The 70,547-nt window shown below is 39.1% G+C and overlaps 4 protein-coding genes across 8 annotated transcripts in view; 2 read left to right on the plus strand and 2 right to left on the minus strand.

Annotated features, from left to right (window-relative positions):
• The window catches only part of LOC114286013 (small ribosomal subunit protein eS7), a 3,207-nt gene extending 2,576 nt beyond the window's left edge, over positions 1 to 631 (plus strand). Inside the window, exons 6-7 of one of the 2 annotated variants that reach the window (XM_028229099.2) lie at positions 75 to 127; positions 347 to 631. In XM_028229099.2, coding sequence (XP_028084900.2) covers positions 75 to 95 — 21 coding nt within the window. In that variant the 3' untranslated portion in view covers positions 96 to 127; positions 347 to 631. The remainder of the gene's footprint in view (positions 1 to 74; positions 128 to 346) is intronic. The other variant, XM_028229098.2, reaches the window with a different exon arrangement.
• Positions 632 to 909: 278 nt separating this feature from the next.
• Positions 910 to 6,581, minus strand: LOC114286012 (cysteine-rich receptor-like protein kinase 44). Of its 2 annotated transcripts, none has more exons than XM_028229096.2 (5): positions 6,033 to 6,581; positions 3,985 to 4,195; positions 3,646 to 3,883; positions 2,995 to 3,145; positions 910 to 1,538 (listed from the first exon to the last, which is right to left on the minus strand). In XM_028229096.2, exons 1-5 carry the CDS (start codon positions 6,231 to 6,233, stop codon positions 1,071 to 1,073), a joined length of 1,269 nt encoding a protein of 422 aa, XP_028084897.2. In that variant the 5' UTR covers positions 6,234 to 6,581; the 3' UTR covers positions 910 to 1,070. The 2 variants fall into 2 exon arrangements, with proteins under 2 accessions (XP_028084897.2, XP_028084898.2); XM_028229097.2 differs by having other exon boundaries at positions 3,646 to 3,829; positions 6,033 to 6,429.
• Positions 6,582 to 21,332: 14,751 nt separating this feature from the next.
• LOC114286011 (uncharacterized) lies at positions 21,333 to 27,476 on the minus strand. 3 transcript variants are annotated; one of them, XR_014327772.1, is made up of 5 exons: positions 26,564 to 27,476; positions 26,375 to 26,452; positions 26,165 to 26,256; positions 25,205 to 25,340; positions 21,333 to 22,663 (listed from the first exon to the last, which is right to left on the minus strand). XR_014327772.1 is itself a non-coding variant. In XM_028229095.2 (3 exons), the coding sequence occupies exons 1-3, from the start codon at positions 27,170 to 27,172 to the stop codon at positions 26,245 to 26,247; spliced, it is 699 nt and encodes a 232-aa protein (XP_028084896.1). In that variant the 5' UTR covers positions 27,173 to 27,476; the 3' UTR covers positions 26,045 to 26,244. The 3 variants fall into 3 exon arrangements, 1 of the variants encoding a protein (XP_028084896.1); XR_003637382.2 differs by lacking the exon at positions 21,333 to 22,663 and having other exon boundaries at positions 25,105 to 25,340; XM_028229095.2 differs by lacking the exons at positions 21,333 to 22,663; positions 25,205 to 25,340 and having other exon boundaries at positions 26,045 to 26,256.
• Positions 27,477 to 46,415: 18,939 nt separating this feature from the next.
• LOC145824177 (uncharacterized) lies at positions 46,416 to 48,736 on the plus strand. Its single transcript, XM_082923792.1, has 2 exons — positions 46,416 to 47,052; positions 48,204 to 48,736. The coding sequence occupies exons 1-2, from the start codon at positions 46,416 to 46,418 to the stop codon at positions 48,734 to 48,736; spliced, it is 1,170 nt and encodes a 389-aa protein (XP_082779918.1).
• Positions 48,737 to 70,547: the final 21,811 nt, after the last annotated feature.

The following is a 70,547-nucleotide window of genomic DNA, read 5'->3' on the forward strand; positions in this document are numbered from 1 at the left end:
GTAAATTATAATAAATTGTGGCCTTTTGCTTTTTTTATTTTTTGGTACTGATATATTTACTGTGGTAAATTCAGCCCAAAGAAACAGTCAATTGATTTCTGTCATGTTTCCCTCAAGGATTAAACAGGTGCCTTCCAAGTTTTACTTGTCAAATAAATAAAAAATAAATAAATAAATAAATAGCAGCTTCCAAATTTGAAAAAGGAAATGAACAATAGAAAGAAGGGCAATAAGTAGGCCCCAAATATGGACGACATTTTATGCTTTTGATGAATTCGGTTCACAATAAACTTTTGTCAGTTTAAGCCCTTGCATCATCATCTTGACCTAATTTTCTTGTGAACAGGTTTTTTTGGACCCCAAGGAGAGAAACAACACTGAGTACAAGTTGGAGACTTTTGCTTCAGTTTACAGGAGGCTTTCAGGCAGAGATGTAGTATTCGAATACCCTTTAACAGCGGAGGCTTAGAAACTAGGTTTCACAGTTCTATCTTTTTGCCCCAACCTTCAGTGAAGCAACTGCAATTACTTTAAAATTTTGTTATTGACAAGTCTCTCAGGATGCAGAAACATGTGAATTTTACTTATGTGTTGAGTTATTATTACTAAATGATAGGATATTTTAGTTTAATGCTTTTTCGGTCATCTACAAAAAAATTTCCCCTTGTCTTTTTCTTGATCAAGGTGCTATTAGATGTTGAAATGTTGCTCTATAAAGGATAATATTTGCATGTTCGCAATGAAAATGGAGTGGAAACATGAGTTGGCTTTTCTAGTTTATTATGTGCACGGTAAACTATATGCTTCAAAAAGATAGTTGTAGGAATGAAATTTCAACTTTTTGCATCCCATTGAATGGCTGTGTTTTGGGACTCAAACGTGTCTAGAGTTGCCAGGTGAGACATTTGGTTTGGGAATTGGAGGCTTCTTTCTTTGATCAATTAAAAACTACAATGAATATTAGGGGATAAAAATATTACCCTTACATCAATTGAGAACCCTGTACAAAATGAATTATAAAAAGTAAAAATAATAATAATTAAACTTCACAAAATATATATGGAGGTCATCTACCTTCCTTCGTTAATAGAAGAATAAGAGAGGGAATTTCTAGAATAATCCTCAACAAAACTACTACTACCCACCGAAACCTTGGTGTTGGTAGTGCCGGTATCAGAACTAGTAGCGTTATTAGTGTTGTTAGTAAGAGCAGAAGTGGTGTTGGTGCTGGTGGTATCGGAACTAGTAGCGTTATTAGTGTTGTTAGTAAGAGCAGAAGTGGTGTTGGTGCTGGTGCTGGCGGTGGTAGTCCAACGACCTCTGCGGCCTTGAATTCCAGGTTTTCCAGGTCTAGGCAAAGTAAATGAATCACTCGACAACATAAGATGGATTGATCTCATATTAGGCCTAGCTGCAACGATTGCTTGACAACATAACAACCCTATCTGAATGCACATTGTTGCCTGCTCGGGATTACACTCGGCAAGACTTGGGTCCACTAATTCCAGTGCCTTTCCTTCTTGAAAGAGCGTCCATGTCTGCACAAAGCTGAAAAACCATTAAAATTTACTCGACATCATCTCTACTTGATTTGAGTTTTTGGTTGCAATGTTAGATTAATCGCATTATAACAAATCTATAATTTGGAAAATTGAAATCGGTGTGGGATCTAGCATGACGTTTTTAAAACATTCAATAAGAACTTGAGTGCAGAAACTTTAATGGGATTGCGAAGAAGTGCATATTTTACTGAAGTGAGACTATGGAAATTATGCAAAGTAATTTAGGTACAGCCCAAATGATTCCAAAGCCAGGTTAGACCAAACATACTTGGGAGTTGAGACTTACCGGCACGTTTTGGTTTATTTCATTTTCAGTGAGAAGTTCTCAAAAATATGTCAGATACTTTTACTTTTTGGATCTGTTTTGGCTAGACAATTTAGAAAATAAAAATAAAATGTGCACTTAAAACAGAAATAAACCAATTTTTATAAAATAAAATAATAAAAAAACCCTTAAAAAGTTGGCTTATTTTTATGTTTAGCAAACTTTTTTATAAAAAAAAAAAAAAAAAAAAAAATTGATTTTTTTAAAAATAATTTTCAGAATCATCTACCACATCATCCCAAATTGTGAGGAGTGCTTGAAAATCTTTCTTCCATCTGGTTCTGTGTTTCGCTTCCCCCGTCTTCCTTTTCTTCAAAAACTAGTATAGCCACCTTGGATATTACTCAACCGATGGCAGCATGGTGGGTTCAACGCTGGGTGTGTGCTGAAAATAATGGGTTTGATGTTGGCGATTGTGTATTTGTAGTGGAAATGGTGGGTTTAGATTTAGAGTCTGTAGAGGTTTTCAATAGTCAATGAAAGATTTTAAAATTAATAATAAAGAAGAAAATCACAATGAAAAAAAATGGGTGTGGCTTATAAATTTTTAAAATTAATAAGATGATTCACTGGAAAGAAGATGGGGCTCTACTTGGGTGGATGAATTAATTTCCTTATCGAAAATCTGTTGCTTCATTCTTTCATGATACATGAATATATAAGTAAATATATGCAATCTCACTGTCTTAAGGGTGGGTTTGATGGTGGTGGTAACTGGGCTAGAGAGAAGGGAAAGGAAGGAGCATAGTGGTCGGTGTTGGTGGCCGGGGAGGAAGGTGTCGATGGTGCCTGGAAGATGGAACGGGAGGAAGGGAAGGGAAGTGTGATTGAGAAGAGAGGGAATATGAGGAAGATGATCAGGTACAATAAGAGTCTATGGGTGTGCACCAATTATTTTCTCGTGTAAGATAAATCGTCACTTAGGGATAGGTTGTCCGTAAAGCAAGATCTTTACGGGTCAGCAGTGAATAAGCTATTCCCTTTATTGGATCTTGTCACGAGTAACGGTTCCTAATTTTATCTGTTAATAGAGCCTCGATAGGTAAAATCAATGGCAAGCACAGTTAATAGAAACATCGCTATTCACAACATTTTCAATAAACTTACATAGCTTAAGAGCTCAGTCTTTTCTCCACCAAGTGCCCTATCATGGTTCTTTCTTCCACTCACAATCTCCAACACCAAAATTCCAAAACTGAATACATCTGCCTTCACTGACAAATATCCATGCATTGCATATTCAGGAGCCATATAACCACTGCAATAAACAAAATAAACTGCTTACTTCAATACCGTTTCTTAGCTATTCATAGAAATTTGACACAATGATTGGAAAATGGAAGGAAAAAAAAACGAAAGAAGTCCAAACATGTGGTCAAGCTGACAGTCTTCATTTGTTTCGATTAAAAACATTTTTTTTTATAAATTGTTTTTAGCATTTTTTGGTGTTTGGGATGACAAAAAACAAAAGTCAATGAAAAAGTTTCCGTGATCAACAGGAACCAAACTTATTTGGTCGGAAAGTATTTTTTACTGCAAAAGGTGCAAAATGTTTTTCAAACCAAGTCATACCAATGCTATCACACTACCGCCTCCACCCCACCACCGCCACCACCTCATTATCACTAATATAACCACTGGCATATTAGTTTCAAGGTCACAGCCAAACATAGGAAAAACATTTTTTGCCAAAACAAATGGAGTGTCAGCATTCGGACAACAATTGAGAACGCAAAGGTAGAGAGAAAAACTACTCACTGAGTACCGGAAATCCTAGATGTTTGTGCGTGAGTCTCATCCCCAGGGAAAAGCCTAGCCAAGCCAAAATCTGAGATCTTTGGGTTTAACTCTTCATCTAGCAAAATATTACTAGCTTTAATGTCTCTATGGATAATCCTTTCAGGAGCTTCTTCGTGTAGGTAGAGAAGTCCTCTGGCAATGCCTGTCACCATTCGAAATCGTTTGAACCAATCCAAGGACAAAGACTTCCTTTTATCTGAAAAAATTGGAAATCATTAACCTTTTGAATGTTCTATTCATACAACTCGGACACGATATGTAAATTGTAGGTCGGAGGGATTTTTTTTTTCTTCATACCAAAAAGGACATAATCGAGACTCTTGTTGGGAAGATATTCATAGATAAGCATCTTCTCAGGTCCATCTGCACAGCACCCCAATAATGTGACCAAGTTCTTGTGCTGAATTTTCAATAATAGTCGCACCTCATTGGTGAATTCTCTCAGGCCCTGTCTCGAATTCATTGATAGCTTCTTCACAGCCACTTCTTGACCATTTGGCATAAATCCCTGTTGGAAAATACAAAAATAAATAAATAAATTGATGCAATCAGATAGGCATAATTGAATACACATTTGACATAACCAAGCTGTTAACTCGAAGTCATTTAATGATTTCAGAATATAGTACATATGACAGCTGACAAAGCACCGAGATGCTAAACAGTCTCAAAAACCACGTTAGTGTATAAATCATGGAAACAAGGAATGTGTGAACATTTTAAGTACAAGATCTCAAGTTCTACCCTTGTTCCTGTTGTGTGCTTCCTATCTGCTTTTCTCGCCACCATAGAGGTTAGATACATATAACTTTTTGTGTGTGTGTGTGTTTGGGGAAATCAGAAGATGGGTGAAATAAGAGCTCCTATGCTGTCACTTATATCTTGGGTACCTATCCATTTTCCTTTCAATGTCTCTACCTTCATTAGCACCCTCCTCTTCCTTGTTTTGGACAAAGCTAAGCCCTATGATCAATTGAAGTAATAGGTTGATTCCACAGCTCAGACTACAAACAAGACATGCAGAAAGATTCCCAACAATTCCCCAACTCAGTTTGCATTGGGAGTCAATTGTCATCCTCAAGTCCCTTGAAATACAAATCAAGTGCAAACAATGTTTGAACATCTCCTCAATTCAAATTTTGTTGCCCTTCTAAGGGCATTTATGTCAATGTATCAAACACCTTTTTAAAACAAAATTAATAATAATAAATAGTCAGAGGAACTAGTCTCAGGATTAATAAGTTCTCTCATTATTCTATCCCCTTTTTTTCCCTTTACTTTAATATGGTCTGAGATCATGGAAAGGTAACTTCTTCAATAGCAAGTAAATATTAGATATCACGATAATATCAGGCAACGGTATCGCTAATTACAGTAGTAAGACCATTGCCAACGGTTCAACAAATCTGGCATCAAATTTGAAATTTGGTGAAAAATGTATTTTTTAGAGTTCCAACTGTTTCACCAAATTAGTATCAAAATGAGAATTGAACAAAAAAATATCAAACTGAAAATAGAATACAGGTTTCACCAAATTACTGTGCGTGACCGTTGGAGGAGACCAACCGATCAACCAGCCGGTTGACCAACCGGTCGACCGGTTCCCTTTCAAATAGGTAAGTTCAAACCTGTCAGAAAAGGTTCAAACAGGTAAAAAAAAAAAAAATTGCCCTTACCGGTCGACCAACCGGTCGACCACTTCCCTCAATTCTGCTTTGATGCTCACCGTTGGAAGAAGAAGTATCAAATTGAGAAAATAACCTATTTTTTATTCAAATTTGGTAAAAAAAGAAATGAACGGTTGGAGATACTCTAAGACTACCTGATTAGGTTATGATCGGAAATAAGTATATCTATTCCCTACTAAAACCTTATTACCGTTGGGCTTCTCTAGAACTTGAAAAAACTCGATTGCTTTGATAATTTGAAACATTCAAACCGTTCACAGACTCTTCATATATACCATCTATATTAAATGAAAAATAAATAAATAAATAAATCCAATCTTGTAATCTTACCATTTTCATCTTATCACATGTATAAAAAAAAAAAAAAAAAAAAAAATTATTTTCAAAATATATTTATTGTCCATTTGTCACAAGTAGCTATGAAGTTGGAGTACTTGCTCCAATATTACTTGATAATTAAAGGTAAAATTGCACCTCAGTACATATTTCCACAAAAAATAAAAAATAAAAAAATTACAAATTAGTGTAAATTTTATCAAATTGAAAATATTTTATAAAAATACCACTAGTTTCCCATAATTAAATAGTAATAATAACAACTTTTATTATGATGTTTCTATAGTTAACCCTAACGAGCTGTGAATTTACAGAACGTACCCTGTAGACGGGACCAAACCCACCGTGACCGAGCTTGTTCATCTCGGAGAAAAAGTTGGTAGCAATTTGCAGAGTCTGCAGTTCGAAGAAGAACCCGCTCGACTCTCCGCCGTCGTCCTCGTCTCCGCCACCGCCACGACCAGGGCGGCCGAATCTTAGAGTGGTGTTGAAGCAACCGCACAAGGCGGAGAGAATTCCCATGGAGGCATTAATCAATCAAATCGAAACCAAACCATTAATTCCGATCCTCCGCCTCCGTTGAAATTGTGAAGTTCCGCCGAGTTACAATACAATATTATATTTTAAGAGTTTTTAACCTTTTTCGGTCTCTTCTCTTCTCTTCTTCATGAGCAGAAGAGCAAATGTATTACGACAACGACCGTGAGTCGACCGCGACGAGTATTCAATGAGTCTACTCTATTTTATTGTCAGCCAGCTGTATTTTATTTATTTTTTTTTTGTGACACTGCTTTTTAGATAAAAAAAAAAAAAAAAAGTTAGGGAAAGAATTAGAAAGTTTAAGTTTATTTTTTTTAATTTTTATAAAAAGATACATAGAAAAATAAAAATCAGAAATGCGCGAGACCCCAGTAAAAGCCACTCCCAGTAACCTCCAGTGCCACGTGGCACTGCGGGATTGGAAGGAAAGAAAAAAAAAAAAAAAAAAGAAAAAACTGGCCAATGGGGGAAGCCCACGTCACTGGGGGTCGACCCCCAGTGGGGGTGCGTAGCAAGGTTGAATAAAAATAGAGAGGATTTATATAATGATTTTTTAGTTATATTAATCGTATGCCAAACAACCCAAAGAAAAAAAAAATTGATTTCTCTCTATCTTAATCAATTGTTTGAATTATTAAAGGAAATATAAGTAAATTATGAGAAATGAATTTCTTTTGTTACTCACTCTTTTTTTCTCCATTTTGTTTTTTTGAGAGAAAAAAGAAATAAAATAATTATTAATCTTATATAATATTGAAATTATCCATCTACATATTAAAATAAAATAAAAAATTATTGTAATAAAAGAATATGTAAGAGTTTTCTTTCTTTCTTTTTTCTTCTTCTTCTTTTATAATGTTGGGAGATTTACCAATAAATCCCAAAATGTAAACTTATGAACCAATTGGTCCCATTTTTATTCTAGTAAACTGTTTAGTCCCATTTAATTGTGAGGGACGTAATTACCCTCATCTAACCGTTGCTCACAAATACACAGATACACACACACACAGATACATACACACACACAGAGATACACACACACACACAGATACACACACACACAGATACATACACACACACAGAGATACACACACACACAGATACACACACACACAGATACATACACACACACACAGATACACACACACACAGATACATACACACACACACAGAAATACACACACACACACACAGATACACACAAGCATTACGAGGGGCAGACACACACACACAATAGATATATATATATACATACACACAGACCTATATACACTCGATTACACGCTTCAAACTCCACCATTACGAAGCAATCTTATTCAAAACCCTACACACAAGCATTCAATCTCAAAATTCCCTTCAAATCCGCGCGTAAATCGATCACAACCTCGTGTTCCGATCTCGATTCATCTCCTCCATCGCCAATCCTCGTCTCCGACAACGGCAAGGGAGGAGGAGTAACAGAGGCGGTTACGGAGTAGGACCTAATAGTGCGATGGATGGATCGCCGCCTAGGGTTTCACGATCTGAGAGAGAGAGAGGGGCAATGGTTCTGGTGGTGGATCTTGAAGTAGGTGAGGAGGAGGCAGTGAACTGAGGAGTGCCGTCGTTAGAGGAGATGCGGTGGACAGAGGAGAGGGACTCCTAAGAAGATGAAGAGGAAAAGGAGGAGAGGGAGAGAGAGTTTGGCGATGATGTTCAGTGTTGAGATGGTGAAGTGATGGTGAAGTGAGGGTGCACCAACAGTATAGGAAAACAAAACAATAATGGGTAAAATCGTCCACACAGTTACACTAAATATGAAAAATAGGATTAACAAGAAATAAACTTCCCCACTGATAGGACTTATCCGAACAAAAGAATAAAGTTGGGACTAATTGGTTTAATAGTTTGTGAAATGGGATTTATTGGTAAATTTCCCTATATAATGTAATCTAATAATTCTCTCTTAACTCAACAAATTATTTTTTTAATTTTCTTTCATAAATGGAGAGTGTTCTACTTTTATTAAAAAATTTAATTTGCTTGTTTTCTTTTTAATTTTTTTTTTATCTTATGTATTTATTTATTTGGCAATGAATTTAATAATCTATTCTAAAGCCTCTAAAATGCTTATAAAAAAAAGAATGTTTGTTGATAAAATTTTAAAAAATTATTAGATTACATTATAAAAAAGTTTGAAGTTAAAGTCTAATCATTAAATTATATTTGAAACTTTTGGTTATCATGTTGCCAATGATTTGTTAGTTGCTACATCTGGTGAGACTTTTGAAATTGATCCAATCTATAACCAAACAAGCAATCTCTTGAATATTATGATACCGTCTCATTCATGGACAACATTTTCAACTGTGTTAACTAATCTCTTGATTATTATGAATTTAAAAAAAAAATAATTAAAAAATATAGAGCGCAAAAAATTAGCATCTCAATCATTACCAGAATCATGATTAATTAATATTTTTAATATTAATCTTAAAAATAATTTTTTTAAAAACTTGTTTTTGACTACTTTAGGTTGTTTTTTCTTAGTTGTTTGTTTCTTTTTTATTACAAAACTTTTCTTTATATCAATATTATGTTTGTTGGTGACATGGGTAAGCCCATAAAAATTAGAGCCCACTATTTAGGGCACAACACATATTTCAAACGCTAAAGCCCAGCACTGCCGCAGCTCCATGTAGCAATTAGAACTAATGGCATCACAACACATGACAAGAAAAGGGCAAGCCACATCAGCAGACAAAGATCTACAAAGTTATTGCCACTGCACATCGCCATTAATGAGGCCCCCTCACAGCATTTATTGCGATAACCCCTCTCCGTCGGGACAACACGCCCTCACCCTGAACAAGGTAAACTACAGTATAGACTTTTGGCCTAGGTGACAGGTCAGAAGAGACAACGTAATGATTACCAAAGGATACAAGCAGACGTCGAAGACATGTAGAAGGTTAAGCTTTTCTATCTCTATTCCATCTCTACACTTTACTTCTCTTCCTAACTTGCTCGTCGGAGGATTCGTTGGGGTACTCCCCATTCCCCATTGGACTTTTGTGCAGGTTCCTCCGTGGGTTTGGTCACTCGAACATAGGCTTAAGGAGCGTGGATTAGTCCGACCCGTCCTATTATCACGAACTGTCTCATCAGTTGGTGTCGTCTGTGGGAACGCTTTGCTCCGCGCGCCAGTTGTGCTCACTGTCGCTGAAAACCCTGTCCCAACAACCCTTTCTTGCTACCCATCAAAGTGTATGGTCACGACTAGATCCATGGTTTCTTACCATAACGCTTCCCAATCCAAACAACCCGCCACAGTATTTCATCGAGCTTACCAACAACATTAACCGCATGACCGAGCAAAACCAAGCCTTGATAAGTGCTCTACTCCAAAGAAACCTTCCTATGCCTCCTCCACCACCTCCAGATATTCCTCCCAACCAAGAACAAGCCCCGAGCCATACTATCCCGCAGCCTAATCCACCCAACTAGGAAGGCTTGTAACCCCCTCCCCCAAGTATAAACATGCCACCCCGAGGCCCATAACCATCGATCCCGGCACCAATCCCTGAAAGAGAGGCCAGCAGCGTCCAGTCCCCGCTGCCCTCCAGTACTGACAACATCTCTCTCTGGGACGCAGAACTCCGAGCCATGAAGCTCCAACTCCAAGGGGTCATGCAGAACATACAACATAAACCATCTACCACAGCCAACTCCCCGTTTGTTGCCTCCATCAGAGACAAACCTCTCCCTCCTAAGTTCAAAATGCCCACCATCGACTCTTTCGACGGTACAACAGACCCAGTCGATCACTTGGAGACCTACAGAACCCTCATGATCCTCTATGCATTTCCCGACGAAATCATGTGTTGGGCTTTCCCTGTAACACTCAAGGGGTCGGCTCAACTTTGGTTTAGTCAACTCCCAATAGACTCCGTCTCCACTTTCCAGCACCTCAATGACTCATTTCTCAGCCATTTCATAGGGGCCCAACGCCAGCGACGCCAGCAACCCAACTCCTCAATATCCGTCAGACCGAGGGGGAGTCGCTGCGCAATTTCGTTACCCGCTTTAACACCAAAGCCTTACAGGTAGCGGAAAACGATGACAAGGTCATCCTTACGGTTTTCATGGCCGGCCTACAGTCCTTTGATTTCCTTTTCTCCCTCTCAAACAATCCCCCGACCTCCATGGTAGCCCTACTATCCAAAGCCCAAAAATACATGAACGCAGAAGATTTCCTAGCCGCTCGCCAAGACCCTACAATAAAAAACCCGACCTCCCGAGAAAAATAAAAAACTCAGAAGCCAGAAACACCCAGTACAATAACCAAACACCGCATTATACCGATCGACCCCCCGAGCCGACCGGTCGGCACCAGTCAGACCGCCTGGTCGGTTCGAGCGGTACACACCCCTTAATTCCCCTATGGAACAAGTCCTCAATCAGATCCAGCGAGATTACCCCCTCAAATGGCCCTAACCATCACGAACCCCCTCCAATCGAAAAGACCAGTCCAAATATTGCCGTTTTCACCAAGACCACGGCCATAATACCGATGACTGTGTTAACCTCAAAGATCAAGTCGAGACCTTAATACGTTAGGGACGTCTCAGCCGGTTCACGGATACCCGTCCTCAACAAAGGCAAATGACTGAGCCCATCAGAAACAACCGCCGACGCACCCCTCCTCGACAGCCAGCCCAACCTAACTAAGGCCATGATCGCCTCCCATGCTGAAGCCCAGCACTGCCGAAGCCCAGCACTACCGAAGCCCCATGTAGCAATTAGAACCAATGACATCACGACACACGGCAAGAAAAAGGCACAAGGTAATCCCACCCCATCTGTTGGAGAAATTAGAGTTATTTCCAGCGGACTTGCGTGCGGAGGACCATCCCACTCGGCTCAGCGGGCAAAACTCAGAAAAATAAGGCAAGGCTCAGACAAAGAAGTTACCACATTGGATCAACCCTCCAAACACCCCAGGCAGTGGACCAAGCCTATCACCTTTACGGACGCCGACTGCACAAGCATCCGTTATCCTCATGACGACCCTCTCGTCATTTCTGCCTTCCTCTCCAATTACAAGGTCAGACGAGTTCTCGTCGACAACGGCAGTTCTTCAAACATTATCTTCCTTAATTGCTTCCGCTAGCTCAAGATTGGGGAAGAAAGTCTATCTCCCCTCCAAACCCCTTTGGTCGGTTTCTCTAGCGACCGGGTGACCTCCATCGGCTCCATCGATCTTCCTATCACAATTGGCGAGTACCCCAAGTAGACCACGAAGCTGCTCACCTTCCTCGTTGTTGACTGCCCCTCTGCTTACAACATCATCCTTGGCCGCAACGCCCTAAACGCCTTCCAAGCCATCACCTCCACCTTCCATCTTGCCGTCAAGTTCTCCACCGATCTGGGGGTCAGCACAGTCAGGGAAGAGCAGACTGTAGCTAGAGAATGCTATGTTGCCTCACTTAAAGAAGTTAAGCTTAAGGAAACCATAAACATTGAAGGACTTGACATTAGGGACGAGAATGAGCTGGTCAGGGGGGAACCAGTGGAAGAGCTTATCGAGGTCTCCATCGACCCCACTAACCTGGCAAAAACTGCCAAGATTGGCAGCCAACTGTCCCCCCAGGCCAAGACCAACCTCACCGCTCTCTTGATCGAGCACAACGACGTGTTTGCCTGAACTCACTCCGATATGCCGAGTATTGACCTCTCCTTTATCAGCCACCGCCTCAGTGTTGAGCCCCATTTCCGACCTATCCGCCAGAAGCAGCGCATTTTTCACCCGGAATGCAATAATCTTATTGCTTCTGAAGTAGACAAACTCCTTGAGGCACAGTTTATCACTAATGTGGACTACTCCAGATGGCTGTCGAATGTGGTTCTGGTTCGAAAAAACAATGGTAAATGGTGACTCTGTGTCAACTACTCTGACCTTAACCGAGCTTGCCCCAAGGGCAGCTATCCTCTCCCTCGCATAGATCTGCTGGTCGACGCCACGGCCGGTCATCAAATGCTCAGTTTCATGGATGCCTTCTTTGGATACAACCAGATCTTGATGCACCCATCTGACCAGGAATACACTTCCTTCATCACCGACCGAGGCACCTACAATTACCGTGTGACGCCATTTGGGTTAAAGAATGTCGAGGCCACTTACCAACGGTTGGTTAATGCCGTCTTCCATCATCAAATAGGCCGAAACATGGAAGTATATGTCAATGACATGCTGGTCAAGAGCAAGCTCTCCACCGATCATCTGGCCGACCTGCGAGAAACCTTCGCCACCCTATGAAAGTACCAGATGAAGCTCAATCCGAAAAAATGTGCCTTCGGCGTAGGATCTGGGAAGTTTTGGGGGTTCATGGTCAGTCAGCGGGGCATCGAGGCTAACCCCGAAAAGATCAAGGCCCTAATCAAAATGCAGTCACCCAGAACAGTCAAAGAGGTTCAGAGGCTTACTGGCCGAGTGGCCGCCCTCAACCGCTTCATTTCCCGAGCAACGGACAAGTGCCTTCCCTTCTTTAAAGTCCTTCAGCAAACTTTTGAGTGGACGGCAGAATCTGAAGAGGCCTTTCAACAGTTGAAACAGTGCATGGCTAGCCCCTTCTACTTTCTTAAGCCATCACGGGCGAACCCCTTTTTCCTTTATCTAGCCGTGTCGCACACTGCAGTCAGTGCAGCACTCGTCAGGGAAGACAGATCTATCCAGCGACCGGTCTACTACATCAGTCGGGCTCTTCGGGGGGCGAAACAGAACTACCCATTGTTAGAAAAAATGTCATTGGCCTTGGTCACTGCCTCCAGACGACTCCGCCCTTACTTCCAAGCCCATTCCATAGTGGTCCTCATTGACCAACCGTTAAAAAAGATAATGTAGCAACCAGAGCTTTTCGGCAGGCTTATGCAATGGTCAGTCGAACTTAGTCAGTTTGATATCTCCTACTGGCCTCGGACAGCAATTAAGGGACAGGCTGTTGCTAACTTCATCCTGGAATTCACTAACCTCACCCTAACTACAACTGTTCCACCCTCACCGACCCCTACCGAGCCAGAAGACCCCCACTCTTGGACCTTCAACGTCGACGGATGGTCCCGCAAAGGCAGTGGGGCTGGTTTCATCCTCACCGCCTCTGACGGTGGGTATTTCAAATGTGCTCTCCGCTTCCTGTTCGATGCAAGCAATAATGAGGCCGAGTATGAGGCATTGATAGCAGGTCTCCGTATAGCCAGAGACATTGGTGTCAGCCATATCTGAGTGTTCAGTGACTCCCAGCTTATTGTCGAACAAATTACGGGGGAATTCGAGGCCAGGGACGACACAATGCGGGCTTATAAGGATCTTGCACTCCCCTTTGCTCATCTCTTCAATACTTTCCACATCCAGCATATCCCTCGAGCGGAAAACTCCAAGGCAGATGAGATGGCTCAATTAGCCTCTGCAGACCAGTCAGATCTCAACCACGGTGTTCGCCTCGAATACCTGACCCACCCTGCCATATCCCCCGACCAGCAAGTGGTCCACTTCTTCCAAAATGAACCTATCCCTTGGGCGTCTGACATCTTTCTATTTTTGACAACTGGGGAACTACCAGATGACAAACAGCAGGCCGCCAAAGTCAGGGTCCGGTTGTCCAATTACATTCTTATCGATGGTCTTTTGTACAAGAGGGGCTTTTCCCGTCCATACCTCAGATGCCTCAATCCTGCTCAGGCGACTTACGTGATGAGAGAAATCCATGAGGGCGTATGTGGCAATCATTCGGGTGGTAGGTCCCTAGCCCACAAAATACTTCGCACTGGTTATTTCTGACCCACTCTCAATCAAGATGCGACAGACTTCGTGCTCAAATGTGATAAGTGCCAACGCTTTGCCAACATCTCTCATGGCCCTCCTACAGAATTGATCACACTCTGCAGTCCCTACCCATTCGCCAAATGGTGAATCGACCTGGTCGACCCATTGCCCACTAGCCGAGGCCAAACCAAGTTCGCCATTGTCGCCATCGATTACTTCACTAAATGGGTGGAAGCAGAACCCCTTGTTACAATTACCGAGTGAAACACAACCAGATTCATCTGGCAGTCGATCATCTGCAGATTTGGCATTCCTTAAGCCATCGTCTCCGACAATGGTAAACAATTTGACAATGCCAAGTTCAGAAAATTTTGCGCAGAGCTCCAAATCCAGCCATGCTTTTCTTCTCCAGGCCATCCCCAAGCCAATGACCAAGTTGAGGTCACCAATCGTTCTCTCCTGAAGATCATCAAAACCAAACTGGAAGCTGCTAAGAGACTTTGGGCTGAGAAATTACCTAATGTACTCTGGGCTTACCTCACCACCGCTCGGACTCCCACTGGGGAGACCCCCTTTCGCCTAACATACGGCGCTGAGGTGGTCATCCCAGTAGAAGTCGGTCTGCCAACCCCAAGGGTTTTACACCCGAATCCAAAACTAACTGAAGAGCTATGTCGGGCAGACCTAGATCTGATCGAAGAACTCTGAGAAACCACCGCTGTCAGACGGGCCTCATGCCAACAGAAAATGAGAGCACACTACAACTGCAAAGTCAGACCGAGGGAATTCGCCGTGGGGGACCTTGTGTTGCGAGAAGTAACTCTTGCCACCAAAAATCAGACTGAAGGTAAACTAGCAGCCAAGTGGGAGGGACCTTACGTTGTGAAAGCCAGACCACATCCGGGCATTTACCGACTTCAGGACATGGAAGGTCGAGACCTACCCCATCCTGGGAACGCTGAGCATTTGAAGTGCTATTTTTAATAAAAGTTGTACTTTTGTATTGTCCTATTGCTATATGCTCTTTTTGACAGTCTACACACTTGAATGTTCTCATTTTCTCCTCATATGGTGTAAATTTATGATCCAATGGGCTACACTTTGTATAACAGCAAGCTTGTATCTCAGTTATCTGTGGTATTCCAATAACGCTTTGGTTGCAGCCTCGGTTAGCCTGAGTCACAAAAAGCCTCAGCCAGACCAAGTCATTAAAAGCCTCAGCCAGACTGAGCACAAAAAGCCTCAGCCAGATTGAGCATGAAGAGCTCAGCCAAACCGAGTCCCTAAAAGCCTCAGCTAGACTGAGCACAAAAAGCCTCAGCCAGACTGAGCACAAAGAGCCTCAGCCAGACTAAGCATGAAGAGCTCGGCCAGACCGAGTCACTAAAAGCATCAGCCAGACCGAGTCACTAAAAGCCTCAGTCAAATTGAGCACAAAAAGCCTCAGCCAGACTGAACATGAAGAGCTCGGTCTGACCGAGTCACTTAAAGCCTCAGCCAGACTAAACATGTAAAGCACGTTCAAACCGAGTTACTTTAAGCCTAAGCCAGATTGAGCCACCATTGCAACTTCATGATTGTAAGCATAGTGACCATACTTAGTCAAATTCCAGTCCAACGTTTTCCAAATTAGACTAGTTCTTTAACAATCTTGCAAGTTAAACTTCACTCTGCCTTGAGTTTTTCTCACATTCACTCCGCATTGAATTTTTCTTACAAGTTAAACTTCACTTTACATTGAATTTTACTTACAGTCACTCTGCATTACGATTGCCTTACGTTTTAAACTTCACTTTACATTCAGTTTTCCTTACATTTTGCACTTTACAGTGATTTATACACAAGCATTATACAAGTCACCATTCTCATTCATATCAGATGCACAAACAAAAGCAATAGCATGAAAACAAGACTCAATTTTATTTATTCACAAATTTGTACATAAGTTTATTACAGTCATTCAAAAAAAAAAAAAAAAAACAAACAAACAAACAAACAAAACAAACAACTAAAACTCTAAGTACAAATTTTGTTCACTTCCATCATTCCTCCTCACTTGACACAAGGTCTTCTTCTTCAACGCCCTCGTCTAGGGGGGTCTGGGTCACATCGTCATCGTCAATCTTGACACCGCTCAAGTCTAAGTTTGGGAACAGCTCTTCCGCTTTACGCTTGAACATCTTCCACCTGCTGTCCTAGAACTCAGCCATTTCGTGTTTATAGAAGTCCGACCGCTAGAAGCTCTAGATCACTTCTGCTGCACTCTTGCCCCCAGCGGTCGTTCCCGATGGACTAGCCCCCCCAGCCTATTCTCTCGCCAAGTTGCTGGCAACAGCAGCATCGATGGCCATCTGAAAGTCAACAGACGCCTTAAATTGCTCTACTGCTACCACGCACAAATCGGGGTATGCTGCCCTTTCAGAGGCTGTCTTAGTTTTCTCTTCCCCCAACTCCTTCTCCAACCGCGCCCTCTCCTCCATCGCCCTAGCACGCTCATCTTCCAGCTACTTTTGCAGCCCAGCAATCTTCAGGTCTGCTTCATCCTTTTCTTTGATTTGCTGGGCGCGCAGTTCTTCATTGCTGGTCATAGCCTCTTCAAACCGCTCGGTGGCGACTGTGCAGGCATTTTGAGTATCCCCCAGCTTCTTCTGCTCGCCAGCCAGCTGGAATTCGAGCGACACTACCTTGCGGTGTTCGTTCTCTAGCTTCAACTTGACCGTGAGTAGCTCAGCATGAGCTCGAGCGGCAACATTGCGCTGCACGATCGCCAGCACCTCCATCTTCTTCACTTTTTGGGCCTCTTCTAACCCCCTAGCGCAAACGTTTCATGCGGTCCTCCTCCACCCCGCAGTTTCACTCCTCGAACTCTCAAGTTGGGCCTTCTCCTCCTCCAACTTGGCCTTCAGAGGCTTCAGTTCACCTTTTGCAGCCACCGCCTTTCTCAGCAGAGCCCCTGCTAAAGTGGTCGCCTCCATTTGGGCAGAGCACAGCCCCCTTAGCAGCTCAGCCTCATTGAACTTGGTGGCAGAGCGCACGGCTGCTTCGTCCGCTACCCCCAAGAGCAGATCTGCAGCTGTCCTGGCTGGGCCTTCTTCTCCCTCTAGTCGCCCAAACACTGCAGAAGCATGGTAGATCGCATACTTCACCTTGACCCCCCCTTCTTGGGACGCAGGGCCCCCCTTGAGCTATTGCTCCATCACTTCCTTAGGGTTAGCTGACCCACTCTCCACTGGCACCCTGGGCCTGGCACTCAGGTGCTCTTCTTCCTCCTGGCCCCCCTAACCTTCGTCCCCTTGCACTTCGGGGGCAACCACTCTTTTTGAGGTCGCTCCCACTTTCTTCTCCCCTGTCTCCTCCGCCATGGGGGTAACCTCCCCGCCAACCCTCATCCTCTTTGACCCAGGCGCATCTGAGGCCTCCTCAGGGGCAACCCTCCTCTTCTTCTTCTTCAGAACCTCATCCTCCTTGTTCGCCCTCTCCTTTATCGGATAAACTGGGGGCAGTCGCGGCTCAAAACTGCCCAAGTCTTTTTCCCCCAGCGGCTTGGGGTGCGGTCAGATTCTTTCCCTCGCGACCGGTTTTGGTGGCGGGCCTAAGTGCATTTCTTTGAACTTTTGGGCTTTGGCAAAAATGGCCCGATCCTCCGCCTCTTGCGCCTTCCTTCTCGCCTCCAGTTCTGCCAGTGCCAGATCCCCACCGGTCAGCTGAGGGCCCAGTCCTGCGGCGAACAAAGCGGACGGCTGGACGAGATCGTCTCATTTGACGCCCTCCTTCTCCCTCCATGCCTTCACCTTTTTCGCCCTTTCTTCCGCTGCGGCCCCCCGCTTTGGCTCCACAGACTTGGTGGGCACTCTCCACACCGTGCGCACTCTTACTCCCCCGTTCGCGGACACATAGAACCACCGCGGCCTCGATCTCTTAATTGATGACGGCAACCCCGCCACCAGACCCCTTCCTGCCGCTGCTTGCAAAGTGACCCAAGTTTCTTGCTGGCCCGAGGCCTTGTAACAGGCAAAAAACTCGTTTACCGTCATAGCCGCTCTCTCGTTCGCCTTCGGCCACGCACTTGCACAGGCCAGTACAATCTTCCACGCGTTGGCGCCAACTTCCAGTCGGTTTAAGACATCCACAACTACCTGCGGAAGCGGCAACCTCAACCCACCCTTCAACGCCTTCTCGTAGAGGGTAAACTCCCCCGGCCGGGCGTCGGACGGCCTCTCCGTTGGTATTGGTAGCATTAATTCTATTTTTGCAGGAACCTGGTATTTTTTGCGCATATACTCCAACTCCCCCGCAGTAACGATCGACTTGTCGGCCTTCATATGCCAGTGATCTAGCTCAGCCAGGTTGATTGGTTTCGGAGCTGCTATTATTGTCAACGAACGCAGTGGTCCCGCTGGCTCTCCTACTCTCTCTACTTGCCTCTCCGCCATGTACTGCTCCGCCAACTCCACCGCATCGTCGTCCCCTAGTAGATCAACCCTGGCAGTTCTAGCTTCTTCCTGGGCCATTTCTGTCGTGTGCCTGCGAATGGCTTCGGATGCGGGCGCAAGAAAGTTCAAAAAGTGTTGCAGAGGCGTATCGCTAGCAACGAAGGAGTTTACACTTAGAATGTTTTGATTTTTTACAAAAATGTAGGTAAAGCGGATAATACCAAAGGCCCACGGGTTGCCTGTATTCCAAGGGTCACAATTAATTCTCGCCAGTTTGAAAATTTTCAAAATTATGCCACAACTGTCTTTTCAACACCCTATAATGACCTATCGTTTCGCCTATCGCCCAACGCCTAACCTCCCCCACTATGAGATTCTGCCACGTGTACGACCACAATCCACTGCCCCTTTCCTCCTCCTTGTCTATTCCACTTCACTTCAGTACGTGCCCTACCACCTCTCGAGCCCCGCGCCACACCACTCGGCCACCCTTCGCGGTCGGCCCTCGGCACGGTCAGCCCCTCCACTCGGCCACCCTTCGCGATCGGCCTTCGTCACGGTCGGTCCCTCTACTCGGCCACCCTTTTCGGTCGGCCTTCCGCATGGTCGGTCACCCCGCTCAGTCGGCCTTCACCCTGCCAGTCTTTCATAGCCCTCATTCTCTTTAATATTCCCTTCGTTGGGCTAAAGTTGCACTCGGGAATGGGGGACTACTGACATGGGTAAGCCCATAAAGATTAGAGCCCACTATTTAGGGCCCAACACATATCTCAAACGCTGAAGCCCAGCACTGCCGAAGCCCTATGTAGCAATTAGAACCAATGACATCACGACACATGGCAAGAAAAGGGCAAGCCACATCAGCAAACAAAGATCTACAAAGTTATTGCCACTGCACATCGCCATTAATGAGGCCCCCTCACAGCATTTATTGTGATAACCCCTCTCTGTCGGGACAACACGCCCTCACCCTGAACAAGGTAAGTTACAGCATAGACTTTCGGCCAAGGTGACAGGTTGGAAGAGACAACGTAATGATTACCAAAGGATATAAGCAGACGTCAAAGACATGTAGAAGGTTAAGCTTTTCTACCTCTATTCCATCTCTACACTTCACTTCTCTTCCTAACTTGTTCGTCGAAGGGTTCGTTGGGGGACTCCCCGTTCCCCATTGGACTTTTGTGCAGGTTCCTCCGTGGGTTTGGTCACTCGGACGTAGGCTTGAGGAGTGTGGATCAATCCGACCCGTCCTACCATTACGAACTGTCTCATCAGTTGGTGTTGGACTTATATATATGTATTATTGAATTTTCTTATATATAATAGAGTGTCTAGTTTGAAGTAATTTTCTTAATAATGCAAATAATCTTTTATTGATTGACAAGAAAAAGACTATCATCTAAAGAACACTTTTTTTTTTTCTTCTAAAGACCCATAATAAATCTTTTTTAAGAGTTCATAGAACAAATTTCCTTATTTGAAAGCCCCAATCCTATTGGCTAAAAAAAAAAAAAAAACTAAAGAAACAGGGAGGTTCAGAAAAATATCCCCGCGTACAAAGGTTCAACTAAAAAAATTATTCACAACCAAAGGTCCAAAATTTTATTTACAAGAATAAAAATTTAAAATTTACACAAAATAAAATTAAAAAAAAAAGTCAATAAAATATTTGTTTTAAATATAAAAGAGCCTAGCCTTCTTGGAGTTGGGCCAACAGTTGTTTTGTGAGCATTGCTCTATGTGCTAACAGTTTGAAAAAACAAAGTTAAAAAGAGAATATAAAATAATATATGATAAATGGACAATTTATTTATTTTTTTTTTTTGCTGCCGCTGCCATGCGATAGAATATTAAGGATTAGCAAGTTAGATTATAACGAAAGGACCGCAGTCACTTTATCATCTCGAACTATTGTTTTAAAATCTTGTTTTTTTTTAAGAAGTAAAATAGAAGAAATTGATAGTGAATGAATTAATAATAAAAGAATTGATAGTAAGAGAATTAAGTAAAATTATATTTATTTTTATGGTAGTTGTTAATGTGAGGATTGTTAAATTATTACCCTTTAAAAGAAATATAAAATATTAAACTAAATAAAATTATGATTTTTACTTAATAAAAAATACAAAAATATTAAACATTAATGTTAAAAAAAAGGATAAATTACATTGACACCCCTTGAGCTTTGGTCTAATTATTACCCATCCCTTGACGTTTTAAAAATGACATTTCCACCATTGTGGTTAATAGATTTATTTCACAAACCCCCTCTACTTATATAAAAGATAACAACTCTTAGTATAAAAACAGAAAAAATTACATTAAAAAAAAAAGTAAAGGAAATGAGAAAAAAAGAGAAAGTAAAGCAAAGAAAAAAAAGAGAGAGTGCATGAGTTCAATGTTTTTATTCTGTCTAAATAATTACAATGACAGGGGGGTTAGTGTAATTTTCCAAACGTCAGGGGTGATATGTATTAAATCTAAACCTCAGAGGATGTAAGTGTAATTTACCCTAAAAAAATGGCCAACATGTAAATAAAAAAAAAAAAAAACCTAATCGGAACTAATTTCCTAATACTATCTCCACCTCCTCCGTCTCAATCTCACTACCAAGGCCCACCTTAATCCTATGAGATTATGAATTCCCTATCCATTTCTCAAAACAAACACAACATATAATAGGTTCCACTTCCATCTCAATCTCAATCCTATCTCTATCTCCCAAAACAAACAGGCTGAGATATAACTATATGAACCATTGAGCAAAATGCCCTGTCCCACGGGCCACTGGTTTACCATGCACAAAACCACCATCACTAATATAAGGCTTTTGATGAAAAATTTGTCACAAACGGAAATATTTAAAAATCAGAAGTTAAAAGAATTTACATGGCTAACAGCCAAGTTCGCAGGCAGCCCAACAATGGCATGCCGACCTTCAATGATACATCACAAGAACGAACCATATTACAATTTAAAATATATCCTGAGTGAAATTCATTGGTATGAAAATAAAACCTAGGTTCAAACATTTCCTACGAATTTGAGAGCCAATTTTGCCTACCCTTTTTCATTATTATTTATGACCAGGTGTTCATGTTAACTTACGTGTACATTAATTCCAAAACCTTAAAATTAACGACTAGACAAATCTCTAGTGGCCCCAAAATTTGGGATGTTTGGTACTTTGCGACTTCTTGGGTGGTTAAACTTTTTGGCTATGAAACACGGACACGGATACGGGATATGGCAATTTCTAAGAAATGGGGACACGGACACGGACACGGCAGGGGACACGGCAAATTTTTTAATTTTTTTAATAAATATTTTTATTTTAATACATATTAATTATTTTATTTATTATATTTTTAAATAATGTGTTGTAATTAATTATTTTATTTTATTTTACATACATATGTTTATTTTTTTATTTATTAATATGTATAAATATATATTATCTTGTAATATGTTTTATCCATTATCTAATAAGTATATTTATGTTATATACTATTAATACATATTATAAGTATATTTATAATAACTATTATATAATATATAATAAAATAATAATAGTTATTAGTCATATATATTATATATGAATATATAATAATAATAATAATAATAACTATATGAATATATAATAATAATAATAATAATAATAATAATAATAGTTATTATATAATAGTTATAATGTTATATATGAATCAAGACAAAAGGACAGACGGGAGAGAACCGAGAGAGAGGAGACAGAAGCAAGACGGTCGCGATCAGAAGCGAGAGAGAGGGAGACGAACGCGATCGATCGCGATCGCGAGCAAGAGAGAGAAGGCGAGAGAGAGAGAGCGCTCTGCGAAGGCAAAGGCGACAGAGAGCTCGTCGAAGTCGAAGGGGCTGGATCGTCGATCGAAGTCGAATGGGGCTCTGGATTGTCGATTGAAGTCGAAGGGCTCTGGAACGTCGCCGACCAGGTTTGTCCTCGTTTTCCCTTTCATTAACTCTTCTCGCCGTGTCTATGGCGTGTCCAGATTCTGGACACGCGTGTCCCCTGCAAAAAAATAGATTAAATTAAGGGGACACGTCAGATGCCGTGTCCCGTACGTGTCCCCGAAGTCAAGCCCCTTGGGCTTGCCTACTTAACACCATTTGCCTAAAGACAGTACAATCACCTCATCACCCTGAAATGAATACAAGCAGTGGAGACTGAAAAATGTTAAAACCTATTTGACAAGTATTATCAAGAAACCTGATGTGAAAGGGCCTTCTTTCCTGGCAGCCATACGCAAATGGAAAATGACCTATAACTGAAATAAAGTATGAATGCAACACCGGTAACATGAACCCAAGAAAGACCAACTTTCGAACTGAAGAAATAAAGAAATTGTACAAAGAGCATGGTCATTCAAAGTACAACTATCATGGTTGGCCTTTTAATATTGTCAAAATGGAACCACAAAGTCCCATATAAAATCCTCTCTTTGTGGTAAACCAAAGAAAAATCCTAACTGTAGTAACTGAAATTGGCCATATGTGGGTTCTTTGGATCTTTAATACCTTGGCTATCAAAGATATTGACTTTAATTCATATGCTTTTAAAAGAAAATAAGCATAATACAAGAATCGACCTTTAATGGCTCAAAAGATACTTTTTCATCCATTAGAATCAAGGTTCTGAAAAGCGGTTGCGGTTGCCGTAACGGTGGTGGTGACGCGGTTGCGGTTGCGGGGTGTAAAGGCCGTAGTATAACGGTTGCGGTAACCGAAACCGTGAATTTTTTTATTTTTCGCACAATTTGAAAAAAAACTTACCAATACGCATATTTTTTTCCATGATCATATTTATTTGGTTAAAAATAAATATTGATCAATTTTTGTAAATTTTTAAGTATGATCCAATATATTTCATATTTTTAAATCAATATAAACTGAGTTTTTTACATTTTATTTTAATAATTAATGACTTTATATTATACAAAAAAATTAATCACTAACTATTATATATAAGATAAACAATGACAAAAGTAAGAGAATAAATAAGAGCCTAAATATATATATATATATATATATACATATACATATTTTAACCAAGCCAAATAGATAATGATCACACTTATTATTATTATTTTCAAACAATATATAGATAAACACACACAAACAAAATAGTTTAGTAATAGCAGCTGAATAAAATAGTATAGGTCTTACCAAGGTTTTAAAAAGCGGTTGCAACCGTTACGTAACGCCGTTACGTAACGGTTTTGGCGGTTACCGCCACCCGTTACGGCCGCTTTTGCAATGTGATTGAGATTCACAGGTGCGTCAGTCGTAGCGGCTGCCGTAGCGGTCGTAACGGTGCCGTAACAGCCGTAACGGCCTGTTACGCACCGTTACGTAATGGTTTCAAACTGTTTCTTTCGAAAAAACACAAAAAAAAAAAAGCTGAAAATGGGGGAAGGGGATAGAGAGAAGAGGGAAGATAAAGAGAGAAAATGGAGGAACAAGAGATAGAGAAAGAGAAGAGGGAAGGTGAAGAACATGTTATTGATTTGTTGAAACTGTAAGACCTATACTATTTTATTCAGCTGCTATTACTAAACTATTTTGTTTGTGCGTGTTTATCTATATATTGTTTGAAAATAATAATAATAATAATAATAATAATAATAATAATAATAATAATAATAATAATAATAAGTGTGATCATTATCTATTTGGCTTGGTTAAAATATGTATATGTATATATATATATATATATATATATATATTTAGGCTCTTATTTATTCTCTTACTTTTGTCATTGTTTATCTTATATATAATAGTTAGTGATTAATTTTTTGTATAATATAAAGTCATTAATTATTAAAATAAAATGTAAAAAACTCAGTTTATATTGATTTAAAAATATAAAATATATTGGATCATACTTAAAAATTTACAAAAATTGATCAATATTTATTTTTAACCAAATAAATATGATCATGAAAAAAAATATGCGTATTGGTAAGTTTTTTTTCAAATTGTGCGAAAAATAAAAAAATTCACGGTTTCGGTTACCGCAACCGTTACACTACGGCCTTTATACCCCGCAACCGCAACCGCGTCACCACCACCGTTACGGCAACCGCAACCGCTTTTCAGAACCTTGGGTCTTACAGTTTCAACAAATCAATAACATGTTCTTCACCTTCCCTCTTCTCTTTCTCTATCTCTTGTTCCTCCATTTTCTCTCTTTATCTTCCCTCTTCTCTCTATCTCCTTCCCCCATTTTCAGCTTTTTTTTTTTTTTTGGTGTGTTTTTTCGAAAGAAACAGTTTGGAACCGTTACGTAACGGTGCGTAACAGGCCGTTACGGCTGTTGCGGCACCGTTACGACCGCTACGGCAGTCGCTACGACCGACGCACCTGTGAATCTCAATCACATTGCAAAAGCGACCGTAACGGGTGGCGGTAACTGCCAAAACCGTTACGTAACGGTTGCGACCGCTTTTTAAAACCTTGATTAGAATCCTTATGTGAGTGACCGCAGTACAAGCTTACTTGAGGGGGATGCAAGAATGGGGAGATTTACAGAATTTCTGCAGTTCCCTCTTTTGATGCCTAGAAATTGGTAATGTCGTGAAACTTAGTACAAGGTTTTCATCAATTGCACCATAAAATTAGGCCAAAGCGTGAAAACAAAGAAAAACCTAAAAATGGAAGGAGGAACAACAGCATGAATGAACCTGTTCAAGTTGTTCTCTTCCAGAATTGGTCTGAACGCATAATTAAGTCAAGAACCTAGAACCACAGCAGTTGGTTTGAGATATCATTTACAATATGCTGTGTTGAGTCATGAGTGTGCCTAAAAACATTTTGATTCTGCAAATATATACAAAAGGAAATAACTATTAAAAAAAAAAAATCTAGTCACAAACAACACCATGCAAGAGTCAGAGCCTAGTTCTCATGTTGCAACAAATGGAATTGATCAGCACAATATTTGGTAGTCATCTGTACTGGCTTTAGCCTTTATTCAGCTAATTGAATGCAAGTTTCATGTTGATGATAACAAAATTGAGTACTCTATGCTGAAACACATTCCGACATTAAACTGACCACACAGCGTTTGTGACTGATATGTAGAGAGAGCTCAACCATCTAACTGAACGCGATGATTGCACATCACAACAAACAAAAATCAAATTCTGACAAAAATAATAGAACAATACTAAAAACGACAATTAATCTACAACTCAGTTGTTGCTAGTTAACAAATATGCAACCCAGTCTGAGGTGTGATAGAGCACAGCACAGCATGGAAATATTTCCAGTGATTCAGTCAGTTTTCAATATTCAAATCCAAATATTGTTGGAAAGGTCCAGCCAAACAACAAATTGGCACCGTGAATGTCAATTCCTCAGCAGGAAAATCTTTATCTTTGTATGTAAATGATGAATTCTGCATTTTGTGGTGTACTTGTCTTAAAAAAAAAATTTATATGACTGAGCAAAGTGCAGAGAGAAACCAAAGTTTCTTTTTTCCATCTAGAATTCCATCTATCCTTTAAGACTCATAAATTAAATTTCTAGGGAGGAAAAAAAAAATTGAAATTAATTAATCAAATTATCATCTCAAACAAGATATCATCAGGAATTTCAACTAATTCTTATTGAATTCACAATTTACATAGACAGTGCATTACCATTAAATTTAGATCACACTGCACCAGAAGTCTGCAATCAGAATATCTTAATCTCGTACAAAACCATCTAAGCTATCATATCATCTCAACGCCTGCACAAACAACAACAGAAAGTGGACTTTGTATTCAAACAAAATTAAAAACTTTGTATTCAAACAAAATTAAAAACTTTGTATTCAAACAAAATTATAACAGAGTTGAAAATGTTACCTTCCCTGATTCGGCGAAATCAGGAACTTTGTATGTATCTGGTGTTATTTCCGTCAACCACAATCCCGGAAAAATTGCCTGCAAAAATAATAATAAAAAAAAACGTAGGAGTATTAAAAACACATGAAGCTTGAACATCAAAATCGATTTGATATTTGTTACAAGGGAGAAAATTGGAATTGTTCTTACATCTACATGTTTTTGAAGTAATTTAGGCCTTTTCTTGGGCCTCCGAGGCGGTCTCATACCAGAAATCGCCATAAAATCTCTCTCAACCTCGTCTCGCAAAAGCGAAATCGAAAATTTAGCTCTCTTATCTCTCTTCTCTACACTCTCAGCAGGCACAGGCACAGGCACAGGCACAGCGAAACCTCTCATCGGACTCTGTGGCTCGTTGGGAAGCTTGCAAGCCGATCGCCGAGTCCTCAAATTCCAAGGCCGAGGCGCTAACTCCTTTTCTTGTATAAACGAGACTTTCAATTTATCGGCGGCGACTCTGAGATCGAACATGAGCTTCTCGCGAACAGCTTCGATTCCATTGGTGTGGCAGGTTCTTCTACCAGCAATTGGCTTCAACGGTGACGACGACGACGACGACGATGGTCTCTTGAAGCTGTCCCTCTCGGAAGATCTGCGATTGATGACTTCATTGGAGAAATCCGATTGGGGCGATTTGCGAGGGTCGGGGTTGGTGTTGTTGACGTGTTTCATGCATCGGAGGAGTCGCTGGTTGCCCCATCTTAATCGCGGCAATGCGAAGTTGTGAAGACGCCTCGATCTCTCTGGCGCTGTAGCCATCAACTTCTGCTCTCTCTCTCTCTCTATATATATATAAAGTCTGTTTCTCTCTCTGAAGAGAGAAGACGAGAGCTTTCTCACTCTCTCTCTTTCTATCTGATGAATGTTTGGAGGTTTTTGAGAAGAATAGAGCTACAAAAGAGAGATACAGAGAGAAGAAATTGGGTTTGCCTATTTCTCTTTTGTTTTTCTGGAATTCGCCCGCCGGGAAGCTTATATTATACATATGAACAAGAGAGGAGAGAGAGAGAGAGAGAGAGCGGTTTTAACGCTCGGGCGGACTACGGATTTCTAATCCCAAATTATTTCTTTAGAAGCGTTTTTATTTTTTATTTATTTTATTTTAGTTATATAAAATAAAATCTTTATTACTGACAGACTCAAATGATCAAGAATGACACGATAAACCACCCATGGAAATAGAGATGACTTTTACGATCACTCTCAACCGATGACTTTTACGACCAACTCTCAGCAACGGACCTGAACGATTTTTTAGACAGAATGTATGGGTGAAAAAAAAAAAAAATTTAGTACACTTCGAAATTAAGACTCATATAAAATTTTGTAATAGTTCCAAGATTTTTTACTCTTCAAATTTTGCAAAGAATCCACTTTGAAGATTCAGCATCCAAGCATCGTCATCCATAATTAGTACTTCAGCAGAAGAAGACAAAATTCGTAGAAGATAAGGCTCCTCTTCAATGCACGCCAAGAAAAGACAAAAGATTTTGTAGATATTTGTGTCTGTAATTATTTGAGTCTGTCAGTAATAAAGATTTTCCTTCACTCACTACTTTAATAGAGCAGGTGACCCCCATCCTGCTCCATTAAAGAAAAGCTGTGAAAATCTTTACACGTGTCTTATAATAAATTATAGTGTCAAAATTTTGTTAAAAAGTGAGGATTGAATGATGTGCGATGGGGCCCAAAGCTGTACCCGGCATCATTATCCAAACCCTCTATTTGTTTTTATCTGTGTAGAAAAATCGTCAATGTAGGCATATAATTGTATCTTAATAGCCTTGTCTTTATTAGGTGGTGAAAAAACCTACCTAAGTCTAGGCTTATAGGTTTTGAATTTAAGGAAAGTCTAGACATAGAGCATAAATTGAAGTTTTTGTTTTTATCTTTCTTTTGAGTTGTATAAATTGACATTCATGCCAACGGAAGAGACAGAATGAAAAATTTCCCATCACTCTGCTTTGTAAAAAATTCCAACCCCTTTAAAACAAAAAAACCTCTAAGTGTACTAAGTCTTTCAGAATTTCAGAGTCTGTAATATAATCTTTGTAAGTATATTTCTTATTAATATGAAGTGTGAGTAGTCTCTCTTTTTCCTTAAATATTTCAAAAAGGTAACTCTTCTATTCTAAAAAAATATTTTCTTTTTGGAAAAACTAAATTTATGGAATGCTTGTTTGCTCATTAATATTACATGCTTTGCATCTTCGTAGTATCTGTTGTTTTCTATTTTATTACTGAGTGACCTTAGCTGAAGAGCCCGTGAGAGCCGTGGTTACGCGTTTGAGGGCAAATTGTAGGCAGAAAGGGAAAGGTAAAAATTAGAAAATAAAAATATACTATGTTGAATGAGGCTTAGCTTCAAGGTGGGAGTATATGTAATGAAAATAAACATTGCCTAAAAATAGTTTTGCCAAAGAAAAAGAATTTTAGAATAAAAAGAGAGCAACCCGAGTAGAAAATATTGTTCATAAAAGAAATTAAAAAGTCAAAATTGTATGCCCTTAGATGAAGAACTTAGGATTAAAATCAGAACTAGTACTGAGCTTATACAAGAATTAGAAGATCAAAAATTTAGGTATCAATTTCTTTCATCATTAGCATTTGGCAGATTCCTAGAAAATTACAGTTTAAAATTTTTTCAAATAAATAAACAAATAACTGTAAAACAAGAAGCCCTAAAGCTAGCCATATAACAGCTTGAAGACCTATTAGCATAACTGTAGAATTAGTTAGATGATTCTCAGCCCAATTTCAAAATAATGGTAGATCACTAACTCATCCCACCCAAAAAATTGGTATCAGAGCAGTGTTCAGTTTTAGGACAGTTTAAGTTAGTTTATGCATTTTGCTTATGGCAATAGACTAGTTTTATTTTTGGACATTTTAGTTATAAATTTCATGTTATAATAGCTTGTAATAATTTTAAAGTAGGAGTTAATTTTGTGTATGAAAAGAGTAGAATATTTAGACTTAGAACTCAGCAATTATAATTATCATCTTAGCATAGATAAAAATAAATTTCGTTGTAATTTTGAAGGTATTTTTACACGTCAGCTTCATAGTGAACATAATCATCAGCTAAATAGTATCATAGATTATTAGATTAATTTTGCAGAAAATATTAAAAAGGACATAGATAAAATTAGTAATCTTTTTATTTCATCTATAGATCATCTCCGTAATAATCGTAGTATAATTAAAGATCAAGATAAAAAATTAGATTATATCCAAGACCAGTGTAGTTCAATTTTACAAAAACGAACAGATTTAAATTTAGAAAAATTTCCCACTAAGCTAGAAATAAAAACTTTAATTTCAGCTATAAATACTAACAGCTCAAAACAAATAGAGTTAAAATTTAAACAACTAATTGAACAAACTCATAGCCAGATAAATCAAATAGCTAAACAAATAGAACAAATCAACCAAATTCAAGATAATTTAAAACAAAAATTAGAAATTTTAGAATAACTAATAAGATCTTAGTTTATGAGTAGTGATAAAAAAAAGCTAATAGAAATTACCAGATTATTTTAAAACAAGCAGAAGATTTTCATAATAACCCAGAAGGAATCAGTAGCTATCAAGGAATAAACCAATCAGATAAAATATCAGTAAGACAAAATAATATAGAAATTTTATTTCTAATTAGATTGTGTGAAAAATTTGAATATCTATCAGAACAACTACAAAATTTAGAAAATCATTTAGCTTCTCTAGAAAAAATAATACTTCAAAAAGGGAAAAGAGTAGAAGGACAAGTAAATAAACCTCAATCTCAGGTAAACGAAGAAGATATAGCTAGATATTTCGAAAAACTTAAATTACCAAAGAAACCTATTTGTAGAACTTATAGAAAATAAAGATGTTTAAACAGCTAATAAAAAGAAGTAGTAGCAAAAAACGTAATGAAGATGAAGATATTAAATTGGAAAAATTTATAGATGTAGAACAACAGATAGAAAAATTTAAGAAGGAAAAACTAGAATTAATTCCAGCTAAATATGTATATAAGCTAAGTAAGGTTCATAAAAAACAATATCTATTTAAACACTATGGTGAACAAATGATTAGTGTAACCCAAGAAGATGAAAAAATAGAACTAAATTTAATAGATAGAGAAAGCTATAAATATGCAATAAATGAACACCTTAAAATGACCCACTTATGATTAGTTGTAGTAGGAGTTAAGGCTTTAACTAGAGAAAATATAGGAACTAAAGTTTTTGTATGTCTTTATGATGATAGGTTTAATGATGTAGGACAAAGTATTTTAGGCAGTTATGAATTAGATGTGAATTCAAAAGGTGGAATAGTTTATTTTACACCAGATATCTTACTACTATAGCGATCTCGGGTTTTCTCTTTTATGTATAGTATTCTGGACTTAGGTTCCGTGGTTGAGTATTGTTGCATTTTTTCATTTCCGTCCTTTAATTCTTTTTGTATGAGTTTTAGGATGTGTTGGGCATGTTTGTAACAGGTTGGTTGTGTTTGGGAACAAATGGTTGCTGTCCAGATTTTGGTGTCTTCGCTCGAGCAAGGCTTTTGTCGCTCGAGCAAGCTCTTTGTGTTGATTCCTTCGCTTGAGCGAAAGGGTTCCTTCGCTCAAGCGAGAGTTGAGTTTTGTGTTTGGTGGCTCAAGCGAGAAGTCTTGCGCTCGAGCTTGCGTCTGCGTCTGGTTCTGGACCTGAAAGTTGCATTTCTTGGCTTGAGCGAGCTTTCTTTCGCTCAAGCGAGCGAGGTCTATGTTTTGGGTTTCTTTGCTCGAGCGAGCTTTTCTTCGCTTGAGCGTGCTTCTAGTTGTAGACCTGAAACTTCGAATTGTTGGCTCGAGCGAGGCTTCCTACGCTTGAGCGAGGTATCTTTGTGTCTGGTCGCTCGAGCGAGACTCTGTTATATCAGTACACAGCAGCCGTCCCCTTCATCATTTTTTGATACACTTTTCATCTCAAAACCCTAGATTCGGCTCTCTCTCTCTCTATCTACACTTACCTTCTCTCTAGGGTTTCCTCTATTTCTAGTGTGTTCTTACCCTAATCTCTTTGTAAGAAAGATAGAGGGTCGTATGGGCTACCTTTTTATCTGAAAATTTGTGGATTTGGAGCACTTTGGATTTTCATCATCTTCTCCTTTGGTCTCTTCATTTCAAGGTAGGGATACCCTACTCTATCTTATGAGTTTTGTCATGAATTTTGGGCATTTTGATTAGTTGGTGTTGTTGGGTAATTTTTGAAAAAGTTAGGGTTTGATTTGTAATTTATAGAAAGGGGGTTTTCAATTGTGTTAAATCCCATGTGTATAAGGGACCTTGTAAAATGGAATTATTGTTGTTATATTGATGAATTTGAACCTTAGGGTTGATATTGAGAATTAGGGAAAAATGCCCTAGTTATGTGATAAATTAATTTGAATAATTAATTTCTGAGAATATGAAATTAAGTTGGAAATTATGAAATTGGAGAATTATAAGTTAAATGGTGTAGTTGGAGTGATTAATCGTTCACCTATGTAAATGTTGATATTATATCTGTTTAATGCATTTATTTTCTGTTTAGAAATAACTGCTTTAGGCTATCGGTGGAGGATAGTCTTGATTGTTGTAGACATTGCATGATGATTAGGTGAATTAAAACTAATCGGTTGAATATGTCATTGAATGTGACGGTTGGAATAACACATCGAATAGGTGTATTGAATAATGCATCGAACTTTGGGGGATTTTCTCTTCCCATTCATGAAGGCAGAAACAATCTTCTTGGGCGGGTTTATTTTGAGGGCGTTATAATCTTCTTAGGTGTAGGGAGAAGCTGAAGGACCAGTTTTGTCAGCTCAAGCAGCTGAGTTTATCAGTGGCCGAGTTTGAGGCCGCATTTACCAATTTATCCAGGATCGCACCTGAGCTTGTGGTGTCTGAGGAATGCCGTTGTATTGAGTTTGAGAGGAAGTTAAGGCATGGACTCATGATGAGAGTTGGGGGGTCTATGATCCGAGAGTATAGGCGTCTTGTGGATACTGCGACCCATATGGAGACTATGATGCAGGAGGAGGAGGAGAGGATGAGGGGCTCCAAGAGGAGTCAGGATGGCCAGGGAGATGGTAGGAAGCAGAAGGGTTTTAACCCTCAGCAGTCCCAAAGTGCCTTGGTGAGATCTACCTTTCCAGTACCGAGTTCGGGTTCTGGGAGGGCCAGCCAGGGAGACTTTACCTGTTTCAAATGTGGTCAGCTGGGCCACAAGTCTCCAGCTTGCCCGCAGAGGGGAGGAGGCCAGGGAGCAGCTTCATCTTCGGCTCGACCTTAGAGCCAGAGTCAGGGCAGAGGTCGGTCATCCTCCTATTACCAGTGTGGTCAGGTAGGGTACCTGAAGAGGTTCTGCCCACAGTTGGGTGGTACACCCGGTGCGTTTGGTTCGAGACAAACGCAGAGTTCGCAGCCAGCACAGTCTATTCAGGCCTCGAGGGCCAATCAGGGGGCTTCATCGTCTCAGTCTGTGCAGCAATCTTTTGCTCTGAGAGGTGAGCAGGTTGACCAGAGACCTACCGGGCGCGTGTATGCTGTTACCGCGCAGGATCTTGTATCAGCTCCATCTATTGTGAGAGGTACATTTTTGTTTTGCAACTCGGTTGCCAATGTGTTGATTGATATGGGTGCATCCCATTCCTTTATATCTGCTGCATTTGCATCTGTTTTGGGGTTGGAGTTGGCACAGTTAGCATATCTTATATGTGCTGTATCGCCTGTTGGGGGCGAATTAATTTTGAAACAAGGATGTAGAGGTCGCCGACTGCCGTCTTCCATTCTCTTTTGTAGTTATGGCTATGTCGGGTTTTGATGTGATTTTGGGTATGGACTGATTATCATCATACCGGGCAGTTATTGATTGTTACCGCCAGAGGGTCACTGTATTTACCTTGAGCGGGGATTGTTTCTATTTCTTGGGGGATCAGGTTGGCAGTGTGTTACCACTAGCATATGATCCGCAAGGGCGGAGTGAGCTTAGTGGTCTCCTCGCTAGCTTTATGAGTAGTGAGTGTGATGAGACCCAGACTGTATTGCCGAGAGTGGTTTGCGAGTATTCGGATGTTTTTCCCGAGGACCTTGTTAGTTTACCACCTCATCGAGAAATCGAGTTCTCCATTGACTTAGTGCTTGGTACAGTACCAATTTCCATGGCATCTTATCGTTTTGCCCCAGCCAAGTTGAGTAAGTTGAAGATCCAACTCCAAGAGTTGCTAGATAAGGGCTTTATTCGCCCTAGTGTTTCGCCGTGGGGAGCACCCTCACTCTTTGCTAAAAAGAAAGATGGTGCCTTGAGACTTTGTATCAATTACCGAAAATTGAATCAGGCTACGGTTAAGAACAAATACCCTATGCCCCGTATAGATGATCTGTTTGACCAGTTAAAAGGGTCCCGTTGTTTCTCTAAGATAGACTTGAGATCGGGTTACCACCAGTTGAGAGTTAGGAAGGAGGATATTCCGAAGACAGCATTTCGTACGCAATATGGCCACTATGAGTTTCTGGTGATGCCTTTTGGGCTCACCAATGCACCGGTAGTGTTTATGGACTTGATGAACCGAATATTCTGGGAATTCTTAGATCGATTTGTAGTCGTCTTCGTAGACGACATCCTGATTTATTCGCCTTCGGAGGAGGAGCACGAGGAACACTTAAGAGTGGTGCTCGAGTTACTTAGAGCCCATAGATTGTATGCCAAATTTGGGAAGTGTGAATTCTAGCTAAGACAGGTTAAGTTCTTAGGTCATGTAGTTTCCAGGGAATGGGTGTTTGTTGATACATCCAAAATAGAGGCAGTGCAGGATTAGGTACAGCCTAAGAGTGTTTTTGAGATTCGCAGTTTTCTGGGATTAGCTGGGTACTATCGCCGGTTTGTGAAGGATTTCTCCAGACTACCTTTGCCGTTGACTAGATTAACGCGGAAAGGGGTCAAATTTGTGTGGAGTGAGACTTGTGAAAAGTCGTTCTAGGAGTTGAAAGTTAGACTTACCACCGCTCTAGTGTTGATTATTCCGGAGAGAGGTTTGGGTTATACGGTTTATTGTGATGCCTCACGAGAGGGTTTGGATTGTGTGTTGATGCAAGAGGGGAAAATGGTAGCCTATGGCTCACGTCAGTTGAAAATACACGAGAGGAACTACCCTACACACGACCTTGAGTTAGCAGCCGTGATTTTTGCCTTGAAGATTTAGAGGCACTACCTGTATGGTGAGAGATTCGAGGTGTTCTCGGACCATAAGAGTCTGAAGTATCTGTTTACTTAGAGAGACTTGAACTTGAGGCAGAGGAGATGGATGGAGTTTATTGAAGATTACGATTTCAAGTTGCACTATCACCCAGGAAAGGCCAACGTTGTGGCCGATGCCCTTAGTAGGAAATCCATTAGTGATGTAGCATGTATAGCCATCCGGGAGTGGGAGATGTTGGGTGCACTTGGCGAGTTTGATTTGCTTCTGGGCGAATCCGTTGAGGCTGCGACCTTATTTTCTGTAGTTGCGCAACCCACACTTATGAATCGAGTGTTAGAGGCACAAGGAGGTGACCTTGAGGTAGAATCCCTCCGAGAGAAGATCTCCAACGGGAAGGCTGAGAAGGGTTTGACTGTGTATCCTGACCTGAGTGTGAGATACCGAGACCGTCTGTTTGTGCCGGAGTCTTGCCGAGAGGAAGTACTCTGAGAGTTTCACCATTCACACCTTGCGGTACATCCAGGAGGCACTAAGATGTATCGTGATCTGGGTCGCCAGTTTTGGTGACGGGGTATGAAGAGAGATATGGCTGTGTTTGTGTCTAAGTGCCTTACTTGTCAGGAAGTGAAGGCCGAGCATCAGAGGCCAGCGGGTTTGTTGAAGCCCTTGCCTATTGCTGAGTGGAAGTGGGAGCATGTCACTATGGGCTACGTTGTAGGTCTTCCGAGGACTCAGCGGGGTAGTGATACTATTTGGGTGGTTGTAGACCGATTGACTAAGTCGATGCACTTTATTCCTATCCGCGTGAAGGATTCGGTAGATCATCTTGCTGACTTGTATATTCGGGACATAGTGAGGTTGCACGGGGTCCCAGTGTCGATTGTCTCAGATAGAGATCCATGTTTTACCGCTAGATTGTGGCAGAGTTTGCAGAGTGCCTTGGGCACTAGATTGGCCTTTAGCACGGCTTATCATCCTCAGACTGACGGGCAGTCTGAGCGTATTATTCAGATCCTTGAGGATATGCTTCGAGGTTGTGCTCTTGACCTTAGTGGGTTGTGGGAGAGGCAATTGCCCTTGGTGGAGTTTGCCTACAACAACAGTTTTCAATCCAGTATTGGTATGGCACTGTTCAAGGCCTTGTATGCCCGACCGTGTAGGTCTCCAGTTTGTTGGGCCGAGGTGGGTGATGCACTTTTGTTGGGCCCGGAGTTGGTGAGGGAAACGACTGAGAAAGTTGAGCTTTAGCATTTGAGATGGGCGATCATGTCTTCTTGAAAATATCACCTAGGCGGGGTTTGATGAGATTTGGGAAGAGTGGGAAATTGTCCCCTTAGTTTATATGTCCTTTTGAGATCCTTGAGAGGATTGGTGAGGTCGCCTATTGTTTAGCTTTACCCCCGCAGTTGTCCGGGATACATGACGTGTTTCATGTTAGTATGCTTCGGAAGTACGAGCCGGATCCATCGCATGTATTGGATTAGACCGACTTAGAGGTTGATGAGGATGCCTCGTATGAGGAGAGACCCGTGCGGGTCTTGGATAGGCGGGAGCAAGTCTTGCGAGGCAAGATGATACCCTTAGTAAAGGTTTTGTGGAAACATCACGGAGTGGAAGAAGCCACTTGAGAACGTGAGTTGGAGGTCCGAGAAAAATGTCCGGACTTGTTCGTTAACATTTAATTATGTAATGGGAGTTTTGTTTTGTATTGATAAACCTTAAGAGTATTGAAATATTTCTTAAGTTGTAAAACATGGCATATGTTTTAATTTATGGAAGCATTGTTGAATATGCTTGGAAAATGGAAGTTTATTTTAACATTGCATATGTTAATTCTGTTTTAGAAATGCAAATATATTATTGGCATTGGGTATGTAATTAAATTGTGTAATATGTGTTGAAATTGGTGAATTTCAAGGAAATGCATGTTGATAATGCATGTTGTAGAATATGTTGTAATTTGCCCCTTGAGAAGGGATGGTATGACCGGTGATGGGTCAGGTTGATATATATTGAATTGTAATATTGTTGATAATTGAGAAAGAAAAACACGTTTTTGAAACTTGTATCTAATTTCGGGGACGAAATTCTTTAAGGGGGGAGGTTATAGCGATCCCGGTTTTCCCTCTCATGTTTACTATTTTCCGGACTCGGTTCCGTTGATAGTTGTTGTTGTCTATATTTCATTTTCATCCTTTAACTCTTTGCATTTGAGTTTAGAATTGTCTTGGGCGTGTTTCAAATAGGTTGGTTGAGCTTTTGTCCCAACTCTTGTTGCCCAGATTTTTAGTGATCCGCTCGAGCGGGTCTTCTTGCACTCGAGCGGAGTTTGCACACCTTCAGGAGTTTGTCCGTCAGCAAAAGTACTGCAGATGTGTTTTTCACGCACGAGCGGATTTCCTTACGCTCGAGCGGGTATCCTTGCGCTCGAGCGGGTGTTCTCTGTCTGTAAAAGTACTGGAAGCGTGTAATCTACGCTCGAGCGGGTTTCCCTTTATGCTCGAGTGGGTGTGTTTTGCAGTTGTGTCTTGGAGCTCGAGCGGGTATTCTTGCACTCGAGCGGGTCCAGTTTTTTGTGCTTGACGATCGAGCGTTCTATTCTCCACTTGAGCGGACTAGTCTTATATCAGATGGCAGCAGGGTGATTTTAAATCACTTTTTACACTTTCTTTCTCTCTTTTACTTTTCAAAACCTTCATTGGAGAGCACTTCACTCTAAAACTCTAATTTCTCTCTAGGGTTTGATCTAGTAGAAGTGATCTTCTATCCTTGGGGTTTTGTTAAAAGTGTGGAGCTTGTCTAAGGCTACCTATTAATTCGAAAATTTTGAGATTTGGAGCAATTTCGATTTTCTTCACCTTCTCCTTTGAGCTCCGACTTTGAGGTAGGGATAACTACTCATTTTTATGAGCTTTAACCTAAATGTTGAGCTTTTTGTATAAATGGTTTGATTTGGGAAGTTAGGATTTGAGATGTGTTATATTGGAAAGAGGGGTTGTGTTCTTTTGATTCAAACATATGTGTTTTGGGTCTAAAAAATGAGGTTATTGATGTTGTTGATAATATTTGGACCTATGGGTCAATGTTGAGAAATGAGAAAAATGCCATGTTTGGGTATATTTGGGTCATTAGTGTAATTAATGACATTTATTATGGGAATATGAAATTGAGTGGAAATAATGAAATTGGCTCATTATAAGGTAGAATGGTGGAGTTGGATTCATTAATCACTCACCTTTGAAAATGTTGATAAATTATCTGTTGATATGATTATTGTCTGTTTAGAAATAATTATTTTGGGCTATCGGTGAAGGATAGTCTCGATTGTTGTAGACACTACATGATGATTAGGTGAATTAAAACTAATCAATTTGAGTATGTCATTGCGTATGACGGTTGGAATAATACAACGAATATGTGTATTGATTGGTCATTATATATGATGAGTATTTGAATACATGGGTGCCAAATCCCGCGGATGAAATTTTCGTAAAATGGCAATTCGAAAATAATTATACATGGGTGTCGAATCCCGCGGATGAAATTTTCGTAAAATGGCAATTCAAAAATATCTATACATGGGTGCCGAGTCCCGCGGATGAAATTTCCGTAAAATGGCCACAAGAAAATAATTATACATGGGTGCCGAATCTCGCAGACACAATTTCCGTAAAATGGCAGTTTGAAGTATTGTTGGCATGAGATGTAGTCTCATTTAAGTTGTTTGGCCAGGTTCTGAGCCTTGTTTACAAATTGAGATTTTGTTAAGTAAAGGATTATGGAACTGGATTGTACTGTATGTTGGTTTATATGAGTTAAACATTTATCAAGTGCTAATGTTTTAGTTATTGCTCATATTATGTTTAGCATATCTCTACTGGGCGTTGGCTCACCCTATTTGGGACATCATTTTTAGGTGCAGGTGACATGCCACCTCCAAGGACGTAACTTGGGAGGCTTAGTGGCTGAGAGACCTTTTTGATTACTTTTGTATTACATGTATATCAAGTCAAGGGCTTATTTGTGTAGAGTTAGTACTCTCCTCTTTGTAACCAAGTGTTGACTTGGAAAGTTGTAAGCCCGTGGGGCATTTACTTTTGTTGTCAACATGTAATACATTCTGTAAGAATACTCTGATTTATGAAATGTGATATCTCTTTCTTGTATCATGGATGTTGTTTTTGGGTTTATTTTGAGGGCGTTACAATCTTCTTGGGTTACACTAATCATTTGTTCACCATAGTGTTTAAATAGATATTGTTTTTTATGAACCTTACTTAGCTTATATACATATTTAGCTGGAATTAATTCTAGTTTTTCCTTTTTAAATTTTTCTATCTGTTGTTCTACATCTATAAATTCTTCCATTTTAATATTTTCATCTTCATTACGCTTTTTGCTACTACTTCCTTTTATTAGCTGTTTAAACATCTTTATTTTCTGTAAGTTCTACAAATAGGTTTCTTTGGTAATTTAAGCTTTTTAAAATATCTAGCTATATCTTCTTCGTTTACCTGAGATTGAGGTTTATTTACTTGTCCTTCTACTCCTTTTCCTTTTTGAAGTATTATTTTTTCTAGAGAAGCTAAATGATTTTCTAAACTGTGTAGTTGTTATGATAGTTCTTCAAATTTTTCACACAATCTAATTAGAAATAAAATTTCTATATTATTTTGTCTTACTGATATTTTATCTGATTGGTTTATTCCTTGATAGTTACTGATTCCTTCTGGGTTATTATGAAAATCTGCTGCTTGTTTTAAAATAATCTGGTAATCTCTATTAGCTTTTTTATCACTACTCATAAACTAAGATCTTATTAGTTGTTCTAAAATTTCTAATTTCTGTTTTAAATTATCTTGAATTTGGTTGATTTGTTCTATTTGTTTAGCTATTTGATTTATCTAGCTATGAGTTTGTGCAATTAGTTATTTAAATTCTAACTCTATTTGTTTTGAGCTGTTAGTATTTATAGCTGAAATTAAAGTTTCTATTTCTAGCTTAGTGGGAAATTTTTCTAAATTTAAATCTGCTCGTTTTTGTAAAATTGAACTACACTGGTCTTGGATATAATCTAATTTTTTATCTTGATCTTTAATTATACTACGATTATTACGGAGATGATCTATAGATGAAATAAAAAGATTACTAATTTTATCTATGTCCTTTTTAATATTTTTTGCAAAATTAATCTGATAATCTATGATACTATTTAGCTGATGATTATGTTCACTATGAAGTTGATGTGTAAAAGTACCTTCAAAATTACAATGAAATTTATTTTTATCTATGCTAAGACAATGATTATAATTGTTGAGTTCTAATGTAAATATTCTACTCTTTTCATACACAAAATTAACTCATACTTTAAAATTATTACAAGCTACTATAATATGAAATTTATAACTAAATTGTCCAAAAATAAAAACTACTCTATTTCCATAAGCAAAATGCATAAACTAACCTATACTGTCCTAAAACCGAACACTGCTCTGATACCAATTTTTTGGAGGGGATGAGTTAGTGGTCTACCACTATTTTGAAATTGGGCTGAGAATTATCTAACTAATTCTATAGTTATGCTAATAGGTCTTCAAGCTATTGTATGGCTAGCTTTAAGGCTTCTTGTTTTACAGCTATTTGTCTATTTATTTGAAAAAAATTTAAACTGTAATTTTCTAGGGATCTGCCCAGATGCTAATGATGAAAGAAATTGATACCTAAATTTTTGATCTTCTAATTCTTGTATAAGCTCAGTACTGGTTCTGATTTTAATTCTAAGTTCTTCATCTAAGGGCATACAATTTTGACTTTTTAATTTCTTTTATGAATAATATTTTCTTAATTTTCTACTCGGGTTTCTCTCTTTTTATTCTAAAATTCTTTTTCTTTGGCAAAACTATTTTTAGACAATGTTTGTTTTCATTACATGTACTCCCACCTTGAAGTTAAGCCTCGTTCAATATAGTATATTTTTATTTTCTAATTTTTACTTTTCCCTTTCTGCCTACAATTTGCCCTTAAACGCCTAACCACGGCTCTCACGGGCTCTTCAGCTAAGGTCACTCAGTAATAAAATAGAAAACAACAGATACTACAAAGGTGCAAAGCATGTAATATTAATGAGCAAATGAACATTCCATAAACTTAGTTTTTCCAAAAAGAAAATAATTTTTTAGAATAGAAGAGTTACCCTTTTGAAATATTTAAGGAAAAAAAGAGACTACTTACACTTCATATTAATAAGAAATATACTTACAAAGATTATATTACAGACTCTGAAATTCTGAAAGACTTAGTACACTTAGAGGTTTTTTTTTTTTGAGAGGGGTTAGAAATTTTTACAAAGCAGAGTGAAGGGGAATTTTTCATTCTGCCTCTTCCGTTGGCATGAATGCCAATTTATACAACTCAAAAGAAAGATAAAAACAAAAACTTCAATCTATGCTCTATGTCTAGACTTTCCCTAAATTCAAAACCTATAAGCCTAGACTTAGGTAGGCTTTTTCACCACCTAATAAAGACAAAGCTATAAGGATACAATTATATGCCTATATTGACGATTTTTCTACACAGATAAAAACAAATAGAGGAATGATGCCGGGTACTGCTTTGGGCCCCATCGCACATTATTCAATCCTCCATTTTTGACAAAATTTTGACACTATAATTTATTACAAGACACGTGTAAAGATTTTCACAGCTTTTCTTTAATGGAGCAGGGTGGGGGTCATCTGCTCTATTAAAGTAGTGAGTGAAGGAAAATCTTTATTATTGATAGATTCAAATAATTACAGACACAAATATCTACAAAATCTTTTGTCTTTTCTTGGCGTGCATTGAAGAGGAGCCTTATCTTCTACGGATTTTGTCTTCTTCTGCTGAAGTACTAATTATTGATGGCGACGCTTGGATGCTGAATCTTCAAAGTGGATTCTTTGCAAAATTTAATGAGTCAAAAATCTTGGAACTATTATAAAATATTATATGAGTCTTAATTTCGAGGTGTACTAATTTTTTATATATATATTTTTTAATTTCTACAAAATATTTTTAAATTCAGATTGACGAGATTAATTCAAAAAATATATTTCGTAAAAAGAAACTCAGAAAAGACAAAAGCAAGCTAAAAATAATTGACTTGTTTTTGCTTTTTTGTTATTATTATTTTTAATTTTACTTTTAAAATTGTCTATATTAAACGGACTAAAAAAAATATAAAAATATAAAAATTTAACATAATTTTGAAAAAAACTACAATACAAAAAAAAAAAAAAAAAAATTAGAAAAGAGGTGACTTTTTAAAATTTTCTTAAACACCAACCTAATAATTTGTATTATAACTAAGTTAATTTAATTTAATAACTTGATATCAACAAAGTCTCATATAAACTAACTCTAAGAAATTATTTGTACCTAAAAAGTTTTGAATCTAAGCTCTTAGATGGAACCCATCCCATACCTTGACCACTAGGCCCATAAATTATAATTAATCATAACTAATATCATAATAAATTATAATTAATTATTATTTAAAATAGGGGAATGTTTTTTAAGGTTCTTAATATTAAGATTTTATAGCATAAAGGGTATGAAATATTTTCATAATAGTTGGGGTCCCTCAAATTTCGATTAAGAGAAATTTCGATCTAGAGAAATTTCGAAATATAGAAAAATTTGTTTGAAATTTCTCTAATTTGCTCACAAATTTCTCTGTATTTTGATTAATTTTGTCTAATTTGCTGTAGCCATTCCTAGCAAAGAATGCCCTATACCTTTTTTGGGTTTGTAACCATTTTCGATCATCAGTTTAGCTACCATGAGACTGGCCTCAGGAATCTTGGGCTTGGGGATAGCTGTCGCTCCTATTTTCTCTGTGTTTTGAACAAATCAGAGAAAATTGAGCTACTCATAAGCTAATTTTTCTATAATTTTTATAAGAAAACACCACGCTAAGTTTATCAAGGAACTTAAAATATAAAATCGAATTACAATTTAAAAAATAGCAAATACTACACATCTCAAAAGATCAAAACTAAAATTTAAAATTAGAAACTCAGTGAAAATCAAACAAGCAACATAAATTAATGGGAAGCTTAATGTAGGCAGGAAAAATTCAAATATCGGAGAAAATTCGAGAAAAAATCAAAGAGACAATTAGTCAAAAAAAATCAAGCAAGGCACAAAGAGAAAGAGAGTCCAATATGTTTAGAGAAAATTAATCTAAAAGGAATATCTTAGTGTTAGAGAAGATTCATCCCAAATGAAAAATTACACACAATGAGACAATTAATTAGTGAAAATCAAACAAGTAACCTAAATTAGTGAGAGTTTAATGTTTTCAGGAAAAATTCAAATGCCAGAGAAAATTCAGCTCAGGGAACAACTAATTAGTGAAAATCAAACAAACAACACAAACTAGTGAGAGTTTAATGTGGTCAAGGAAAATTAAAATGCCAGAGAAAATCAAAGAGACAATTAGTCATAGAAAATCAAGTAAGTCATATAGAGTAAAGTAAATCCAATGTGTTTAGAGAAAATTGTTATGTCAAAAAAAATTCATCTTAAGAGGAAAATTTACCTACAAGGAGACAACTAACTAGTGAAAATCAAATAAGCAACATAATTTGATGGGTCAGGGAATGTAACAACCCCGGCCTCTGATTAACATGCAATCCATGATTAAGAATGCTTAACAAGTAATTAAAGTGAAATTTTGTATTCATTACGTGTGATATGTGTTATATGAGTTTATATCCGTTTTGTGTAGGAATATCTGTCTCTAATTTTGTTTTATTCTGTAAATTGAAGGCCTTACCGGCATTTGAATAAGAAATTGACTTGGTATACATGTTATTTGAAAATTTTAAAATATTATGGTAGGTTCAATTGAAATTTGATTCGGAACGAATCAAATTAGAATAATTGATGTCAATTGCCTAGCCTAATTACAATTAACTAGCCTAAACTAATCAAACATATAAATAGGCCACATGTAGATGGGTAGGCATATTTCTACCATCATCTTGGGCAACAAACGTGTAGAGAGAGAGAGAGGGAGTAAGGAGAAGGCTTCAACAAAGAAATTTGCTAGAGAATTAAGGGGAATTGAAGAATTTGAGTAAAAACTCACTAGAATTTATGGAATTGAGTACCTAAGGTAAGAAATCAAGCATTTCGTTGTGTACTTAGGGTACTTAGCACATGAATTCAAAGAATTAAGTTGTGTAATGCTTGAATTGAGCTAAAATGAAAGAATATAGACTATACCATGCATACATGCCTATATTATGGCATCTTGAGGAAGTTTTCAAAGAATTCTCACATGCATGTTACCATTATACCTTGGTTTTGAGAATTCATCTCATTTTCCATCAATTTGTCTCATTTGATCATGTTTTAAAGGCTTTAAACTTGCACCTTTACATGCATGATGTATAATGTTACGTTTTCAAAGATTTGGGTTTCGTTTTGGATAATTGGCATACTTTTGGGCCTTGATTCATGAAATGATCTTTAATTATTTATGTTTTCCAAGTTTATACTTGTTTTCTCAAGTTTTGGGGCCCAGAGGTTGAGTTTAATGGCTTTGAATTCAAGTTTGGAGTTTAGGAGTGCAATCTGGAAATTCTAGATTCTGCACTTTTGCTCGAGCGGCCGAATCTGCGCTGGAGCGACCACTATGTGATCTTGCATTTTCGCTCAAGCGACCAAAAGTCCGCTCGAGCGTGAAATGCATGCTCCCCAAAGTTGCATGTTTTGTAGATCGCTTGAGCAGTAAGAGCTGCGCTCGAGTGAGGGCATGAGTCTCACGCTCAAGCGAGAGTCGAGCGGCCATCGAGCAGAGATTTCACTTAACCAGTACTTTTGCAAAGTTTACAGAGCACTCGAGTGAAGGAAGTTGCGCTCAAGCGGCCCCTCATATGTTTGCATATCCGCTCGAGCGGGGGAAGTTGCGCTTGAGTGGGACCCCTATTTTATGCAAGTTTTGTTAAGTGTTTTCAAATGCATTTTTACACCCTCATTGCATCCTAGGCCAAGATTAAGGCATAATAATAAGGATAAGAAGCAGATACATACCAAGATAAGAAAGGATTAAGTTAATGTTTTCGGGTGTATAATTCTATATGTATTCGTTCTGTAACCGTATAGGTCACGCGCCTTAAGACGTTTGATTTGCCTATTCTGTCTGTTTGCCTTGGAGCCCTATGTTAATTGTGAGTAATAACTTCGTAAAGCTATTTTCAATTATAAGTATTTTCTGAATGATATAAGATGATCCGCTTTTGAAATATTATTTTTTATATGAATAAATGGTTGTCCAATGTTTCTAAAATGTATTCGTGGCATTCTTAGCTTCAGATGACATCTGTTATCTATTCTGTTACATCTCGATTATGGATCAAATGTACGTCTCATGAACTATTATGGATCCTTATGTATACGTCCCATTTATGGGCCAACTGTACGTCTCATGAGCCAACTGTACTGTCTTCGTGCACGTGAGTCAACTGTATGCCTTTATGGCCGTCCCTTAAAGGGGTCAACTGTTTTTGTTAGTGCTAATGAATGTACTACGTATGATTGACTCCAAATTTTGATTATGAATATGATTCTAAATCTGTATATGTTATGAATAAGAATTGTGTTTCCTGTTACTACTTTGGACAACTTCATTGAACCCTTTACTCAGTTATTATTCACTAGGCCCCGCTCACTATTTATATTATGTATGTAGGTGACCAATCATGTGACCAGGCTCAGAATTAAGGACCTGGCGTTTCAGTTTTGTTAGCCAGCCATTGTGCCTCCGAGGAGGTCCCCTCTTGTGAGCGAGTCAAGTCTAAATGGCTTATGTTTAAGACCTTGTCTTTCTTTAAGTATAGAACATGTTTTCTGTTATCTGTATTTTGGGCTAGGTCCCTTTTTGGCTATATTTGTAATGAATGTGATGTAAGACCATTACATTATGAAGTCATGTATATGTGTATAAAGGTTGAAATTTCTGTCCCATATAAGTCTCCACCGCCCAATGGACTTTGTATGTTTCTATATTTGCTTCCGCAGCTCTTAATTATAAGTTATTCTGCTCAGAGGCCTTTGGTAATCCAAGAATTACCGGCCGGTTACGGCGCTAAACCCATAGGGTCAGGTTTGGATCATGATAGAGTGGTATTAGAACACGTGTTATACCGCACACACAAGTCCATACGAGCTATAGGTTGTCCTCGAAAAGAATTAGGGACATTCCATCTGCATGTGTGAGTGTGTAACAATTTCTGTACATGAGAAAACTGCATCCGAACGTAAACGCATGAAATTGAACTGACTAAACTGAAATTAAATGTTCTGAACATTGTAACAAAGGACTATTTGCCTATGTTTATTGTCCTTCTATTTCCCTACAACAATGGAAAATACAAGAAGTGATGATACAGCAGGGTCCTCAGAGGCTCAAATGAGCAGAATGGAACAGATGCTTACAACCTTGACTGAAGCAATGACACAACAATTGAGGCAACAACCTTTACCATCTCCGCCTCCGCTGGTGCAAATTGAACCGAACAACAACGACATTATCAACTTGACTGAGAAGTTCATGAAAATGAAACCACCAACCTTTCTTGGTAGTATTGACCCATTAAAGACTGAAACATGGTTATTGGAAATTGAGAAGTTATTCGAAGTGTTTCCCTGTTTTGAGATTCAGAAAGTTCTTTTGGTCACCTACACTCTGAAAGACGAAGCTCGGAGATGGTGGCTATTGATCTGAACTAGTAATGAGAACATGGCATGGGCTCAATTTAATGCGATCTTCTATGAAAAGTATTTTCCTCAATACTTTTGGGACCGAAAGGTTTTAAAGTTTCAGGAGCTCAAGCAAGACAACATGTCTGCAGCCGAGTATGAGGCTAAATTCACTGAACTAGCTCGGTTTGCGCCTCACATTGTAGACACGAACTACAAGAAAGCTAAAAAATTTGAGAGTGGATTGGTTTTAGATATATTTGATCGGGTAGATGTCCTCAAACTACCTACGTATGTGAATGTGCTTGATAGGGCATTGATGGCAGAAGCCATTTTGGCAGCAACGAAGCAAGCTCTGGCCCTAATAACTGAATGGAAGGGTAAAAGATCTGGATTCAATTTCAAGAAGGGTCGTTCAATTGTCATGAGTAATAAACAAAATATGGGATCTTCTAGCAGTTCAAGTCAAAGTAGTGGGTCTGCGCCTGTTTGTACTCAATGTGAGAGGAGACATAGAGGAGTTTGCCATCGGGTATCGGGTGCTTGTTTCCAGCATGGAAAAACGGGCCACATGATAAAAGATTGTCCAATCGGGTCAAACAATGCCAACCGTCTTGTAGCAAGTTCAGCAGGATCTGTTTCTAGATTAAAAGCAAATGCTAGAACTAATGTCAGAGGTAACGTTGGGAATGAAACGTTGAGGCAAGGGAGAGTGTTCACACTAGTACCCGGAGATGTGCAGGACATCGAGTCTATACAATTTCCATTTGCGCTCAAAATGCGTATGTCTTGATAGATTCTGGTTCTATACACTCATTTGTGTCGCATGCCTTTTCTCAAAAATTAACTAGATCCTTAGAATTTATGAATTGTTTATTGTTTGTATCTATGCCATCCGGGGGTTCTATGGTATGTGCATATATATATCCAACATGTGATATTGTGATTAGTAATGTGACATTGTATGTTGACTTATTACTGTTGGGAATTGATCATTTTGACTGTATATTGGGTATGGATTGGTTAACGAAGTACTGTGCGACTATTGACTGTGTGAATAAAATTGTTGTATTTCGTTCACTTGGCTTACTTGAGTTTGTATTTACTGAAAATGGGGTAGTTCCTCTCCCATACTTGATTTTTGCCATGAAAGCTGATAAACTACTTAGGAAAGGGTGTAGGGGTTACATGTGTTGTGTTTTGACAAAGATTTCTGATAATTTTAATATAGAAGCTATTCTTGTTGCTTGTGAATTTCCTGACGTGTTTCCGAATGACTTGCCTGGAGACTTAGTTGATAGGGAAACTGAGTTTACTATTGAAGTAGCACCGGGAACACAACCTATTTATAAGACCCCTTACAAAATGGCAACCTCAGAATTGAAAGAATTGAAAACCCAACTTCAAGAACTTTTAGACAAGAAATTCATCCGCCTGAGTACTTCACCTTGGAGTGCTCCAATCTTGTTTGTTAAGAAGAAAGATAGGTCCTTAAGGTTATATGTAGATTACCGGAAATTGAATAGAGTAACTATCAAGAATAAATATCCATTGCCCCGAATAAATGATTTATTTGACCAACTACAGGGAGTCCAAGTATTTTCTAAAATTGATCTTTGATCGGGCTATCATCAATTGAAAGTTAAAGAAAAAGATATTGAGAAAACAACATTTAGAACAAGATACAGGCACTATGAATTTTTGGTCATGCCATTTGGGGTAACAAATGCACCAACAGCTTTTATGGACCTAATGAACAAGGTTTTCAAACAATATCTCAATGAATTTATCGTTGAGTTTATTGATGACATCTTAATTTATTCTAAAGGCAAAGAAGAGCATGAGAATCACTTGAGAACTGCTCTACAGATTTTGAGAGAAAAGAAGCTATATGCCAAATTGTCTAAGTGTGAATTTTGGCTTGATAGTGTAGCATTTCTGAGACATGTGATTAACAAAGGTGGCATATCAGTGAATCCAAAGAAAATCGAGGCCGTTGTTGATTGGCTAAGACCAACCAATGTGTCCGAAGTCAGAAGCTTTCTAGGACTTGTTGGATACTACAGAAGATTTGTGAAAGATTTCTCGAAACTTGCTATGCCGTTGACACAATTAACACAGAAAAACATACCATTTGATTGGACTAATCAACGGGAGTCACCTTTCCAGGAATTGAAGACAAGATTGATAACTGCACCTATCCTGACATTGCCTAATGGTATTGAAGGGTTTCAGATTTACCGTGATGCCTCCTACAAAGGTTTGGGTTGTGTGCTAATGCAAAATGGAAAAGTAATGGCGTATGCCTCTCGCAACTCCATCCTCATGAAAAGAATTACCCGACTCATGACCTTGAACTAATAGCTGTGGTGTTTGCCTTGAAAATTTGGCGACACTATCTATATAGTGTGACTTGTGAGGTGTATACCGACCATAAAAGTTTGAAATATTTCTTTACGCAGAATGAATTGAACATGAGACAGAGATGGTGGCTTAAGTTAATGAAAGACTATGATTTGCAGATTTTATATCATCTTGGGAAAGCCTATACCGTTGCAGATGCTTTGAGCCAAAAATCCATTGGGAATTTGTCATGTTTGCTTACCGGCTGGAAAGAGTTGTTGTGTGACTTGGAGAAGGAGGAGATTGAAATTGTGTTACGTGAACAAGGCGGGATCTTAGCTGCCATTTATGCTCAGCCTGCAATCATTGAGGAAATTAGAAAGAAACAACTTGAAGATGAGTTCTTGAAAAAAATTATGGAAGAATTTGACTCCAAATCGAGGCTGGGATTTGTGCTTGAGAATAATGTGTTGAAGTTTCAAAATAGACTTTGTATACCAAATTCTTTTGATTTGAGGAAACGTGTTATGATTGAAGCATACAATTCTAAATTTGCTATGCATCCGGAAACACAAAGATGTATTATGACCTAAAACAGAATTTTTGGTGGCCGGGAATGAAAAAGTGTATCGCAGATTTTGTGGCTAGATGTTTGCATTGCCAACAAGTTAAGGTCGAACATCAACGTCTTGCTGGATTACTTCAGCCGCTTCCAATACCGGAATGGAAATGGGAGCACATTACCATGGATTTCATTGTTGGACTACCTCACTCTCCTTGAGGTATGGACTTTTTCTGGGCAATTGTTGATCGTTTGACTAAATCTGTACATTTCTTACTTGTAAAATCCTTATATAATGCGGATAAGTTGGTTAACTTGTATGTTAATGAGATTGTGAGATTACATGGTATCTATTGTATCTGACAGAGATCCTAAGTTCACTTCAAGATTCTGGTAGAGTTTGCAGCAAGCTCTGGGAATCGAATTGAGACTAAGCAGTGCTTATCACCCACAGACAGATGGCCAATCTGAACAGACCATCCAAACATTGGAAGATTGTTACAGATGTGTGCCCTAGACTTTCAAGGAAGTTGGAAAACGTACTTACCATTGGCTGAGTTTGTATATAACAATAGTTACCATTAGAGTATCGGCATGGCTCCTTATAAAGCTTTGTATGGTAGGAAGTGTAGTTCTCCGATTGTTGGGCTGAGGTAGGTGACAAACCATTGTTAGGACCGGAACTTGTGCAAGAAACAACTGAAAAGGTGAAAATGATGCAACAACGTCTGAAGACTGCACAAAGTTGCCAAAAAAGTTATGCAAATGTCCGAAGAAGAAACAGAGAATATGAGGTCAGAGATCACGTGTTTATAAAAGTGACTCCAATGAAAGGTCAGACACGGTTTGGTGTAAAAGGCAAGCTTGTGACGAGATATGTTGGACCTTATGAAATCATTGAGAAAATTAACCCGGTGACGTATCGGGTAGCCTTGCCTCTAATCATGGAAATATGCACAATGTCTTTCATGTTTCAATGCTTCGGGACTATTTGAGGGATCTATTCCATGTTATGGAGCCAACTTATGTGCTCCTGAAAGATGACTATACATATGAAGAAAGGCTAACTCTGGTGGTTAACCGAAGAATCAAGAAATTGAGGAACAAGGAGATTTCATTGGTGAAGGTTAATTGGAAAAACCACGGAGGGACTTATGAAACTTGGGAAATAGAAGAAGACATGTTGAAGAGATACCTTGACTTATTTATGTTAAATCTAACGTTTTTCCAAAATGAAGGTAATTCGAGTTTGGAGGATCAAACTCTTTAAGGAGGGAACGAGTGTAACAACCTGGCCTCTGATTAACATGCAATCCATGATTAAGAATACTTAATAAGTAATTAAAGTGAAAATTTTCATTTATTACGTGTGATATGTGTTATAAAAGTTTCCATCTGTTCTGTGTAGGAATATCTGTCTCTGATTTTGTTTTATTCTGTAAATTGAAGGCCTTACCGGCATCTGAATTAGAAATTCACTTAGTATACGTGTTATTTGGAATTTTTAGAACATTATGGTAGGTTCAATTGAAATTCGATTCATAATGAATCAAATTAGAATAATTGATGTCAATTGTCTAGCCTAATTACAATTAACTAGCCTAAACTAATCAAGCATATAAATAGGCCACTTGTAGAAGGATAGACACATTTCTACCATCATCTTGGGCAACAAACGTGTAGAGAGAGAGAGACTAAGGAGAAGGCTTCAACAAAGAAATTTGCTAGAGAATTAACGAGAATTGAAGAATTTGAGCAAGAACTCACTAGAATTCAAGGAATTGAGAACCTAAGGTAAGAAATCAAGCCTTTAGTTGTGTACTTAGGGTATTTAGCACATGAATTCAAAGAATTAAGTTGTGTAATGCTTGAATTGAGCTAAAATGAAAGAATATAGACTATACCATGCACACATGTCTATATCATAGCATCTTGAGGAAGTTTTCAAAGAATTCTCATATGCATGTTACCGTTCTACCTTGGTTTTGAGAATTCATCTCATTTTCCATCAATTTGTCTCATTTGATCATGTGTTAAAGGCTTTAAACTTGCACCTTTACATGCATGATGTATAATGTTATGTTTTCAAAGATTTGGGTTTCGTTTTGGATAATTGGCATACTTTTGGGCCTTGATTTCATGAAATGATCTTTAATTCTTTATGTTTTCTAAGTTTAGACTTGTTTTCTCAAGTTTTTGGGCCCAAAGGTTGAGTTTAATGGCTTTGAATTCAAGTTTGGAGTTTAGGAGTGCAATTTGAAAATTCTAGATTCTGCATTTTCGCTCGAGCGGCCGAATCTGCGCTGGAGCGACCACTATGTGATCTTGCATTTTCGCTTGAGCGACCAGAATTCCGCTCGAGCGTGAAATGCATGCTCTCCAAAATTGCATGTTTTGTAGACCGCTCGAGTTGTAAGAGTTGTGCTCGAGCGAGGGCATGAGTCTCACACTCAAGCGAGAGTCGAGCGGCCATCAAGCAGAGATTTCACTTAACCAGTACTTTTGCATAGTTCACAGAGCAGTCGAGCGAAGGAAGTTGCGCTCGAGCGGCCCTTCATATGTTTCTATGTTCGCTCGAGCGGGGGAAGTTGCGCTTGAGCGGGACCCCTATTTTGTGCAAGTTTTGTTAAGTGTTTTCAAATGCATTTTTGCACCCTCATTGTATCCTAGGCATTCCTAGGCCAAAATTAAGACATAATAATGAGGATAAGAAGTAGATACATACCAAGATAAGAAAGGATTAAGTCAATGTTTTCGGGTGTGTAATTCTGTATGTATTTGTTCTGTAACTGTGTAGGTCACGCACCGCGAGACGTCTGATTTGCCCATTATGTCTGTTTACCTTGGAGCCCTATGTTAATTGTGAGTAATAACTTTGTAAAGTTATGTTCAATTATAAGTATTTTAATAATATTACATGATCTGCTTCTGAAATATTATTTTCTGTATGAATGAATGATTGTCCAATGTTTCTGAAATGTATTCGTGGCATTTTTAGATTCAGATGACATCTATTATCTGTTCTATTACGTCCCAATTATGGGTCAATTGTACGTGTCATGAGCCAATTATTATGGATCCTTATGTGTACGTTCCATTTATGAGCCAACTGTATCGTCTCTGTGCACGTGAGTCAACTGTATGCCTTTATGGCCGTCCCTTAAAGGGGTCAACTATTTTTGCTAGTGCTAATGAATGTACCACATATGATTAACTACAAATTCTGATTATGAATACGATTCTGAATCTGTATATGTTATGAATAAGAATTTTGTTTCCTATTACTACTTTGGACAACATTCATTGAACCCTTTACTCTATTATTATTCACTAGGTCCCGCTCACTATTTATGTTATGTATGTAGGTGACCAGGCATGTGACCAGGTTGAGAATTAAGGACCTGGCGTTTCAGTTTTGTCAACCAGCCATTGTGCCTCCGAGAGGGTCCCCTCTTGTGAGCAAGTTAAGTCTAAATGGCTTATCTTTAAGACCTTGTCTTTCTTTAAGTATAGAACATGTTTTCTGTTATCTATATTTTGGTCTAGGTCCCTTTTTGGCTATATCTGCAATGAATGTGACATAAAACTATTACATTATGAAGTCACGTAAATGTGTATAAAGGTTGAAATTTCTGTCCCATATAAGTCTCCATAGCTCAATGGATTATGTATGTTTCTATATTTGCTTTCGCAACCTTTAATTATAAGTTATTCTGTTCAGAAACCTTTGGTAATCCAAGGCCGGTTACGGCGCTAAACCCATAGGGGCGGGTTTGGGTCGTGACAGGGAAACTTCAGATGCCAGAGAAAATTAATCAAAATTTTGGTCCAAACTTAGAGAAATTTCGACCCAACTCATAAAATTTTTGCTGGACTTAGAGAAATTTCACCCAACTTAGAGAAATTCAAAGAAATTTCTTTGATTTTCTCTACATTTTGGAAATTTCTCTGGTTTGAAGAAATCTCTCGATGTTTTATACAGAGAAGTGATAGAAGAAAAAAATGGAATAGTTTATTGTCTACTCTTTAATGCAAATATGTGTGTTACAAATATATATATATAGTTTGTACAGAAAACAGGAACACGGTCACCAATATATTTGTCATTCAACTCTATATTCATTTTACGTACACAAGAGTCAAGAAAGAATATACACCCAGACAATTATGGAAACTTGACGATGTCGAATTGTAAAAAAAGAGACAGATAACAAAAATATCATCCACTATACCTAGTTTCTTACATTTCCAATCACGAACCACGTGTTGGACTAATCTTTTAGCCGATTCTTCTCGAAACACTACCACAAACATCAATCCTTCTTACGTATATATATATATATATATATATATAGAGAGAGAGAGAGAGAGCCCTAATAAAAAATTTGCAGTTTGGACCAAAATTCACAAATATATATATATATATATAGAGAGAGATGGTGTGATATATGGGTGTGGGTAAGGGACCTTAGGCTACAAAAATATATATATATATATATATATATTGTGGACCTCTTGCATTACTAAAAGTTGAAGAGGGATGTTAGACTAATTTTTCTTTTAAAGTATAATTAAGAATTGCTTTAATCATAATTAAAATAATAATTATGATATATCATATCTAAAGAGAAATTTATCATGAATCCACCTATTCTATCACTTCCACTTTTGGAGCAAGGAATGGGGAGGAATCCCAATAATAGAAGCTAATCAATTGACATTGGGGAGGGAACATATCTCGAATCTTATCAAATTCTTGTGCTATGGATAATTAAAATTTTCTAAGGCTATATTTAGTTCATGAATATGAAAAGAGATTTAGAAAAGAAAAAAAAAAGATGTGTAAATATTTTACTTACTTTTTTCTTATTCCTTTCTAAATTTCTCTTCAAATCTATTAACTAAACATAATATAAAGAAATTTAACATACCGTTATTGGTGAGAGAGATCTCTTAAACTAGATTAATCGTCTTCCTCTTGGATTATAACCAATACTATTACAATAAGGTAAAATCAAATTATACCTAACACCACAATATGTTGTAATATAAAAATCTATCAAAATTGACATGTTACACATCTTCCCGAAACCATATAAGTTTTTTGAAATATTGGGATGAAGCAAAGAGTTGGGATTATTTATTATTGTTAGGCCATGTTTGTTTGGGCGGACTGGATTAGGTTAGATTAGCATTCCTATGACTAATAGTCCTAAGACTACGAATCCCTTTGGATTGTGTATCTTATCCTATGTTTGGATTGAGTTAGGATTATAAAAAGGGACTAATAGTTTAGACTTTGGCTTAATCCTCCAATTTATATCCCATCCCTCTCTGTGGGATTGAATAATCCATCCTATATAGGATACCATATCCGGATGGATTATTAGTCTGTACTTCAATTGTTTAACCAAACATCGGATTAATAATTTTATTGGATTATTAGTCCAATCCGAAACTTATGTTCACCCAAATAAACATGGCCTTAGTGTGCCAAATTGGATTAGGGCTTCAAGTCATAAGTTTATTTCTAAATTTTTTAGGCCTTCAAGCCTAAGCTTTAATCTCCTTGACCAAAAAAGACACAATTTATCTTTAAAAAAACTATCTATCGAAATCAACTTGAAATTCACTAAATTACATATTAAAATATGACACATATCACTCATTTAACACCATATCTATTGAATATCACATATAACATATTTTTTTATTTTGTTTTGTAAGCATATTATATAACTTTCCTAATTCATTTTATTTCCAAGAGTATGGTACTATTTGGTGCAGCTTATTGTATGGTAAAACTTAATAATCAGAAAGTAAAAATCAAAAGTACCCATTTCCTAACTTCTAAATAATCAACTTTTATCAACTTATTTAAGCTATTTCTATCTAAAATCTATAAACAAAAATTATATCAAACAATCTGATACAGATTCCCAAATTAAAATAAGTTACAATCCCCCCTCCTATAATCCACGCCAAACACCCCTATATATGTTTATGTGCTTTTTATTTTCTTATTTGCTAAACAAGGTGTTGGAGATTTTGCCCCCAACTAATACAATTCCCAGCCATTGATTGTGTTGTATGACCTTGCCTCAAGATAGAGAGAACCAAAATGGTATCTCCCATTGTTACTGAAGTTTTTTAGGGTTTCAGTCAATTCAAGGAATAATTGGGCATAAATTCTCGAGTTTTTAGTTCATGATAATCCAAATCTTAAGTATTTCAGATTTTTAAGCGCTTTCAATTGTTTCGCTCAAGCATTTGTGCCCAATTTTGGAGAACAAGGAGGTTCAAATTAAGCGTATAGATCCTAGTATAAATGGTTTCCAAGGATAATAATGTGGCTAAAAGTTGTAGGGTTTTTGTTAATTATGCATTGAAATCTGATCCAGAGTTTTGTAGAAATGTTTATGAGTCAATTAATTGATTTTGATTGGAATGTATCAAACAAGTCCAGAGCTTGTTCTTGTTGGTAGTGATTTACTGGTTGATTTTGCATTGCTCGGTAATCCTTTCTTACACGGGATATTATCGCAGCTGCTTGGTTATCGGGCAGCTGCATTGGCATATCATTACACACCAATATAAGTAAAACTGCATTGGGACCGATAGCAGGAAGCAATGAGGTGGAAGTTGTACAATCGAGGGTGAGGAATGTACTTGGCTTAATTGAGTTGGTAGAGCAAAAAATACGTGGTTCTTTAGTTCAGAATGAAGGGATTTTTTCCATGTAAGAATTGAAACCTGTTGAAGTTATCGAATTTGATACATGATGCCTTTTCTGAGGACCTTGGTCCAATTTGTGGTGATCTAAAGTTAATGTACATCAAATTTATTTTCTCATTCTGGAGAGAAGGGTGGTGCTTTTCTCTTTTAACTACCGAAATAAAGAAGAATCAGAACTATCATCTGAATCAATTCTATGCTCGCTGAGCACCAGAAATGCATGGGTTTTATTATCTTCATTTTGAGAAAGAAAACTAGATCTAATGATTACCAACTGGCTAATGAAACTAAATTGAGGAATATTGATAATGATAATGTGGATGATCTTGTTAAGCTTAGAGAGTAGTCACTTTTCCCAAAGAAAAAGCTGTGGGTGTTGATTTCTGACCACACAACTAAACGGGAAACTCAGCTGGAGAGCACTGGCAGAATAGATTAAGCCCGAATAACCTGTCACAGAAAGATAAGAATCTAACAGTGGTTCATCCACTCGGGGGCACTCTAATGCTCAAGTCAGCAATCAAATATCTCTCAAAGATAACAAATTGTGCTTAACTCACAAGAAACAACAGTATATCTCACTAAAAACACACATACCTTAGACCCATGGAGGTGCCCTGTTTTTATGGTCAGTACTAGACTCAGGTTCAATGTTTATCCTAGATTCTCAACTAGATAGGGATAAACTCCTTAAGAGTTCTATCTTTATCCAGACTGAGATCCTCCCTTGTTCTAGGACTCTTGTCCCTTATTCGCTAATCTCGGATTTCGATATCTCCGCAGATAACCTCGTCCTAGCCGAGATCACCTCGGCGTCAGGACCAGGCCACGTGATACCTCGGCTGACACTCTGGCGTCACCTTGGCCACATGTTGTCACAACTGTCCCCTAGGTTTTATTACCTCGGCATCCCGAGATTCTGCCGAGGTGATAGAACCTATATCGTTTGTTCAAATACAATGTTGACTAAAAATTCATTCCGTCTCCTCGACCGAGATCATTACTCGCCAGCTTCAAGCACCCAACACTTAACTGTCCATTTTTATCAGGGATCAAGAACCAAGAACCAAGTTCTTTAAATATCTTAATTGGGATCGTTCCTTTAGCCGAGGTTTTTGCTTCGTTAAATCAAGAACTCCAAGAGTTTTTTCTACGCATGAGCTATCACGCACAGTTTACTCAACCGTTTCCTCCATGCGTCCCTTTCTCATTGGTTCGTACCTGATACGCGCTATCAGGTCACGTCGCTTCTGTGCATGCTGCCTGACAAGCACGTTGTCCAAGGCATTTTAATCATGTTTTGCCGCCTTTTCACATTTTAACAAAACTCCTTTCTCTTTCCTCGTCTCTTCACTTCTCATTCTCTTATTTTTTACCCGTACTCAGACTTTCTCTCTCTCAACACAAAATCTCCATTTTTGAACTCTCGAAGCTCTGCAACTGCCTTTTCTGGTGAATCTCTAGTCACTTCACTTCGATCAAAGGCATTGCCTGGCTTCGGCGCACCTTACTCCGGCGTTCTTGTTTTCAGTCTTATGCGGTAAGTTCATAACTTCTTTTTCACTAATTTCAGTCCTTCGTTTTCTTGATTGGTTTTTGTGTCTATCATCTGTGTGCATCATCTGTTGCTATTCTATTTTTATCTTCATGCTCTAGCCCTTTACGAATCATTGCTTGTTCCTTTAAATTTCTGTTGTGCTTCGAGTTATATCTCTAAAATGTCACTTTGTGTTTTGCTTGTACAATGCTCTGCACACACTCACTCAGTGTTCTGTGATTTCCCTCATTCTTGAGTCTTTGTTTGCTTTTCGATTCTAAATCACGCCCCTCCCCTCCTTTTTTTTTGCTGTTCTTGCTTTGTTTCCAGATTCTTGTTTGTGATTTTCGTTTCTACATAGACCTAGTTTTGGGATTTGACTTAGAAACTTATTGCTGCAGAAAAACTGAAACAAACTTCTCAGATCTTTATAAATCTTTGTTCTAGTGGCTTCTAGGGTTTAGCCGAGGTCTTTAAACCCATACCAACCATTATTTTCTGAAACTTTTCACCAATCTTACTAAACCGACATCATGGGGATGTTCAAGTAGAGGGTAGACACCCAAGAAAAACTAGAGCACTTTAAGCGGGAGTTCTCTATTCCAGCCGATGTCCATTTGAGGTTGGTCGAAGAGGAGGACTCTATCATGCCTGATGGAGACCTCATGCCCTTCTGTAGACGCGCCCGTGGGCCTCGCTACAGTTCGGACTCAAATCCGGCAAATCGTTTTGAGAAACAAATTTTTGAAAAGAAGTGTCAAACATGGATTGCTTTGCCAGATACAGAGTCGCCACCTAAATATTTTTTATGGGAAATTTAGGAAACCCTGACTCGGTGCCAAAGGCCACGTGTCCGTCATCACCAAAGTTGCCTCGGCTCGGGAGTTTGGGTACGATTGGGGAAGGTCAGCTATGAGCACCCCCTCTCGCCCGATCCGAAGATCGGCCTCTACTAACCGTGATATTCGTTTTTGAAAACGTTATGTGTTCTTATTCCGGTTATTAGCCTAGAATTACTATGTTATGCGCACAGCAAACAAGTATAGACCAAATCGCCTAAATTGGAACAAAACATTGCATGTTCGTTTTGAAGATGGTTTGCTACTCGCAAGTAGGCTAAAATGCAGGTTTTGCCACCCTCGAGTGGGCTTTTAGAAAAGATGGTTTTGTCACTATCTAGTGGGCTTAAAACTCACAGTTTTAATGCATTATTCCAATTTAGGTAATTCAACCTCCATCCACAAGCATTCAAGCAAATATCACATAAGCAACTAGCCTCATGGTAATCATGCTGTTATGGCAACACTCACACGCATGCGGTATGCTAAAGCATAAATACTTACCGAGTACTCCAAGCCAAAACAGAAACTAGTTAGTAATCATATGCATGATCCTAGTTTAAGATGGCTAATGCAATACATGTGAAATGCAACTAGAAATAGGCTCGGCTATTCTAAACATGGCATGTGAAATACTACAACTAACACATATTCAATTTGGAATTGAAACACAATGCAGTTAGCATGATGTGCCGAGCCTGGTGCATGTAAGACAAATGTATGAATGCACGCATGCATAGCATAAGGTATGCTAATTTAAATATGCCCTAGTCTACCATCATAAGCGGGTAAATAAAAGGGAAGAAAGACGTGGGGTTGGGAGACATACACACACTCATGCACACTTATTACACAATTGCCCTCACTCGGAGGGTCCGAATGAATAGCGCTAAATTAATTATTACAGAAGTTCCAATTAATTAACAATTTAAACAAAGAATTAAAGTGGCCATAGCCCCTGCCTCGAAATGCGTGGATGATGCATGCTTGACTCATCTTGCCTAAAAATTTGTACCATGCCAATGTTGCCTCTGTTTACACTACCTTGCTCCTCCTAAAATTGTGCAACTCCCAAGGTGAACTCTCTGGACACTGGGGAGCATCACCGACCAAGTGGAATTTTCACCGGCCATGTCTGGATGGTTATCGACCATTTTTAAATCCATCGGCAAATAATGAATGGCCGGTCGGCAGTGTATTTGGCTGGCCGACCAAATATTTCTGCAAAACCTGTTTTTGACAACAACAGAGGGCAAACAGTGCATGGCAAGGAAATTCAAAGCAATGTATGCATGGCCATTCTCCCTATCATGCAATGGACTCAAGGGAGCATGGCCCTCGACCCTCCTGCCATTAATCGTGTACTTCAATGCATGATGGCCCAAAAGCCAAGTGTGCAACTTTGATATCAAATGAAATGCAAGCACAAAACACATCAAAGGGCCCCAACCCCTATCATGGTTGATCAAGAGGCAAGGGAATGCACAACAATGCACATGCGACCTAAGCATGCAAACAAACATACGAACATGCAATGCAACTCCACGACACACACAATGCTAACAACATAACGTGCACAACGCATTGAAACATGGCATACACAATGCAGGATGGACTTATACCAATGTGAGTGGACCTCAGCGACACTCACATCAGTGGCCAATAAGATGGAAATGAGGCAACCGAAATGCACACAAACATGTCCAATGCATGGACCGATCCTAAGATACAACACGCAACTCTAACTAAGCATGGAAAATGATGAAACATGGCATATGAACACACAAATTCCAGCACTGAAGTATGATGCTAAACAGCCCCAAAACATGGAAAAATGGCACCCGATGCATGAGATGAAACCCGCAACTCGAAACTAGGCACACGGAATGACTTACGGCTATACAAAGTATGCATTATTTGATCATGAGACATGAAGACAGATGCAAGACAATCCCAAAACATGCATATTTCCATTTTATAATAAGTCTAAAAAATGAACACAAATAGGGCTAATCTATCATGCAAAAATGGCCCTAAAAGAGAGATTAAATGCAAAGGGACAGAATCTGGACCCAAATGGCAAAGAGCCCTTCAACAAAGTTGAAAAGGGGCTCAAAACAAGGTACTTTACAGTTTACATCAAAGTCCAAAACAGCTCACAAGTAAGCCTAACATACTATGCAAAAATTGGCCTAAAAGAGAGATAAAGAGGCAAGTGGTAATAGGAGACCTCAAACAGTAGGAGGTCCTTGATCAAACATGAAAAGGGGGTCAAAATATGACTATTTACAGTTTGGGTCGGAGCCCAAAAAAGCTTGCAAGTAAGGCTTAGATAGCATGCAAAACAAGGCAAAAAAGAGGGAAAATGGGACTCACCCTTGTAGAACCAAGCTTCAACAACTTTTGGGCCAAGTTTGGGAGCTCTTCACCTCTGGAAATCAACCTCAAGTTACTGGAATGGAGTATGGAGGTCGTAGGCTTGGAGGTGTAGTGTAAAGGGTGCAAGAACCTTAGGATTTGAAGGGTTTGGGAGAGAGAGATAGGGAGAGAGCTGAGAATTTTTTAGAGAGAGAGGAAATTCTTCTTCCTCCAAGTTGTATCTCTCTTTTTCTTTTTTCTCTCCTTGTGTATCTTTTTTGAGAGAGCTTGATTGATATAGAGATATATCAATCTGCAGCTCCTTAGAGCTCTCACGTCCAGGCATGGGCTGGGGTATGGCCTGGAATGACAGCTGCCAGCTGTCTGCAGAAATATCTGTTGAAAATCACATTTGGCCGGCCGGCCATCAAATTGGCCGACCGGTAGTAAAATTGGCCGGCTGGCCATCACATTTGGCCGATTGAAAATCAAGGTGGCCGGTGGGCATGAGACTTGGTCGACGGGCTCCCCCTTGTCCTCAGGAACACATCCACAAGCTCTTGGTGCAAAACCAGACAGAAAGCAGTCGAGTCGAGAGATTCTGAGGCAAGGCGTGCAGCCGAGGCCTCCGGGAACTCAAGATGAACACAAACATGGATGATCACCGAGTGTTCAAGCGGTGACGTCCAAGTCTTGAGGACGGTCAAAAATGGGGTGTCTACACCTTCCCTGTTGTTGCCTTCATGGAATGCGGACTTCGGTTTCCCCTAGACATTCTTTTCCGAGAAATCCTCCACTATTACAAACTCAACCCCATGCAACTTGCCATAAACTCATATAAGGTTATCAGCGGCATAATCAATCTAGCACACCGAGAAAAGACTAGAATCACATTAGTCGACATCCAATTCTGCTATACCATGTGTGGCCTTAAGTCTAAAAAAGGCTACATATACTACCTTAAGCTCTAATCCACCGCTTTCAAACTAATAGCCGACCTCCCAAACTCCAATAAGGGTGCTGGAGATGATTACTTCATCGTCTTGGGCAACTGGGAGTTTGCACCTGATGATAATCTTCATCTCTATTCTCTAAGTTGAACAGTTTTTAAAGAGGGTGATGGTAAGACTTAGTCATCCTATTGTGATTCCATTTTGGTTACAACTTGCCAACTTATTTGTCTCTACTAACGTTTGCTCTTTGCTTTTTGTAGCTCTTCATTAGTCAGCCAAAGGATTCCGGCAAACATACGTCCCCAGCCGAGATCTAAAGAAACTCCTGGATCTCCCTGTGCAGAAACGCATGGCCCCTCTGCTGTTGAATTACATTCCAACATACAAGTCAGCCCTGTTTGACGCTTGGTGTCGAAGTAAGGCTCCTCCTTCTACCACAACTCCACCAACCACTTCATTTCTTAGGCCAGACCAGGCCTCCTCCTCAGATCCAGTTGAACTGCCATCAACCTCTACTTCACATCTTATCCCGATATCCCAACGCCAACGCCAACGCCAACGCCAACGCCAACGCCAACGCCGACGTTGTGCCCTAGCAAACGTTCCAACAGGTAGGACTCATAGCTAAAAATGTCAAGACTTTGAGATGTCGGCTTACGATCCAACAAACCCACCCATCGCACTCCCAACAATTCACTTTAGGACCAAAGTTACCCTCGCTACAACTGCCGACGACATGGGCCATAGCAAAGCCGTTATCGAAGACCTTCTAGCCAACTTTCTAGGAGTGGTTATTGTCACCTCCTCTCCATCAGAGTCCCAACCCAAGCCCAAGGCAAAAAAGGTGAAGCATGCCAAAGCAAAAACTACTGTGACTCAAGCTAACATAGAAGACATCGTGCCGATCTCGAGATTGGCAGGGGTTGAGAAAAATGCCCCCAACGTCGAGAAGCACCCTGTTGAGGCCGAACTATCTGATACAGTTCGGTCGAAGAAGCCAAGGTCCACAATTGTCGATAATCCAACTTCTTTCAAAGCTAATGAGCCTTGGGTCCCTGCAATCATGATTGGTGATAAGCCAATGAAGGTTGGAGACAGTGCCATCGATAGCATTGAGGTCAGCACCGCTCTCTCCACAACTGTGCTCCTTCCAACTGATCTTAATCGTATGGCCGAGATCAATGAATATGAAAATTTTGCTCTGATGACGCAGTATTCCGTCTTGGTAAGTTTTCAACACTTGGAACTCTTTGACTTGTCTTTTGAGTTCTTCATACTAATTTGTTTGTTTCTTTCTTTCCAGGCTATCCAGCATGCCTATTCCTTTGCCACGAAAGTCGAGACATTCAAAGAAGAGTTGATCCGCAAGACCAAAGAAGCTGTTGGCTTCCTCACCTCCCTTAACAACGCTGAGGCAAAAAGAAAAATGCTACTGCATCAGGCCAAGGCTACCAAACAAGCTTAGGATCAAGTTGAGAAAAAGGCGGAGGCTGTTGAAACGGTAACCGATGCATTCAGGGTCGAGGCCAAAGAATCCGAGGTCAAGATTGCCAAAGTTGAGGTAGAGTTGCGAGAGGCCTTGGCGACCAAGGCTGTTGAAATCAAGGTAGTTGACGAAAAGGCCCACGTCGAAGGCCAAGCCGACGTGCATGATGCCTATAAGGAGCGAGTAAACAAAGCTTGCAACAAAGGTTTTTATCTCGGCTGGATGGCTGCTTTGAACAAGCTGTCCATCCCAATGGATTCCGATCTCCACGATATCAACAAACTCCAAGTGCGCTTCCCACCACCTCCAAAAGGATTGGTCGGTGAGGCCAAGGAAGAGGAATCCAGATCTGACGACACTGAAGAAGATGAGGATACTGCTAAAGGGGCCAAGTCCCAACTTTGAATGATCAAGTCCTAGACTTAACTCATGATGAGGAGGAAGACTTAGTTTTCAAGGGAGCCTCTCCAAAACAAACCACTTCTGAGGCCGGGATCCAGGTAGCTGAGAAGAGCTTGGACCAGACCTTGTTGGAAATCCATGCCGAGATAGCGACGGAGAAGGAATTCACATTGCCAATTAAGGCCGACACAATGCCAATAGCCGAGGTTAAGTAATCTGAGACCAATGTCCATAATTCCAACACTTAGGAATTTTTACTTTTGAACAGTTTTGTAATGTTTGGACAAGTAATCTCTTTTGCCAGGCCGAAGTGCCTTTGTTTCTGAACAAGTTTCTCTTGAATGCATGCTTGCCTTCTTCTTTTTTTTCCTAAGTGTTAAATGTTTTGCTTACTGCTTTCCTTCTACGCATTGTATGCTTTCATACTTAGAATATTTTTGTATGACTTCAAAGTATACCTTAACTGTAAAATAACTTCGGGATAGAGTACCTCGGATGCAAACCTTGGCTGTTGTCTCGGCCAACAATTTGAATACCTCGGCTAACACTTAAAAATATTTCGAAATATTTTTACAAGTGTTGTTTCTCTAGACTGATCCAGTTTCTCCAGACTTATTCAGTCAAATATTGCTCCTACATTTCCACTTACTGTCCTCTATCAAGACTTCGCCCTTCCAACCTTGACAACCTGGTTGGTCACCTCAGGTAATATGTATCTCGGATACATCTTTCAAAATTACCTTGACTAACTCCAACTTGTAAATTTCTTTGAAATTTCAACAAGTGATAAGCCCATTTTACCTTGTAAATTCTTCTAAAAAATTTCAACAAGTCCCCAGCTCTTAAACTTTTAAGTTTATTCATCATTCTCCAGCTCCCTGCCCCCTAATGTGAACCTAAGTTCTACTTAAATTCACATTATACGTTTATAACCTTTCGCCGAAGTCAGATTCAAACAAAGACTAGTCGAGGTGTTTAACCTTGGGTTCTCTGTTAATCTGATTAAAGCACACTTAGTTCCATTTGGAGTTTAACTCTGCCGACATGGAAAACCTAGATTAATTCAACTTAGTGCAACTCTATTAGATGCAAGTATAATTCAACTCTGCCATATAATAAGTCTAAGTTACTCGTCATGCTTCAGAAACATCGCTGACTTAGTTCAACTCTATTATATGCAAGTATAATTCAACTCTGCTATATAACAAGTCTAAGTCATTCATCATGTTTCACTCAAAAACATCGCCAACTTAGTTCAACTCTGTTATATGCAAGTATAATTCAACTCTGCCATATAATAAGTCTAAGTCATTTGTCATGTTTCATTCAGAAACATCGTCATAGGACTGGTCAATCCTATTGCACAAATATAAAAAATCATTAAAATCAACCACGCATTTAATTATAACTTCGGCTAATTATGAGATAAACTTTTGCAAGACAAAAAACTAATGATAAAAAAACTTTAAGTTGCAAGTGTTCCAGGGTCTTGGCAACTCTTTGCCCTCAGTGTCTTTAAGCCGATACACCCTATTGTCGGCAATCGAGATGATTCTATAAGGTCCCTCCCAGTTTGGGCCCGCAGACACCCCATTTTTTACGGCTCTTACGACTTGGACGTCCTCGTATGCACACTCGATGATGAGTTTATTTGCTTGCCAAGTGCTCGAAGTCGTCAGCGGAATGCCACAACTTTGAGCCTTTCAAACCTTGTACCTTTGTTGTCCCAGTTTTGGACCAAGCCTAGCTTTTCCAGCCTACAAACTCTGGTGGCCTGCTGGCCACCCCTTTTGGGCTGCCGGTCATCACTTTTTGGCTGCTGGCCACTAATGTGGCTTGCCAGCCACCAATGATGGCCGGCTGGCCACTAGTGTATTTTGCAGATATTTTATGCCAGCTGTGCTAGCTGTTTGCACAGATGCATGCATCTATCCCCACGTGTAGGCTAGATCTCCTTGAGAGAATTTCATGTTTTCTATATATAGAAGGCCCCTCTCTCATGTTTGAAGGTTAGGAAATTTTGAGATAAATTTTTTTTTTCTCTCTCTCTCTACCAAATCTCTACACTTTTGCCTACAAATCTTTAACCTTTGCCTATACACACTTAACAAAATCTCACCATGTTTAAGCTGAGGTACTTTTGAGCTTGGTTTGAGCTCTAGAGAGTGTGTTTGCTTGGTTTTGTTGCTTGGAATTGCTTCTTCTCTTCAAGAGGTATAAGACTTTACCTATTTGCTTGCTTTCTCTAATATTTTTTCTACCGTTTTTCCATTGTTTTGGGCTATCAAAACTCTGTGTTTTTTGGGCTGAAGCTTGGGTTTAAGGCCATTAAAGGCTGAGAGGTTGATAGCCCTTCTTTGTACCTTGTTTTGGAGGCCTTTGCCCTTGTGTTTCCTATCATTTTATTATCTTTTTACAAGCTTTTAAACACTAATTTTTAGAGCTTTTTCAATGGCCAAAATCATGTTTTGAAGTCCAAATTTGGAGGTGTTAGCCTCCCCTCCTTGTGTCTTGTTTATTAGCCTAGTTGGTGTCATGTTTTAGCATATTGATCTAGCTATTTTTAGCTCAATTCCAACATGTTTTAGGACTGCTTTTAACCTGTTTTAGCGCTATTTTGGGTTGTTATTTGCATTTGAGCTTTGTTTTCCATGCTTATAGTGTAATAGTTCTCATGAGTTTGGTATTCTAGGCCTTATATATCATTTTGTTTAAGTTAATAACATTTATTTATGTTTTTCTTACTCATTTTCAGCACTTAATCATGTCTGCAACCTCCTTCTTTTCTTGACTTTTGTTTTTCTTTGAAAGTGGTTCAAACTATTTGTTTGTTTAAAGCATGAGATTGAGATGTCATACTTAATGGTTTAATCCTTTGGGGGGTTCATTACTAACGGTATGATGTCTCTTTCATGCCTACAACAACTTTTGGTTTAAGTCTTCTTTCCATTAGAGGACTTAAACTCACCCTTGGACTTAATTGAATTAAATGATGGAAAGGTAACTAAAATGGAATAACTAAAACTTAGAATTAAAAGTGAGCAAGATAGTAATTTGGTTGTGTTCAAGCGGACGTTAATTAAACACATGGAAGCTTGAACCATTTCATACTCATTAGTGATGAAATGATTCAAGATTCCAAGGTCACCACTTCCCTTGATCTTTCATGAAAGGAAGGTTGTATGAGTTTTGTTTTGTTGTATTTATTGAACTTGCACACTTGGTTTCACCAGCCATCATGCAATGAAATTGCATCCATTGATGATTTATGAATCGAACTTGCTACTCCTTTGATTTGTTCATAAAAAGGAGGGGTGAGTGGTGCAAACAAACCCTTGAAAATACCCTGTATATGCTCTGTTTATCCTTTATTGTAAAGATGAACCTGTGCATCAGTGGTCGGCAAGTGGCCGGCAGACCACCTTTGATGGCTGGCCGGCCATCACTGGTGGCCGGCAGCCTTCATCATTGGCCGGTCAGCCACTGATGAAAAATCGAGCAGTGTATTTCTAAGGCCAAGCAGAGTTGTTCTAGAAGTGGGCAACAGTGTTGGTATTCAATTGTGCAAACAGAGGCATTCAGAAGCAAAATAGTGATTTTTCGGGTGAAAACCGAGTATGCGCATGAACATCCCTCGTTTCCCGAGGCATAGTAGTTAGTTGTTTAGTTTAATTACTTATTTTAATTGCACTTGTGTTGTAATTATTTAGTTAGTTAGTTAGTTAGTTAATTCAAGTGTTGTAATAATTAGTTAAGTAATTTAGCTAGTTATTCATTTGGTTTTGTAATAATTAGCTTAGCCTTAATTAGTTAGCTAATTAGCTTAGTTTATTCATTCGGACTCTCCTTCATGAGAGCGTAATGTAATAATGTGTATGTCTTCTAATCCCACATCTTTCTCCCTTTTATTTACTAGCTTATGATGGTTAGTTTAGGGATATCACGTTTCAATTAGCATTCTCCATGTTTGCATCCATTTGTATTGCATGCACCGAGGCTTGGCGCATCATTCTAACTGCATTGTTAGTTCAATACTTCTTTGAATATGTGCTTAGACGGCATGCTATCAAATTGTTTCAAATACCATGTTACGTAGCCGAGCCTATTTAGTTGCATATCGCTTGTGTTACATTAGTCATATTGCATAGTTAGGAATCATGCATTTTTCTAACTCTTTTGTTTTGGCTTGGAGTACTAGGTGAGTTTTTCTTTGTTTTAGCATATTGCATGAGTGTGATTGCTATTTTTGCCATGTCTAGCATGCTTGCCATAAGGCTAATTGCTTAAGTGATAAACTGTTTGTATACCTGTGGATGAAGGCTTGTTGCTTGAATTGGAATAATTTGAGTAATGTTCATATGTGATCACTTTTTTAAGTGGTACATATTTCGAAACAATTTTCAAAACAAACATGAACTCAAGATGTTCCAATTCTTGCAATTTAGTCTATACTTGTGTGTGTGCGCATCACATAGTAATGCTAGCCAAACAAACGAAACAAGAGCATATAATGTTGATAAAAATCGCATCATGATTAGTAGAGGCTGATCTTTGATTGGGCGAGCGAGGGTGCTCAAATGCATTCATGACCTTCCCCTCTCGTACCTAAGTTCTGGAACCGAGACAATCTTGGTGATGACGGACACGTGACCTTTAGCATGAGTCATGGGTTTCCTAAATTTTTCAAAATAAAATATTTAGGTGGCGACTTTGTATCTGGCAAAGTAGTCAATTTTTGGAAATTTGATTCAAAATCGATTTTCCAAAAAATTTGTCGGATTTGGACTTTTTGGTGTTTATCAATTTCATATTGCACCTGTGAGATTAGATTCAGAATCGCGGAAGTCTGAACTGTAGGGCTTATTTCGATCTCTCGAAAGGGAGGGGCATGAAAAAGTCGAGCTATAGGGCCAAGTTTTCCTTCTTTGGGATCCTTTTTGTTGCCGACAACCTTTCTTAAGACGAGGTTCCCAACCGTAAACTCTCTTGGGTTGACTTTCTCATTGTAAGCCCTAGCAAGTTGTTGTTGGTATGTCCTGAGCCGAATCGCTGTTCTCTCTATTTTCTCCTCCAACAGGTCCAGATCTCGGGCCAGGTACACCTCATTAGTCTCATTCTTTACACTTTGTGTTCTAGTCCCAGGGATGTTGACTTCCAGTGGGATAACTGTTTTAGTGCCATAAGTCATAGCAAATGGAGACTCCCCAGTCGATCTTCTCAGCGTAGTCTAATATGCCTAGAGTACATTGGGCAACTCTTCCACCTATTTTCCCTTTGTTACTTCCAGCCGCTTTTTGATCCCATCCAAGATAGTTTTATTGGATGCTTCTGCTTGACCATTGCTCTAAGAAAAACTCGGAGTAGAGTAGTAGTTCTTGATTTTGTACTTTGTACATAAGGTTTTGATTAACTTACTGTCAAACTGTGTGCCATTGTCTGCTATAATTGCCTGTGGAATCCCAAACCTGGTGATGAAGTTCTTCACATCAATATCTCGAATCTTTGTAAGGGGTTCAGCTCCTACCCACTTTGTAAAGTAATCAGTTACTATCAGCAGAAACTTCCTTTGCCCAGTTGCTTGGGGTAGTTGTCCAACAATATCTATGCCTCACTGGGCAAATGGCCAAGGGCTGGACACTGGGTTCAAATCCGTTGCTGGTTGATGTATCAAATGTGCGAACCTTTGACACTTCTCGTACTTTCTGACATAGGCTTTAGCATCCTTCTGCATGTAGGGTCACCAGTACTCCTGAGTAATGGCCCTATGAGCAAGTGATCTACCCCCAACATGGTTTCCACATACTCCTTCATGTATTTCATACAAGAAGTCTTCAACTTGGGAGGGATGCACACACCTCAAAAGCGGACCAATGAAGGATCTCCTGTAGAGGTAGCTATCTGTTGTTAGGCTGAACTTGGCCAATTTCAACTTGATCTTATGTGCCTCCTTTCGGCCGTTTGGCAGCTTGTCATCCCTAAGGAACATCACTATTGCATCCATCCAACTTGGTCTCATCTCCACACACATTGCTTCGTACTCTGTGATTAGTGGTTCCACACTTGGGCCTGACAAATAATCAACCATTATTGTCCTTGCCTCTCCAGACTTCATTGCACTAGCTAGGTTAGCCAAGGCATCGGTGTGGCTGTTATCATCTCGGCTAACCTGTTGTAGTCGGCAATCTTGGAACAAGGCTAGCAGTCTAACAACTTTTTTGACATAGGCTATCATTCTTTCATCTCAGGCTACATATTCGCTTGTTGTCTGGTTCACAATAAGTTGGGAGTCACAGAAGGCTACCACCTTGTCGGCTTCCATTGTTGTTGCTAACTTCAACCCTACGATCAGTGCCTCATATTCTGCTTCATTGTTTGAGGCCTTGAACCCCAAACGAATAGACTGCTCTAACATTCACCCATTTGGCGATACTAACACTACTCCTGCCCCCGCTCATTGACGGTTTGAACTTCCATCAACGAACAGGCAGAAGGAGTCCCCGATGTAGATATCGCAAGGTTTTGGTTTCTCTACGTTCTTTTGCTCTGCTGTTGTGGGGTTTTTCATTCCCAACTGGGTTTCCTCTTGTTCCCTTGGACACCCTAAGCCGCGGCTCACCAGAGCTCGACGTGGGCTGGCACCAAGTGTGAACTCGGCCACAAAGTCGGTCAGAACCTGGCCTTTAATTACCGCTATGGCCCTAAACTCTAAGTCATATTGACCCAACACTACTGCCCATCTGGCTACCCTGCCTGTCAGATCTCCTTGCTGCAACAGAGGCTTCAAGGGATGCTCAGTCAACACTACAATCTTGTGGGCTTAGAAGCAGTGATTCAGTTTTTTAGAAACCATCACCAGGGCTAGTGTTAACTTTTCCAGGGGTAAGTACCTGGTCTCTGCACTTGCTAAGATTTTACTCACATAGTATGCTACCCTTTGTTCTCCCTTCTCTTCTCTGA

The sequence above is a fragment of the Camellia sinensis genome, chromosome 4 (genome assembly GCF_055761805.1).
Source record: "Camellia sinensis isolate YWXY chromosome 4, ASM5576180v1, whole genome shotgun sequence".
NCBI classification, from domain to species: Eukaryota; Viridiplantae; Streptophyta; class Magnoliopsida; order Ericales; family Theaceae; genus Camellia; species Camellia sinensis.

Coding starts and splice junctions, on each gene's coding strand:
- LOC114286012 (XM_028229096.2), bottom strand. CDS start 6,233: ATGGGAATTCTCTCCGCCTTGTGCGGTTGCTTCAACACCACTCTAAGA. Junction 3,884..3,984: donor TCTCGATTATGTCCTTTTTG/GTATGAAGAAAA, acceptor CAATTTTTTCAG/ATAAAAGGAAGTCTTTGTCC. Junction 1,539..2,994: donor AGACTGAGCTCTTAAGCTAT/GTAAGTTTATTG, acceptor AGCTTTGTGCAG/ACATGGACGCTCTTTCAAGA.
- LOC114286011 (XM_028229095.2), bottom strand. CDS start 27,172: ATGGCTACAGCGCCAGAGAGATCGAGGCGTCTTCACAACTTCGCATTG. Junction 26,453..26,563: donor TACTTCAAAAACATGTAGAT/GTAAGAACAATT, acceptor TTATTTTTGCAG/GCAATTTTTCCGGGATTGTG.
- LOC145824177 (XM_082923792.1), top strand. CDS start 46,416: ATGGCATGGGCTCAATTTAATGCGATCTTCTATGAAAAGTATTTTCCT. Junction 47,053..48,203: donor TGCTAGAACTAATGTCAGAG/GTAACGTTGGGA, acceptor TTTATTCTAAAG/GCAAAGAAGAGCATGAGAAT.